The sequence below is a fragment of the Salvia splendens genome, chromosome 11 (assembly GCF_004379255.2).
Source record: "Salvia splendens isolate huo1 chromosome 11, SspV2, whole genome shotgun sequence".
Classification (NCBI taxonomy): domain Eukaryota; kingdom Viridiplantae; phylum Streptophyta; class Magnoliopsida; order Lamiales; family Lamiaceae; genus Salvia; species Salvia splendens.
The window spans coordinates 8,962,375-9,034,463 of NC_056042.1; the positions used below are offsets into that span (position 1 = coordinate 8,962,375).

The 72,089-nt window shown below is 38.5% G+C and overlaps 3 protein-coding genes, 2 long non-coding RNA genes and 5 pseudogenes across 6 annotated transcripts in view; 6 read left to right on the plus strand and 4 right to left on the minus strand.

Annotated features, from left to right (window-relative positions):
• Positions 1–20,390: 20,390 nt before the first annotated feature.
• On the plus strand, positions 20,391–22,062 carry LOC121754393 (annotated as a pseudogene).
• A 10,445-nt stretch (positions 22,063–32,507) lies between these two features.
• Positions 32,508–33,435, plus strand: LOC121753718. Its single transcript, XR_006040483.1, has 2 exons — positions 32,508–32,878; positions 32,962–33,435. It is a non-coding gene; the product is annotated as an uncharacterized LOC121753718 (long non-coding RNA).
• Positions 33,436–33,445: 10 nt separating this feature from the next.
• On the minus strand, positions 33,446–35,481 carry LOC121753717 (cytochrome P450 CYP749A22-like). The gene is made up of 5 exons (XM_042148964.1): positions 35,118–35,481; positions 34,818–35,041; positions 34,511–34,743; positions 34,077–34,437; positions 33,446–34,007 (listed from the first exon to the last, which is right to left on the minus strand). The coding sequence occupies exons 1-5, from the start codon at positions 35,401–35,403 to the stop codon at positions 33,579–33,581; spliced, it is 1,533 nt and encodes a 510-aa protein (XP_042004898.1). The 5' UTR covers positions 35,404–35,481; the 3' UTR covers positions 33,446–33,578.
• A 505-nt stretch (positions 35,482–35,986) lies between these two features.
• On the minus strand, positions 35,987–38,022 carry LOC121753716 (annotated as a pseudogene).
• Positions 38,023–38,280: 258 nt separating this feature from the next.
• LOC121754394 lies at positions 38,281–48,262 on the minus strand (annotated as a pseudogene).
• A 1,231-nt stretch (positions 48,263–49,493) lies between these two features.
• LOC121754395 lies at positions 49,494–54,991 on the plus strand (annotated as a pseudogene).
• On the plus strand, positions 51,000–54,686 carry LOC121755407. Its single transcript, XM_042150709.1, has 3 exons — positions 51,000–51,455; positions 51,822–53,878; positions 54,474–54,686. The coding sequence occupies exons 2-3, from the start codon at positions 53,195–53,197 to the stop codon at positions 54,567–54,569; spliced, it is 780 nt and encodes a 259-aa protein (XP_042006643.1). The 5' UTR covers positions 51,000–51,455; positions 51,822–53,194; the 3' UTR covers positions 54,570–54,686.
• Positions 54,992–68,190: 13,199 nt separating the features above from the next.
• LOC121756167 lies at positions 68,191–70,262 on the plus strand (annotated as a pseudogene).
• Positions 70,263–70,350: 88 nt separating this feature from the next.
• Positions 70,351–72,089, plus strand: part of LOC121756168 (cytochrome P450 CYP749A22-like) — a 1,888-nt gene continuing 149 nt past the window's right edge. The window contains exons 1-4 of the mRNA XM_042151639.1: positions 70,351–70,691; positions 70,759–70,982; positions 71,047–71,652; positions 71,732–72,089. The exon at positions 71,732–72,089 is cut by the window's right edge and continues 149 nt beyond it. Coding sequence (XP_042007573.1) covers positions 70,421–70,691; positions 70,759–70,982; positions 71,047–71,652; positions 71,732–72,089 — 1,459 coding nt within the window. The 5' untranslated portion in view covers positions 70,351–70,420. The remainder of the gene's footprint in view (positions 70,692–70,758; positions 70,983–71,046; positions 71,653–71,731) is intronic.
• Positions 72,041–72,089, minus strand: part of LOC121756170 — a 1,300-nt gene continuing 1,251 nt past the window's right edge. For both annotated transcript variants that reach the window (XR_006040898.1, XR_006040899.1), the window contains exon 3: positions 72,041–72,089. This exon is cut by the window's right edge and continues 69 nt beyond it. This is a non-coding gene — a long non-coding RNA (uncharacterized LOC121756170).

The window sequence follows — 72,089 nt, forward strand, 5'->3', positions numbered from 1 at the left end:
CCCTCTTTCTCCTACTTTACCAGCTATACATTAAAATTCATGTCATTTACAACCTTGTCTATTTTATTGAACGGATGTAGTATATATAATACTTTAATTAATGAAAGTTGAGATTTGGAAATGAGATAAAAGAGAAGGAAATAATATCATAAAAAAGATATATCAAAAAAAGTTTTTGTCAGAAAATTTTTTGGGTGTTACTCCCTCCGCCCCAATAAAGATGAATCCTTTTTTGGATGAAACGAGATTTTATGCAACTTCATTTTATATATTAAATAAAAGAAAAAAAAGAAGAAATAAAAATATTTTTATTTTTAATGATAAGTTCTTAATTGAGACAAATTAAAAAGTAAAAGTGAGTCAAGCAAAAATTGGACGGCTTTCAAAATTTATTCCCTCCGTCCCTAAAAGTAGATCACATTAGCTATTTTGAGATGTCACTTAAAAATTGATCAATTCATTTTTTTAAAATTTCTCTTCAATAAGGTGGGTTTCATTCTTTACTAACAAACTCCAATCACTTTTTTTTATCTCTCTTTTACATAACCAATTATGCATTAAAATCTTTATCATTTCAGATGTAGTATATTTTTTAGGAATAGATGGAGTAGTTATGGATTAATTTTGATTTCAACAGTCAAGAAAATAATGATTTATAATTAGCTCAAAGCGATGACTATTTGAGGTTGACACGAGTTTTAATACGTAATTGATAAAGTAAGAGAAAATAAGAAAAATTCATTGAAATTGTACTTCCTCCGTCATATGCTACTTGCACTTTTCATTTTCGGGTTGTCCTAAACTATTTGCACTATTTCTATTTTAGATAAAAATTATGGTATATAATTAAGATATTAGAATTAGTTCGTGTTTCATTTACCAAGTGTTGTCTTATTGCACTTAGAATTTTAATTTAATTACACTAATTACTCATATTTAAATGTACAATATTAAAGTGAAAAGTGCGAATACTATGAGATGGATGGAGTATAGATGACTTTGGTTCTGTTTGACATATGGAAGAATAAATACAGTTTTAAGTAAATATATACTTATAGTATGATTTAAATATAAAAGCAGAACAGGTCCAACTCTGGGCTAGTAAATAAGGACAGCTCGTTAAAGAGATTTTGACTATCCAATGACCCTTTGCATATGCATTTCCGACTATGACGGTATTATGTGATAAGACTTATGTGATGGTTCCTAGGTTAGTTATGATTAGAGATGTCAAGTGGGCCGGGCCGGCCCAACCCAGCAGCCCGGCTCAGGCCAGGTGAGGCCCAGCTACATTTAAGCCCAGCCTGGCCCATGCCTATGTCTGTGGCGGTTCGGACCGGGCCTGTGTTTTGGTAAAAATAATGGGCCCAGCCCGAGAACATGCCCAGGCCCAGTTAGTAAGTAGGTCGGGCCGGGGCCGGGCCGGGCCGGGCCGAGCTTGGCCAAGTTCAAAATTTTTATGGTGCTAATTAAACATTAATCAATCAATATTGGAATAGTATATAGTGTAATGATTTATAAATATATATTCCCATGAAATAAGGAATCGGACTTGGATCCCCTGTCGTGGCAAAGTGCCCAGCAGGGGCTGTTGTGCAGATCAAAGCCATTCATTTATGAATAAAAGAAAATAATCTAACTTAATAAAAATCAATGGAGGGATATGATCTGCACAGCAGTCCCTGCTGTGCATTTTGCCACAGCAGTCGATCCAAGTCCTAAGGAATCAAGATTTGTTGCAATTTAATATATTCCCACAAAACTTGTGTATAAGAGCATCCACGTCCGTGCTCTTGCCAGCGAGCACGGATGTGAGCCCGACCCCACTTTTTCTGCCTGCTCTTAGGCAAGAGCACAACACCCACATCCGTGCTCTTCCGCAAGGACGAGCACAAGGGTCCCACCATTCTATTATTCAATTTAAATAAAGACATTTCCACAAAATTAAAATTCATTTAAAATACCCGGAATAATATTACAAATTACAATAAAATTAAAAATTACATAATTAAATTCCTAAAAAATAAAAATTACATAATTAAAATCCTAAAAAATAAAAATTACATAATTAAAATCCTAAAAAATGAAAATTACATAATTAAACTACTAAAAAATAAAGATTACACAATTTAAGCGTAAAAATACCCCCGGTGAAGACTAATCATCATCCGGCAATACCCCCAACGTTCTTTGGAGACCCCGTATCATCGCCACATGCGATTCGAAGTTGCTTGGGGGTCATATTTGACCTATAGGGGAGCATTAAGGTTCTTATACCCCTTAGTGTTATACACAAAACAAATCACAACCATAGGATAAATGGATCGGATGGATATGATTTAATTTGTTGCAATTTCAAAAAACTGCAGTTCCGAGATTTCAGCGGAATTAATTTGAGCGATGATTTCACAACCCAATCTCTCTCCTCTCTCCGTCAATTCGACCTCTAATTCATCTCTCTCTTCCCCCCAATTCAACCCTCCCCAAAACCCTAGATGCCGCTAAATCTCACCGCGATTTCGCCGTCAATAAGGCTGAAATTTTACATTATTTCAATAGCATACCAACTTCAGAGTGCTCTTCGACTGTAGTGTAGTGTGACGATTTTAGTTTCGGTGAACCTTTATTCGAAGGTTGTATAAAAGAGATAAATTTCTGGTAAATTTCAACCCTAAAATATCTGGGTTTTTCAATTATAAGTTTGTTCTTCAATGATTTTATGTGTTTTGCGCTCTAATTGCTTCGGATGTGGTTGATTTCTGTATATTGGGTATTTCTTCGTTTTTTTTTCATCAAAGATTAATGTTTTGATGATAAATCTACATTAAAAACTACTCCATTGTGCTTCATATTGAATCGTGTGTTCTTGATGTCTCTTGATGATAAATCTACATTGGGTATTCATCTTATTATTCATTTTGTTGACAACAACATACTTATTTACGGAGAGTCGATTTTGTACATTACAAAATTTATTTTTGAAACTATAAATTGTTGGCATTACACTGAGCATTCATTTGTGATTGTGCATCAATACAAAATAAAATTTTGTACATTACACGCTTATTAAGTGTACATTATCTGATTATATTATATGTGATACATTATCTAATCTATCATGTACATTAGTGTTGATAGAGTTACTTTGGTCAAAGCATCCTACAGCATAATGAAATTGGTACATTATTCACACAAATTAGTACATTAATTCGATAATGTACGATTATGGTTATTTAATGTACGATTATCAAAAAATCACCGTGAATACTTCTGTGAATTTAATGTACGATTATGATGGTTAAATGTATATGTCAAATTCTTATTAATATAGATTATAATGAGTTTAATGTGTTGCAAAAGTTAAATCCATCCCCCATAAGGTTTAGCAATCCATGGGGCTAGGGTGTAGTACCGACTCACTAACAAAACATTATTATGTGTACAATTTTCAGAAGTACATTGATGGAAAACATTAGATTAGTCCTTGATATCTGCTACATTAATGTGTGTTATGGTAGTTTGAGTTACATTGGCGAACATGTTCTGTACATTACGTACAATTTATTATCTACATTATTATCTGATGTACTTTTGTTTGATGTTGCTTATATTGTAATCTCCTCGTACTTTGGTTTGATATTGCTTGTAGTCTAATCTCCTCAATGTCAATATTTTTTAATAGGTACAAAGTGCTCAAAATATCTTGGTGATGAAGACTTTGAGGAGGACATGCAACCTTCCCCAACCCATGATAGTACATGCATAATTGTACATGACACTAAAATATCATTCACTGCTACAAGATGTAGCTATATATGTACATACAATATTCAATAATTTAATTACATTAATGTATGAGATTCATACATTCAAATACCATTTTCATACATTAACATCGACATTAAACTAATTCTTTCGTACATTAAACTAAGTCTTTCGTACATTACAAAACCATATTTGTACATCAAGTTCTGTATGAAACCAAAACCAAAGGATAAAAACATAAATTATAGGAAAGTGTTGGTAATATGCCCTTGCCAAATGGATTGCTAAACCCTAGGGGAAAAGAGTTATCTCCCTGCACTTGGTGAAGTTTTCGCTAGTCTGCAGGTACTACAACCTAACCCGATGGATTGTTAAACCCAAAGGGTATGGATGCAATATGCTGCAAGACATTAAATTAAGCCTTTTGTACATTAAACTAAGTCGTTCGTACATTACAGAGCCATATTTGTACATCATGTAGTCATTTACTGTTACATATTTTATGTACATCATTCGTTTACTATACCCTAGCCCCATGGGTTGCTAAACCCAAGGAGAATGATTCAAACTCCCTGCTCTTGGCGATGGTTTCTTTTGTGAGTGTGTACTACAACTTAGCCCCATGGATTGCTAAACCCAAAGAGCATGAATTCAAGTTCCTTTCAACATTATTCTCTTCAATTTGTACATTATTCAGTTTACGAATGTACATTATTAGATACTATTGGTACATTATTTACTATACCAAATCTAAAACATACATTAAAAAACAAAATTTAATTCATGTAGTGGTACTATACCCTAGCCCCAAGGGTTGCTAAACCCAAGTGGAATGATTCAAACTTCCTGCCCTTGGTGATGGTTTCTTTTGTGAATGTGTACTACAACCTAGCCTCATGGATTGGTAAACCCAAAGGGTATAGATTCAACTATCGCCAAACATTAAATACTTACACAGGTACATCATTTAGTATTACGCATGTACATTTAAGGCCACTTGACGTACATTATTAGTTCACAAAAGGTCCATATCAAATATTTATATACATTATTAGAACGCAACATGTACATTAGACGAAAAAACATGAAACAATGTACATGTCGGATTGGTTCATGCAAAAAATATAATAAAACAAAAATCACGTCTAATGTGGGTGGCGTGAATAATACGTGATATGGATATGGTATATCATAATAAAATATCAACTTAATTAAAGAAAGAATTATCATTTGTTGGTATGAATTATAATTAAAGAAATTATACGTGATGTGGAAAGATCTTCATTATAAAAAGATATGGTAATTAGAATCATACAGATAAATACGAAAACTGATTTTAATGTGGTTGACATGAAATTAGGAACATTTAAACCAATTCTAAAAGCATATTTCCTAAAGCACCCTTTTGGATTTTTTATATACTTTTTGTAATTTCCACATGGCATAATTAGGGACATTAGATGGGAATATCCAACTGTTGTAATTAGTGTTGCGTTTTCCAAATATATAGTGTAAGTCCATATATATATATATATATATATATAGGGTTGCGTTAAAGATAGAACCATTCTTAAGTGTAGAACCTAGAACTCTACATATTTTATTCATTGGATGAGGAAAAAATGACGGTCAAGATTAAAAATCATACATATTAGACTATGTTTTCACGACATTCCGGACTCAACATGTGAAAAAACTCACATGTTGATGGAAGAATGAATGAAACGAAGAAGAGTCCATGCATGCTTTATTTTTTCACTTATCTGCATTCACCCATTAATAATAGTTTTGGTTGTAATGGGAAGTTGTTGTGCAAATCAACACCATTGGATTAAAAGATCTAACGACCTCCGTTTGGCATTTGTTCTACGTTTAAGAATGGTTATACATTGATCGCAATCCTATATATATATATATATATAGGTATATATAATACAATTTGCTTACATATAGATAACTACTCTATCACTATATTCGTGAAACTATATTTGATAGAGATAAATTATTAACAACTAATCTCCATAATTATGCATATCAAAATAATTATACCATAATCAATTCTAGGATCCTCTATTTTTGAAAAAAAAATCAATAACTAATCTCTATAATTATGAATTGAATTTATTAGTATAAGTTTTGATTTAAAGTTGAATAATAGTAATTGATTAACTGAATATTTTTGCATAATGTTATTAATAAATCTGTATGTATCTTTAAAATATACTACAAAGTATAACCATACGTCTAATCAATTAATAGTACCAGTAGATATGAATATGTTATTATGTTATGCATCATTGAAGAACTAAAATATAGTAGTAAAACTAAGTAAATGTTAGATTCTGCTGGGCTGGGCGGGCCTGGGCTCAGGCAGGTCTTGGGCCTGGGCCAGGCCTGGGCTCGGGCAGGTCCTGTGTTTGTAAAATGGCCCAATTGGAGCCCAATTCATCTACTCAGCCCAATCCAGGCCCGCTTCATTTTACTAGTGGGTCGGGCCCGGACCAGCCCATACTGGGTCTGGGCCGGGCTGGGTCGGCTCGGCCCATTTGACATCTCTAGTTATGATTAATTAAGATTTCAATTAAGCAATTTAATAAAAAGTCTAGTAATATTCTTAAAAATATTTATGTAAAATTGGAGTGTGATTAAATCCTCTTGTATACTTAGGCGGCCGCATGGTGCACCTAGGCATGCACAACGGTTCGGAATCGCCGGTTTCGGTTCATGAACCGGAACCGGCCCGCCAAGGGTTCCGGTTCCGGTTCAAAAAACCGGCGGTTTACGTTGCGGTTCAAAATCGCCGGTTTTCAGCCTGAACCGCCGGTTCCGGGCCGGTTCGGCGGTTCATCCATTTTTTTTTTTTTTGCAATTTTTTTATTTGTTTATGTATGAAATGTGCGTAAATAAAATTCAAAAAAATACGATGAAAGTTACAATTTTATTGAGATTACACGTTTACAACAATTACAAATCGAAAAAACCTTGAGGTCTTGAAGTCTTAAACAAAAATTTAAATACATACGAGACTACTAGTCAACAACGAAGCTAATTGCAAATGACAAAAAAGACGTAGAAGTTCTTATAAAAAAACTTATAAGGTGATCTTTCTACATAACTAAATTAAGGACACCTTTGGCAATTCAACGTTAAATGTTGAGTTTAGTCTAACAATCAACAATTATAGTAGAATTGTCAAAAGTTTCCCAGATTTAGCCATACAGAGAAATCTACTTCTTCGACTAGAGTATATACAAATACGATTATGTAATTGTATTTACATATTTTTAAAGTATGAACAAATGGAAAAAAAAGAAATAAAGAAAAAAGGACTTGAACTCAACTTAAATTTAAAATTTAAGTTGGGGTGCCTACGTATCCCTAATGCTCATTTGCATTAGGGAATCAAAGCCCACGTAGTCCTCTTACCGTACTTACCTATTTGGCTTGGCCGGCGGTCGTTGACGGTTGGCCTACGATTCATCCCCGGTGAATTCATCTTGTGACCCCTCCTGACGATCATCCCAATCATTTTCTTGTTCTCTAACGTCGGCTTTGGCCCAATCATCAAGTAACATCACTGCTTCCATATTTATCGCCGAGAGCTTACTTCTTGATTCATCCAACACACGCGATCCAACACTAAAGGGTACTCGACGGAGACAGTGGAAGCCGTAACAGAAAAAATCTCCTTGGCCATTGAAGCAAGGATGGGAAAATCTTTCTCGTGGGTTCCCCACCAATCGAGGACTTCGATTTGGGTGGGAGGAGTAGGACCTTAATCACCAAAGGAAAAGAGTGAATCGAAATATAAATCTAATTCACTTACCATACCTGAGGACCTTCCGCCGGTGCTGTAGCTGTATAGGTCGGCTAATTGGGATTGCGCGCCGGGGTCATGATAATCGGCTTGAAAGGCAAAGTCATAGTTATGTTGTGGAGGAGGGGGGGTCATCTGTCTTGGTGGGTATTGTTATACTTGGTTTCATATTCGGTGTAGAGAGCGCACAAGTTAAACTCGAAGGTTTGTTGGATATTGGACCGGTCCGGGAGGGTTATTTGAAAGGTTTCTGAGAGGTCTACTTCAAATTCGTCACTGGTATCGGATTGGATTGCTTGAAGGGGGCCAAGATCAATTGAACTCAAATTGTTATAATAAAAGTCTAAAATCCTAGAGGTACCGACTAATTTCCATTTTGGATCCAATACCTTTGCAATAAAAAATACGGTTGGAATCTCACTGAAATACTTAAGCTATTTTTCAATCATATAATATAAAACACACATTAATTCAGGTGTAGAGGAAGCATTTTTCATTGCAGTTTTAAAACCAAGTGATATATACATGCAATTCTCTAAAACACGAACAACAGTGCCATAATAAACACCCGATAATTCAACAGTAGCATTTTTGAAATATTTGAACAATTTAAATAAAGCCAGGCTATGTTCCCAACAACTATGTGAAAGATATAAATCATGTACATGATAAGTTCTAAAAAATCACATAAAGAATCTTTATGCGTCAAAGTAGAATTCAGACAATCATATGTCGAATTCCATCTATGAGACATATCCATAGTAAAATTCGTATATCTAACATTCTTTTGATGGCAATATTTCTTCCATGCTTTGCCAATAGCTGGCTTTTGATGGATTAATCTAACTGCAGTTCTAATAGGTCTAACATGCTTTTGCCATAATTCAAGCGCATCTTGTACACATAAATTTAAAATATGACATATGCATCTTTGATGAAAATACTTATCTCTAATTACCGGAGCACAAGCCGCAATCAAATCGCTAATACTTGCGGTGTTAGCAGTTGCATTATCAAAACCAATAGAAAATATCTTGTTGCATAATTGAAACTCATTCAAAACTTGTATAATCAAATAAGCAATTTCGGGTGCAGTGTGTGGAGTTTCAAATTCTCTAGTCATAACATCAGAAAAAAAATTGATCATATTTAAAAAGAGGCGTACCTGACAAACCTGAGCCACCGGGTTGGAAGTTTAGTTGGGTTTGGGTAGAGGTAGTGCCACATTCTACTGGATGCTTTGTCACCAAATGGCGACGGAGGGTGCCATATCCCCCACCACTAGCAAATTTGTAGACTTTATCACAATAGTTGCAATACACATGAAACGCCGATGTCTCTTCTTGAGAGTGCGGATCATGAGGACTTAAAATCACCACCGGAACCTTCTTGTAGTGTTTAACAAAAATATCAGATTTCAAAGCTTTTGTAGTGTCAGTGGGTAGAGGGGGAGAAGACATCTCCTCATTTCAGCCGGTGTTAGACGGAATATGAGAATGAGATCTATCATCGTTGTTGTCCGAGTCCGATGATATAGACACGTCGTACTCGCCATTTTGTTGGGAACCATCGCCCCCGCCCCCACCTTGATGCATTTCGGCGAGTAGCATGGCCATCCTATGATCTTCTTCTATATATAAATATAATATAAGTTGAAGTTTAATTAGGAACACAAAAAAAATTAAAAAAACTCAATCTTATGAAATTATGAATTGTAAAATAATTTAATTTTTTAGAACTTACTTGCAGGTTCAGCCGCCACTCGGGAAACCTCTTCCATAACTTCTCGACGACTAGGTCGCCTTGATTTCAGGGACGACTACTTTGATCTTGGGCAATTCCTTTACCCCGATCACCACGTCCCAGTCCACCACGAGAAGAAGACATAGTGATAAATGAAAGTAGTATGGATGGAATATGGAGTATGGAATAAATGGTAAATTAAGAACACAACAACAAATATAGTAGTAAGTAGTAAGTAGTAACTAGTAAACAACTTGAGCAATTAGAGAAAAATGAGGAGAGAATAGAGAAAGGGAGATCGAGAATGAAATCCTTGTTAACACAAGAATGGGGTGAGTAAAAATTAGGGGGGAAGTGGGGTATTTATAGGAGTAAAATTGGAAGAAAAAAAAATTTGAAATTTCAAATTCGGCCGAAAACCGACGGTTTACCGCCTGAACCAGCGGTTCAGTCCACGATTTCTGACGAAAACCGCCGGTTTCTGACCGGTTTTCAGGCCTATACATTGCATCCTACGCCCTGCCACCTGAAAAAGCACCGGAACCGTCGGAAATCGGTGGTTCAAACCGCCGGTTTTTCTGCAACCATCGCCTGCAACCCTACGCCCCTAGCCGGAATCCGCTGTTGGACCCGTTGAACCGCCGACCGCCTGAACCACGAATCCCGGTGCCGGTTCATGAACCGGCGGTTAACCACCGGGCCGGTTCGGTTTGTGCATGCTTAGGTGCACCGGTTTACACTGTCCATACGTATGTAAATATTTCCTTACTGCAAAACTAATATCTTTTACCAGAAATTCGTTGGGCACATATAAATAATACTACCCCCGTCCCTGAAAAGAATGGATGTTTGGTTTGACACGAGTTTTAATATATACTCCCTCCGTCCCTGAAAATTTGTCCCAACTTTCCTTTTTCGTCCGTCCCCCAAAATTTGTCTCATTTCACTTTTACCATTTTTGGTAGTGGACCCCACATTCCACTAACTCATTCCTACTCACATTTTATTATAAAACTAATATATAAAAGTCAAGCCCACATTCCACTAACTTTTTTAACCCACTTTCCATTATATTTCTTAAAACCCGTGTCCGATCAAACTGGGACGAATTTTGGTGGACGGAGGTAGTAATTGGTAAAGTAAAAGAGATGGAGATAGAGTAAATAAAATGATACATAGGGATATTGTGTTATTTAATTAACTATTCTAAATTAGATAGTTCATATTTTTTCGAAACGGACTAATAAAAAATAGTTCATAATTTTCGAGGACTGAAACTCCATATTTGTGAAAAGACAGAAAACTATGTGGCTAGAACTAATTAAAAATAAAAAGATTTTGAACTTAGCACAACCACTACATAGTGTCCTAGGTCAACTCTGTTAATGTAATAAACTCACGAAGTCACAGTGTCATTACAAAAAAATGTTTATGTCAAATAAGGAGGTTCATATTTGTTTTCTAAATAAATTATCTATGCTTTACAAAAAGTCTTCAATCCTGGTGTCTCAATTATAATTAAAAAACTTCCAAAATTACAAAAGATTGACAATTATTTCCTCAACTTAAGAAATTGCGTCTCTAATGTGATGTCATTACTAAAATAAACTACCTATACTTTGACATAAAAAACCCTTTAAAATTTTTCCTGACATAATTAATTGCGTCTATAATATTTTAAACTTTTTACAAACACTAGGGATATTCTCGGGCACCGTTGGGGAATAATTATCAAATTAGGGTTTATACACTCGATTATTCATGGTTCTATACTTCTAGAAGCTCCATTTTTTAGCTGTAAAAAAATGTATAACTACGTAAAAGCAAAGATTAACCAAAATATTCGTATGTAATTTTAACAAAAAAAAGTAACTAAGGTAGTATTTACACACATGAAAAAAATATAAAAAACTCCATTTTATTATAAAACTAATATATAAAAATAGGATTCACATTCCCTTCACTGAGTTTTCAACCCACTTTCCTTTACATTTCTTAATTCGTACCGAGTCAAAGTGTGACATCTGATCTAATGGCGGACGAAGGGAGTAATTGGATTAGGGATGGAAGTGGGGTCGTGGAAGGAGTACAAGCAAAGACAGTAGGTAGGTGTGGGGAAGCAAACCATATCCCACATTGGATAATAAACAAGAGTTGCAAGCATATAAATGGGCTTCCCCAACTCCATTAGTATGAGGCCTTTTCGGAAGTACCCCAAGAGCAAAACCGTGAGAGCTTTGCCCAAAGCGGACAATATCATACTAATGTCGAGTTCGGGTGTGCACCACTAAATCCCAACAGTGGTATCAGAGCCCTGGTTCAGGGGCTGGGTCTGTGTGGCTCGAGGTTCGGTGGATTGCGCTTGCAAGTTCTCCGATGTCTCTGTGTGAGCTCGACCAAGACCTGGGGTGACCCGGTGACGTGTGTGTGATCTTGGTCTGGTGGTTTTGGGTTGATCTGTGACCTGTGTGTGATCTTGGTCTTGGTTTGGTGGTGAGGGTGATCTTGGTTTGGCCTCCTATTTCCCTTTACGCTTACGCTCAACGGTAAAGCGCTTCTCAACGACCTCAGCGGAAGCCTCCTCTTCCTTCTCTGGAGTCTCCTGGGTCTTGGGAGTGCCCTCCCCTGTTTCTTCCTCGTCCTCCGAGGTACCAAACTGTAACTTCCTTGCCCTAGTCGGCGCTACTAAGTCATCATCTACTTGCTCTGGCGGGTGTTTCTTCTCATCATCCTCTTGTCTACAGGCGTTTCCTCCATCTCCGACCCATCCTCTAAATTAACAATTTCTTTCAGCCCTACGTTTTCGGGGTTTTCCACATTCACATCGACATACTCCTCTGCCCCAACTTCCTTACCATCGTCCTCATTGACAATCTCTTTCTCTGTTTCTCCTGCAATAACAACAGGGATTTCTCCCTCAACATCAGAAGGGATCTCTCCCTCAACATTCCCCTCGTCATCCTGTTCAGCCTCTCCATTATCTCCATCATCACCAACAACATTCTCTTCACCATCTACTTCCTCTCTATCTCTACCCTCCACATCACCCTCAGCATCTTCCTCAACATCCCTCTCATCACCCTTAATACCCTTTGGCTCGTCATCACCCTTCTCCTCCAGTTCTTTTTCTTCTTCCTCCCCTGCTGCATTACCCCCATTCTCCTCCTTCTTGTCATTCCCTTCTACTTCCTCCACTAGTTCCTCATGGGGACACTCTGTCGCCTCTGTATAGGGCAGGACATGGGCATGGGTAGATGTCGTGGCTTGGATTTCGGCTTGGATCGCCGAGGAAGGGGGTTTTATAACATGGGTTAGGGTGTCGGGTAAGTTTTGGGGGATTTCTTTATTTGAGGTTAGGGATTGAGCTGTGGGGTTCTTCGAAAAGTCGACGGTCTGGGTGGAATTTCAAGCGGGTACAGGGTGGTTTCTTCTTCTTGACATGCCGCCGCCATGCGAAGAATTCCTTCATGATTTTCTCTGGATCTGGCTCGTCGGTTGGCTTTGTAAAGGCATCGGCGGTTGCGGCAAGCGGGGTGGTGGAAATCGTCTTTGGCATGACAGAAATTGTAGTTGTCACTGCTGTTGGCTCCGGCCTTACTGCAGTCGGGGTGGGAGTCACGATTTGTGTTGACGACGTCGCCGCCTCTGTTTGAGGAATGATCGGTGGCTTCTTTGCGGGCAGGTTCGTCAGAGATTTTGACGTAGACTAGCTGGTCTTTGCCTTGGTAGGTAGGGGATTTTTCCGTCGGCTGGTATGCTTGGGTGGCTGGTTCTCCATGACTTTGTGGTCGGAAATCTGCGGTGGCCGGTGGCGGTTCCGTCTAAAACTTACACAAAGAGAATTTGGAGTGGTGAGGTTAGGGTTTTCTAAAATTGAATGTGTGTGTTGTGAGAGAAAATAATTGTGAGAGAGAAGTTAATAGGGTGAAGGAAGTTATTTTAGGAAAATTTGAAAAGAAGATAAGGAAATAAAAATAAAAGGAAAAGGGATAGGGACGGTTGCATGATGATGCAAGCAACCGTATGCCTCCTCCTGGGCAGTTTTGAATTTTGAATTTCAAAAATTGAAACTTCACCCCATTTTGACTGAAAATTCTCCCCCTCACTTAACTTCTGTTTTCAAGCTCCCTCTCACAATACAACACTTAGGAAAATATTTTAACTAAAAAGATGAGACGCCGAACCACCAGGTCAAGAGGATATGAATCCAAAATATTTTCAATCTCAAACTACTTTTCTAGGTATGCTTGGTGTTTCAAAAATATTTCTTTGTTTTTTTGGTAAATGATTTTTTTCTTTGTTTGGAATTTTAATATCAAGACTCAGGAAACTATCCACACATTATTTAGGAATTTTTTTCTTTGTTTGGTAAAAATATGTTGGTTCAGTCCACAGATTTTAAAACTCCATCCTATCTACCTAACCTAGGAATTCCTGAAGAATACTTAGCAACCTGACCAGTTAGGCAATAGTGGCGAGCATGCGTAGAGGAATTTTTTTCCACAACTCTATTTGCTCTGAGGCCAATGATCGTGTAGGGCTCTATCCACTTGGACTTTAGCTTTCCGGGCATCAGTTTCAACTGTGATTGAAATAGGAGCACTTTTTGACCAACCTGCAACTCCTTGAATCGGAGGTTTTGTCGTGCCATAACTTGGTTTTCTCTTTGTACCACATCGCAGCATCGTATAACTCAAGCCTCAATTCCTCCAGCTCTTGCAGTTGGAGCTTTCTCTCCTCCTCAGAGGTCTGGGGCTTCAGATTCATCTCCTTAACTGCCCAGTAAGCTCTATGTTCAACGCCCTCAGGGAGATGGCACATCTTGCCGAAAACGAGCCTGTAAGGCGACATTCCAATGGGGGTCTTGAACGCAGTACGGTGGCCCAGAGAGCATCATCCAACCGTTTGCTCCAATCTTTCCTCGATGGGTTAACTGTCTTTTCCAGAATTCCTTTTATCTCCCGGTTGGAGATCTCTACCTGCCCGTTTCTTTGTGGATGATATGGAGTGGACAACCTGTGATGTACTCCGTATTTCTTCATCAGGGCATCCATGGTTCGGTTGCAGAAATGCATTCTTTGATCTGAAATCACCACCCTGGGCACTCCATAGCGACTGAAAATATTGGCTTTTAGAAACTTCGTGACCTCTTCTGCTTCACATGTGGCAGTCGTCTTAGCCTCTATCCATTTCGATACGTAATCTGCTGCCACCAGTATATAAGAATTTCCGTAGGAAGACGGGAATGGACCCATGAAGTCCATCCCCCAGACATCAAACACTTCACATACGTTTACTAGGACCTGGGGTATTTCGTCACGATCGGAGATTCCCACGGTCTGTTGGCATCGACCACAACTGTGGCAATACTCATATGCGTCTCTATTCAGTGTGGGCTAGTAAAAACCGTTGTCTTGAACTTTCCTAGCAGTTTTTCTTGGGCCAAAATGCCCCAGATCTGCGAACCAGGGTTCTGCATTCAGCTTAAACTTCCCTTTTTCTGAATCTCCTGGACCAGTTATCGCTAGCACTTCCATCCATCTAATCGGTCTACAAGAATTCCCCACGTAATACAGATGCTCTTCTGGGAACACATCTGATATAGTTTCCTCTGTATCTCCTTGAAAAATTCTACTTAGATGATCGATTACCTTATTCTCGGTCCCCTTCTTATCCCTCACTTCCCAGTCAAATTCTTGTAGTAACAACACCCATCGGATTAGTCTTGGCTTAGACTCCTTCTTCACCAACAAGTACTTAATAGATGTGTGATCAGTGAACACTATCACCCTGACCCAAGTAAATATGGTCGGAACTTTTCAAAGGAATACACAACAGCTAACATTTCTTTCTCTGTGGTATCGTAGTTCTTCTGGGCCTGGTTAAGACTCTTCGAGGCCTAGGAAATTACATAGCTCTTCCTATCAATTCTTTGACCTAGCACTGCTCCGACGGCGTAGTCGCTGGCATCGCACATTACCTCGAAGGGGTGATTCTAGTATGGAGCTCTTAATATTGGGGCTGATACAAACTTATCCTTTAGGAGTTGGAAGGCCCCTTGACATGCCTCGTCAAAGACAAAATCAACATCATTATGCAAGAGGCAGGCAAGTGGTTGCGCGATCTTCGCAAAATCCTTTATGAATCTTTGGTAAAAACCTGCATGTCCAAGGAATCCTCTCACTTCCTTCTGACTTGTGGGATAAGGTAGCTTCGAGATTACATCCATCTTCGCCTTGTCGACTTGGTTTCCTCTCTCGAATACAACATGGTCCAGGACCATTCCTTCTGGGACCATAAAATGACACTTCTCGAAGTTAAGGACGAGGTTCTTCTCTTCACACCTTCTCAGAACAACATCCAGATGACCTAAGCACGACTCAAAAGAATCTCCGTAGACAGTGAAGTCGTCCATGAAGATTTCTATACACTCTTCTAGCAGGTCGGAGAAAATGCTCATCATACACCTTTGGAAAGTTCCAGGCGCATTGCATAAACCGAAGGGCATCCTCCTATAAGTATACGTGCTAAAAGGGCAAGTGAATGTTGTCTTGTCTTGATCCTCTGGGTCGACGTAAATCTGGATGTAGCCACTGTAACCGTCAATAAAACAAAAGTATTGTTCCCGGGTAATCTCTCCAACATCAGGTCGATGAAAGGCATGGGGAAATGGTCTTTTCGAGTGGCTGTATTTAACTTCCGGTAGCCTATACATATTCTCCACCCCGTGACTAATCGCGTGGGTACGAGCTCATTCTTTTCATTCTTCACCACCTGTATACCAGACTTTTTCGGCACCATGTGGACCGGACTAACCCACTCACTATCTGGGATCGAGTAGATGATTCCCAAGGACAGTAGCTTCAGCACCTCCTTCAAGACTTCTTCTCTCATGTTCGGGTTTAGTTTCCTCTGTGAATCTCGGTAGGCCTTTGCGCCTTCTTCCAAGTGAATATGATGCATGCAGAGAGATCGGAACCGATTCCCACCAGACCTGATAGAGTCCACCCGATAGCTTTCTTATTCTTTCTGAGCACTTCCAGTAATTTACCCTCCTGACGAGTTTTCAGAGGTTTATATGGAAAGTGTTGTTAAAGATTTTGTTGTAGAGGATGGCGATGAGAAGCCCAAGGTCGGTCTGATGGTAATGCCAGGATTCTGGATAGGTGGTAGCATCATTGATACGAGGGTACTCGTATCGGTTCCGGCAGCGCGAAGTCGCCGGAGAAGGTCTAGGTTCGTTCGCGGGATCCTCCCGTCGAGCAGCCTAGGGTTCTCGGTCAATTAGGGTTTGACGAGATGAACTTGCGGAAAATAAAGTACAATAAAGATAAAGTAACGATAAAGGATAAACTGAATTGATATTTCTTGAATGAATAATATGAAGGTCTCCTACACATATTTATAATATGTGGGGATACAATAATATCCTACCAAAATCTAGTAAATCAAATATAATAATATCCTAAGCAAAAGATATGGAGAATCAATAACTAACTATGGAAAAGATAAGATAAATCAATGCTAAATGACTAATAAGATATGGAGATAATTTAGGAATATGCTCGTATCAACTCCCCCACGGTTAAAATTCACCTTGTCCTCAAGGTGGAAACCACGACAAAACGAAGAGTGTCGCGACCAGAAGCTTTGGCGAGGTATCTCCTCCCGGATCAAACGCACACCGAACAGTAGAGCATCTCCCTTCATCACCTCCATAAAAAATCATCAAAGGATGACCATCGTGGTTGCCAAAATTCATCGTTAAAATGGGAAGCTTGTCCACGCATCCCAGAATGCTCAAACACGACGTGTCCTTGCACGGAGGAATCCACCGTGTATCACCATCAAGCGATGTTGGTCGATGATTCGTTCTTGCAACATCACCATCAATTGGATTCGCGTCATCATTAAAACCTATATCATCCAAATTGTGAAATGTCTGTGGAACTCTACTCTTGCTGAGAGAACAACTAATGCAGTCGCGTTTCACACCCTTTGAAATCTTCAATTTTATAGAACCGGGGAAAATAAGAAGTACAAAATGAGTGACCGATGTTGGAATAGAATTGGAGTCGCTCGACTGAGAGATCACGGCTAGTGGGAGTGGGTCATCGTCGTCGCCCTCATCTCCATTGATATTGTGGCTGCACAGAGGAGCTAGCGGGGAGTTTTGCATTGGTGGCTGCTGCAGGCTGCCTGCGATGTCGGAGTTGATGTGAGGTTGCACGGTGTAGGGTACAGCTGAGTAGTGCGACGCTGAACGGAGGGGCTGGTGGACGCTGAACGCTGGGTCTGGTGGAGGACGCATTGCAGCGTGTGAATCTCTCAAACGACATTTGTTTGCATCCATCCGAGAAACCAATTGCTCGACAGTTGCAGTCAAGTGCTCAAGCTGTGAAACCAAGGCAGCCCACTGTAGGTTCGGTTCCAAATTCGGCGACACTGGATCACGTGCCACGCCGAGAGGCTCCATATGGCCGACACTGTTGTGAGGTTGTTGGTAGGGAGGCGATGGTGGCTGGAGGGGCTGGTAAGGCGACTGTGCAGCGGTGTATAGCAGAGGTCCGTCTGGTGGGTCAGGTTCGGGTCGCGGGTAGGACACCGAAGAGGGCCTTGGCACACTAATGGGAGGCGCTGGAATTGGGCGCACCGGGTCTGGATAGGAGAATCCAAATTGCACGTTCTGGCTCTGGAGGTACCAACACGATGTGGGGCTCAGCATGGGCAGTGGCGAGAGGAACGGTCTATTGAACTGGCGATGGACGTAGTCAGTGTAGGTGTATGACATGATGGCGGAAATACGGAGGATGAGATCACAATGAAAGCACCAGATGATACGAGGGTACTCGTATCGGTTCCGGCAGCGCGAAGTCGCCGGAGAAGGGCTAGGTTCGTTCGCGGGATCCTCCCGTCGAGCAGCCTATGGTTCTCGGTCAATTAGGGTTTGACGAGATGAACTTGCGGAAAAAAAAGTACAATAAAAGATAAAGTAACGATAAAGGATAAACTGAATTGATATTTCTTGAATGAATAATATGAAGGTCTGCTACACATATTTATAATATGTAGGGATACAATATTATCCTACCAAAATCTAGTAAATCAAATATAATAATATCCTAAGCAAAAGATATGGAGAATCAATAACTAACTATGGAAAAGATAAGATAAATCAATGCTAAATGACTAATAAGATACGGAGATAATTTAGGAATATGCTCGTAACAATCATCCAGTCTCAAGTCTACCCAACAGGTATAAAAGTTGCAGAATGACACCTCCTGCCTTTCATCGCTGCTTGAAAAAAAAAACCTAATCTGAACGTAGCCCTGCCAGATGCGTGTCTCAGATACGTAGAAGAAGCGGTTATCTTCTGTTTCACTCGATGAAAAATGCAGGTCCCATTGGGGAAATTGTTGTAATATAGAATGTGATGTGCTCTTTAAAAATGAACTTGGAGAAATTGTCCACTGCTTTTTAATAGTGTGTTCCTTGTTGATGGATGTATTTGGCCATCTCCCACTTGTTTGAATAGCTTGTTTCATTCTCATTTTACTGCTAATATCTTTGTAGTCGTACCTGATTTATAACTTGACTCAAGCCACATCAATCATCAATATGGGTGTGTTGAAAAAAATGGATGAAAAATATTAGAAGTAGTTTGAGTCTTGAAAAAACAAAAAACTTCATATGCCAAAAAGCTGGGGTCAGATTATACTCACCTGGGCTCAATAACTCTATGCCTGAATAACAAATTATCTGGCTTACAATAGAATGGTTTTGGGCTTAGTTTATACCAAATTTCTATCAAAATAATCGTTTTGACTTAATTAAATCATATATTCACATGTAAGTGATTCTTTAGGGAAGAATATATGTACTGGAATTTTTAAAGGGTGCACTATCGTATCATTATTCAGAAAAAGAAAAGAAAAGAAAAAAGCAGCTATTATCTTTGTTTAATTTGAAGCCTTGAAAGTTGAAATTTCCATGTTGGATTGAATCAACTTATCTGGTTAGATTTTAATCATAAGATAAGATTGTCGGTATCGTTTAAAAAATGGAAGTGGTTATAAGATGAACTTTTCTGTCTGTTTAATTCAAATTAAAACTATGCATGGAGCCCATGATTCTTTAATTATTTTACTGCGTAAATATATGCTGAGCGTCATAATATGCAATTATGCATGTTTCTATGCGAAAAGGAGCCAGGGAATAAACGCCAATCATTTAATAATTAAAACCCACTAACATAATATAAATGAATTTAGAGCTGTCAGTCTCTAAGGAATTTCTTTAATATAAAAAATTACTCACATCAATTATTGACTATACATCATACTATATATCAAAAATGCAAAACTCTAACTGAATCAGAATCAAACGTGGCAAAACTAGTAAACTACAAGAATATAAAAATATATAGTGGGGAAAACAAAATATAATCTTTTAATTTGTTTTTCATAAATTATCTCTCAAAAGTATTTTTTATTAGCATGAAACACGTTCTGGTAGCCAATAGCGACCTTAATCAAGTATCAATTCGCTAAGCTATAATATTTTTAGGTGTATTGGCGGCTAAGCTATAATATTAATATCATAAAATTTTCTAAAATTTCTTTTTTTACACAAATTTTAAACTTGACATATAATATCACGAACTTATATAGTTGTTGCATTTGGATATGATTATCACTGAAAAATGTTCATTTTGTGATTACAAAGTCCCTAAAATGCAGATATGATTATCTATCTCATTTTAATGTAGTCGTATTTTGTTGTTGGTGATAAAATGCTACAGTTATATAAGTTCGTGATATTATATAGTATCAAGTTTTAAGTCCATGTGAAAAAATAATTTTTGAAAAGATTCGTGATAATATGCGTCAATAACCCTATTTTTTATTCTCTTAATAAAATTGAAAATTTCATGACCTAATAAATATTGATGGAATTTTAACACTGGGTCATTTCTTCTATATAAGTATATGCGAAACACCATCTTCAAAATCAACATTCAATATCAATCTTAAATACCTATATACTCTTGAAATCTTTAAACATGAAGATATTTTTCAAATTTATATCTATCATACATTTAATACTATTGATCAATAGTATTGCATGCGAAGCAAAACTATCCACCAAGTTCTACGACAGATGATGTCCGGACGCCGCCGCCATAATCCGCAAATCCATCGAGAAAGCGGTCTCCCGCGAGCCGCGCATGGCGGCAGTGGCGGATCCAGGCGGGGGCAGGTGGGGGCGGTCGCCCCTACCCGACCGTCCGGAGAGCCTAAATTTTTCATTGAATCAATCCGAAAATAGGATATCCGCCCCCTCCGTAGAGTGTAGAAATATTTTCGTTTTCAATAAATGTCATATAAAATGTAGTAGTCCAATGGTTTGGTTGTTGGATTTTTAACTAAGATGTCTATGGTTCAATCCTCAACAAAAACATATTTATTTTCATTTTTCATTTTTTATTTTATCAATTCATATTTCTTCTAATTATCAAAATAATACCTTTAAATACTACTAAGTTGCATATATTATGTTGTTATATTTATTCTTTAGTTAAAATCATTTTTAATTTTGTGTTAAAGTCTTTTTTATCCTAAATTACTTATAATTTGATCCATGCATCTTAATTATTCTCTATGTAACAAAATAAACATTTTAAATATTTTTGAAATATAAATATTTAGTGCTCTACTTATATCACTTTTGTATATAATATTTACAGTGATTAAATGTACATATATTTACACTAATTTTATATTTTAAAATGAATAATACATATTTGCAAGCTAAAGCATGTTTATATTTATATAATTTTTTATTTTAAAATGAATAATACATATTTGCAAGCTGAAGCATGTTTATATTTTATTAATGAAGCTAGTGCAGTAGTGCTACTTAAATATTAATATAATATTTATTTATTTTATTATTAAAAATAATATTAAATTAAATATTTAATATTTAAATATAAGTTTCGCCCCCGCCATTTTCGGGTCCTGGATCCGTGATGGCGGCGTCCCTCATCCGCCTCCACTTCCACGACTGCTTCGTTCAGGGATGCGATGCTTCCATCTTGCTCGATGAGACCGTTACTATCCAGAGTGAGAAGGGGGCCATCCCCAACGCTAACTCCGTTAGAGGATACGACGTGATTGAGGCCGTGAAGCGTGAGATCGAGCGCGTCTGCCCCGGCGTTGTCTCGTGCGCCGACATACTCACCCTAGTCGCACGGCACGCCTCCATCGCCGTAAGTATACAGCCCCATCCATAAAAAATAGTTTTTTTTTTTTATTTTGGTCTATCTACAAAAATTAGTCTCTATCTAGTTGTAGTACTATTATTAATTTTTTTTTTATGAGATTAATCTCATTTTCCAATAAAACACTTCAGTCACTTTTTCTTTCTATCTATTTCGTATTATACCAAATTTGCATGAAAACTTATTTCATTAGTGTTGTTCACAATCAAGATTATTTCTTATGGACAGAGATAGTAATTAAGCTACACGCACAAGATTCCTCAGCTCAAAATGACATCGAGAGAGAGTTGTGCAGGTTGGCGGGCCGTGGTGGAATGTGCGGTTGGGAAGAAGGGACTCGACTACGGCCAACAAGTCACAAGCAGAGACTGATCTCCCAAGCCCTTTCGTTGATATCAACGCGCTCATTCTTGCATTCGCCATTAGGAGAAATTTTGGAATAAGTAGTTAAATTCGCTGACCTTTCGTAATTAGGCATTCAATTCGCTGACCTTTCGTAATTTAGGATCGAGGCATGTGTATTCTTCAGAATAAGGGATTTGTGATATTTTATCTTATTTATGTTCATTTTTAATATTATATCCCTCTAACCATTTATCAATTGCCTAAATTACCCCCTTCAAATTTTTACCTAAATTCTACCTCATAAAAAATTGAGCCACCTAAATTCTACTTCATAAAAAAGGATTCAGCGTCGTTTCTGTCCCAAATCACCCGCCTTTTTTATTCCAAACCTGCGTCCACCCTTCTCATCTCCCCTACACGGTGCCTCCACTCTTCACTGCCTTCATCTCCTATTTTCCTCACTCCAGACCAGTTCCATCCTCTTTCACGGGTGCCTCCATTGTTCGCCGCCTCCGCCTTTACCTTTCTCTTCCGTCTCTTTAACACAAAATAGTTGTGATTCTGTAAGGAATTCAAACTACACATATACATATTTCTGTTTCTGTATATGTAATATGTATATGTACATGGTTTTTGTTTTGTCTGCCATATATACACGTCTCAAAATTAAGGTAGAAAATTTGACTTGCACTTGTTTGAAATTTTATGCACCAGAATACATATATATGTACACATTTGTTTGTGGCATAATACATACACATACAATACATACATATATATAAATGAGTGATCAATATCTAACTAATTTTAAGTGTATAACTAGAGAATAAATCTCAGCCACACATCTTGTTACACTAATTTAATCTTATAAGTTAAACAAATTTCGGATTTTTGTTAAAAATAATAGCCCAAGGGAATTTTCGGAATTCAATATATCAACGTGAATTTAGCGCAATATATCAACATGAATTCAGCGCTGATTTCTCCCAAATTCAAAGCACGATGTCATCCAAATTCAAGCGGTGATTTCTTCCAATCGTAACCAAATTTGTTCATAGAATCAACGTGAATTGTGTTCGCGATTTCTGAACCAAATTCAGCTTCCTGTCTAAATTCGTTCACGTTTGATCTCGACTTTGGATTCAACTTCCCGGTCAAATCGCGACGTCTGGATTCAATTCCTTATCACATGGATTCAATTCCGATACATTCATCGGAAGATTATTTCGAGTCTGATTCCTCTTCATCGGGAGAGGAATGAGAAACTGAATCTAAAGGTAATTATCAATTATTATCAATTAAGTGTTGTTACTCAGCATGATTAGATTGTGCATGATGTGAAAAGACGTTAGAGTGAAGTATATGTGACGAACAATGAAGTAATTATGCTCAATATGCGTTGTAGTGTAGTAAATATGCTTTATAGTGAGTAAATATGTACTATCGTGTATTAAATATACTTTACAGTGAAGTAAATATTGTTTGTAGTGAAGTATATTAAGCATATAGTGAACTATTATATGCTTACAGTGAAGTATATTATGCATTTAGTGAACTATTATATGTTCACAGTGAAGTAAAAACATGCTTAGAGTGATGTATTTCATGGTTAGAGTGAAGTGTTTGTGATCCTTGCTTATAGTGATCTATTTTTTCAAATCAGTGAAGTAAAAACATGCTTAGAGTGATGTATTCCATGGTTAGAGTGAAGCGTCTGTGATCCTTGCTTATAGCGATCTATTTTTTCATCACAGTGTAATGAAGTATATTGAGCATATAGTGAACTATTATATGCTTACAGTGACGTTATTATGCATTTAGTGAACTATTATATGCTCACAGTGAAGTATATTCTTCTTACAGTGGTTTAAGTACCAAAATGCCCCAATGATTTGAAACCAAAAAGTGGACAAAGTTTCATGACCCTTGATCGTGCATTGGACTTCTACAACAATTATGCTCGATATGTTGGGTATAACACCCGTAAAAATGGATCGAAAAAGGAAAAAGATGTCATTACTTGGATTTACGTGGTGTGTAGCCAAGAAGGTACAAAGCAAAGAAGGAGTGAACAATCTGAGGTGAAACGCAAGCGTTCTTCTATTAAGTGCTTTTGTAATGCTAAAGTGTCTTGGAAGTTTTTTATGGGTGTTGGTTATGTTATACAAAGTTTCGTTGAAGAACATAATCACGAGATGGTTGAGGAACGCCATAAGCGTTTTATGAAGTTGAACCGCAATTTGAATTTAGTCCATCAGAAATTCATCCTTGATTGCGCTAATGCAAACATTGGTCCAACTTTAAGTTTTAGCTTATTTAAGGAAGTGCTTGGTGGATTAGATTATGTAGGGTATACTATTTTAGAAGTGCGCAACTACAGACGTGACCTTAGAGCATACGTGGAAGGAGCTGATGCGCAAATGCTATTAAATGAGATGCGCAGGAAGAAGGAACTTTGTGGTGCATTTACATATGAATTTGAGGTCAACTCAAAAGATAGACTGACACGTTTGTTTTGGTGTGATCCAACTGCCAAGAGAAACTATCATTTGTATGGTGGTATTGTTTCTTTTGATACGACATACTCAACAAATAGGTATGTGTGCACTAATTAATATTTTTCACTTCAGTGAAGTATATTGAGCATATTGTGATGTATATTGTTCATATAGTGAACTAGTATATGATTATAGTGATGTATATTTCTGCATGCTTATAGTGAATTATTTTTCATTTCAGTGAAGTATATTGAGCAATTAGTGAACTACAATATGTTTACAGTGAAGTGTATTGAGCATGCCTCATGTACTGTTTTTTCTTCATTTCAATGAAGTATATTGAGCATACAATGATGTATATTGAGCATATAGTGATGTATATTTTGCATTACAGTGATGTATATTTCATCAATGTTTGCATCCAGAAAGTTTTGGGTTCCAGCCTTTTTCCGTGATTTTCTGATGAGCTCGTTGATAAAGACAACTTCTTTGTCTGAATCATAGAATATCTTCTTTAAAAGGTACTCAAAGTCTCGGGCTAACCTTATGCTATTTTATATGAACTATAACCATGCTTTGGAGGCTCAAAGAAGTAATAGCGCAAAGCTTGAATACTATGATTCAACAAAAGTGTCTATTTTGCGAACAGAATTGGAAATCGAGAAACATGCATCAACGATATATAGTGGTTGTGCTTATAATGCATCAATGAAGCTGCAGTAACTTGTTGTTGATGTCTATCCTCCCGATTCTTTGACCTCTTTTCGGCTGCAGCAACTTCATTTGTTGAAGCTTTATCACCAATTGGCTTTTGCATTTGTTCTATAGAAATACTTAAAATTAGAAGATTCTTTCTTTTCATCTACATATAGAATCATAAGACTGAAATTATTGCATGAAACCTTGAGTTTGCTAATGGGTATAAACTGAGCTTTCATTGCTGCCAAAATCTTTCTAATTCTTTGCTTTTCATTAAATCTAAAGCCAGCTTTATTGAGTTGGTTTATAGTGAAGGTGCACTTGCTTTTGCATAAATGACTTAATGATGGTGTTATCGACACAGTTGTGCCATCTGTTACGGACGTCCTCCGTAACGTGACCGGATGGCGATCTTCTCGGACGGATAGGATGATCAATCCTTCGACAAGCTCGAAGGAAGGCTCACGATTTGCCGGTTCTCGGACGTTCTCCGATGAGCAGCAAATAAGGAACGAAAATTATACTTGATACTCAAGCCAAGTTGGACGAAATACTGATTTCATTAATTGATTGAATGATTAGAATGATAACAAGCTCTCCTATTTATAATACTAGAATACTACTACTCTAACTTAATGAACAAGAAACAAAGATATGGAAAAGATATGGTGAAATAAAAGATAACTAAATAGAATAATATCTTAAGGATATTCCCTAATAATATGTAGAGGATGATCGTATCAACTCCCCCACGGTTGAAATCCACCTTGTCCTCAAGGTGGGAACCACGAACCATTGACGAGAGTTGAAAGCAAAAGCTTTAGCTAGGCGTCTCCTCCCGGATCAAACACATATCGAACAGCTGAATGTCTCCCTTTTTCACCCTTGTCAAAAATCAACAAAGGAGACCCAATGTTGTCGGCAGAATTCCATGCCAAAATGAAAATCTTGTTCACGCCTCTCAGAATGCTCAAACATGGCGTGTCATTGCGCGGAGGGATCAACCTTGCATCGGTATCGAGCGAGGTTGATCGATGAATCATACTTGTAACCTCACCTACATTCCAATCCATATAGACACAAGCCATTACGGGCAAACTCGTGTAAGAACCATCTCCTTTCTTACCCACTTCTTTAGACTTTAATCTCAGCTCATCCATTTCTACTATAAGGTCCGATTTTGTTGTCTCAAGTGCAGCCTTATACTCAACTATAATATTCTCAATCTCCATCATCTATTCTCCTTCTTGTATATTTGTTACCCATTTTTTCTTCATTGAGCTCGGGATAGCAGCTTGTGGATGCAGATTAGACACCGCAAATGGTGTTGTCACGGGCAGTGAGTGCAAGGGCTGGAAAGGTCCCGGAGCGGCGTAGGGTAGCAGCTCCAAAGGCGGTAAAGGACTCGGCCGCTGCAGCTGGCGATCTGATTGGGGCAGCGGCGGCGACGGTTGGTAATTTTGGTTGGGCTGCTTTGCCGAAATGGTTGCTGTCAGAGGTGATTCCAAACATGAAGGCTGGCGAGTCGCAGGTTGATCCGATTGCTGAAATACGAGCGGCCGTCGCTGGATCGATGGGTTTCCCTGAGGTGGTTGGAAATCCGGCCTAAGATTTATCGACTCGGTGGTGCTGTGTCGCGGTGGAGCCAATGAGACATTGGGGTATAAACCCGACTGCCCACGAGAAGCCATAGTATTTCTCGATGGAGGGTATTCTAGCGTCCGGTGCGACGAAGAAACAACTGGCTCATCGGGCTGCGATAATGATCGGAATTTGCTCACTCGGTCATCTGTGGCATCGACATGAGTTTCCTTCCTGTCCCATACCTCCAACAAGTGATCTAACTCTGCATTAATCGGTTCCTCCGCTATGATTGCTGAACGAGGCTGCCGAGACGCGGGCCCTCTAACGGAATACCTTCTGGGAAAGGTGTACAGCGGCGCCGCTGTGTCACGCGCCGTGTAAGGTTGATTCCGACGTGAGTTAGGGACATGGGCCAACGGCTGATCATACACCGAGACCTCGTTGAAGGGGCGTTGCCTTGGTGTCTCTCGATAGACAGGTGGGTCCCAACAGGTAGGTCGGCGCTTGGGCGGTGATGGCGAGTACATATCTAGCTTGTAGGATGAAGAATGCTGATATGCAGTGGTCCGACGGGTCCATGGTGGGTCCCAGTTGTCGCGACGACGAGTCTGCCTTGGCTCCCGGTTGAACGGTTGCCGTGCTAAATTGTCCACCCGTCGATCCAAGTTGTCGAAGCGAGCATTCAACTTTTCAAACCCTAAAGTGATTGGGTCGACAGAAGACTTCCCGGATTGATCTCTTTGGTCCGGTCGATAGTCGCCGGTGTTGGGGTGTCGCGGCGGGCAGATCTGCAGCGCCGGCGTCGCCTCCCTCGTCGGCAGTTCCGATGTATATTGGCCATGGTGTGTTGACGTCATGAGTACGGTGGAGTGGATTAGATGCGGTTGTGATGGTAGTGCTGTGGCTGAATTTTTTTTTTTTTTTTTTTTTGGGAAATATAGATGAACGAAGATGGAGGATGAGTACGGAATGAAAGCACCAGTTGTTACGGACGTTCTCCGTAACGAGGCCGGATGGCTAACTTCTCGGAGAGATAAGGTGATCCAACCTTCGACGTGCTCGAAGGAAAGCTCACGAATTGCTGATTTTCGGACGTTCTCCGATGAACAACAATTTGGAAACGAAATATGATATTCTTGTTACTCAAGACAAGTTGTGGAAAATAATATATTCATTGAATGAATAAAATGATAACATCCTATCCCTATTTATAATACTAGAATACTAGCTTAGGGAACAAGAAACAAATATACGAAAAGATATGTAAATCCCTAATATATCTAAACTAATTAATAATGATAATACTCGTATCACCATCTTATGGAATTAAAAGCACTAAGGCCGTTACTCCATATGCAAGGACGTGTTGAAGATATTCATTCTTTGGACTTTCTAACATTAATGGACTTGCCAGATGATTCTTCTTATTTCACTTCCGACAACTTCAGGTTAGGATTTCTGTCAATATTCATATTTTCGTTTCTCAAGCTTGATAATAGAGGCAGATCGTATGGGTTATTTAACAGACTAGGGGTGTGCATTCGGGTTTCGGTTCGGTTTTTTGCCAAAACCGAACCAAAACCAAAAAACCGAATTTAGTTCAAAATCCAAACCGAACCGAACCCGAAAAACTGAAAAACCGAAACCGAAAAACTGAAAACCGAACTTAAAAACCCGAACAAAACCGAAAAACCCGAAAAACCTGAAAAAAATAAATATAAATATAAATATATATTTATATATGTGTATTTTATTTTATTTTATATATACTAATAGAATATTTATATATAATATAAAATTAATAATACATATAATATATATTATATAGTAGAATATATTAAAAGAATATATATAATATAATATAATATATTAAATTAATAGAATATATATATAATTCGGTTTTTCGGTTTTTTTCTTCGCCCGAACCAAACCGAACCAAAAAACCAATTTTTTTTTTATTTTTAAAACCGAACCGAACCGAAAAACTGAAAAAATCGAACCGAATTTCAAAATTTCAGTTTGGTTCGGTTCGGATATTCGGTTTCCGATTTTTTTGCTCACCCCTATAATAGACTCATATCAGAAGTCCATGTTGATTGTCGTTATCATTCAGGATACCAATTGTTTGCATAATATGCGCAGGGTGAGCATACTTTGTGCAGTTATTAGGAACCTTAAAGGATTTGTAGATATTAGCGAGGGCTAAATTCCACGAATGTACGTCATGGGAGATGATATCCGCCATTTGTACCCGGAAAAAAAACATTTCCAGTGATGGGAAAGACGCGTGAGCCTCTTCCGTGTTTTAACCAAACACGCGATAGTCTCTTGCGTGTATACAAAACACGCGTTACTCTCATGCGTGTTTTAATTAAACACGCATCAAGCTCATGCGTGTTTGAATGAATGAAAAATCGACGCTTCTCCCCTCTTCCTTCACTCCCAACAGCTCCCTCTGCACGCTCTAGGCCAAGTTTGTCCCAGACAATTATGAGCATGTTCCCACGTAGAAGGTCTAGCCGTGACAACAGAGGAAAAGGCCCGAGTAAATATACACCATCGTCCTTTAAGTAGACAGTTATCATGAGATGTACTGTCTACTTATTACAGGTGGATTGATCAATAAATAAGGTAAACTCTGTCGAAATTTTTCGTAACAAGATGATTTTTACGTAACAATATTACTTAAGAATGTCATTTCAGTCTTAAACATGGTTAGAAAATCTAAAATATTGTTCGTAAACATAATAAAATTCAAGCCTCAAACACGATTCTCAAATATAATATGGCTACACAACTCGTCCTAAAGTGCACTTTCTTCTATTGTGGCCGGTCTCTCCACAAAGGCGGCATCGAGGAGGAGCTCTTGGCGCATCTTCTTCGCGCTCATCCATTTGGTTGTGTATCCTGCCTCTGTTGTACCGCCCACGTGAACGAGGAAGTAGCCGTGCTGGTGAACATTCCAACGTCCATTCAAGTTCATACCAATAATCTTGGTGTCTCAATGGACGGAACGCAGCTGCATAAAATTGCAACCGTAAGACATGATAATAATGTAAGAATAAGAAGTATCTAAATAACATACCTGCGTACTGGTGAATCCAAACATCTGTATGGTATCGGGAATCAACATGACTAAAGATGTCATCACTGCGCTCTCTCAGCACCGCAACAGCGTGAGAGCAAGACATTCTCCAGGTCTGCCACTTTCCACATGAACATCTCTTTTCACGATAATCTACAACATGTATATTATGGCCTCTACCCGGACCTCTGTGATAGGTTAGCACCTCATAAGTTCCACGTGCTATGCTTGTAGTCCTAACATGATGACGTCTCCCTCGACGGTCATTCTTCTGAAATAACTCCCAAGCCCACGGTGTCAAAGGCGTCTGACATTGTTTGGCTAGAGTCGTTCGGTTAACAAACCAGTTGATGGTCCGCCAGAATGTAATATCAATGATAGCTCTAATTGGGAGTTCCCTCGTAGATAACAACATATTGTTATAACACTCGGCCATGTTAGTAGATGTCTCACCCCATCGACGAAATTCATCGTGTGCCATAGTCCACTGCGATCTATCTATGGTGGTTTCGAGGTACCTTAGAGCTTCTGGACTCACCTTTTCTAATTCACGCCTTGCAGTCTAATATCTCCGCTCCTCAATTACTTCACCCATTATCCATACCAATTTCTTCACTCCGGGGCCTTTGTGTCTTTGTAACACATTCGATCTAATGTAAACTAAACAGTATCGATGATAACCAACTGGTACCTCTTTCCACACATCAGACTGCATGGCATTTATAATGCCTTGATGTCTGTCTGATATTATGCATACTTCCTGGTCATGCTTTATAATATGCACTCTGACAAGATTCAAAAACCAACTCCAACACTCATTTGTTTTTTCATCAACAATAGCAATCATGGATGATGTAAGATTAACATATTCACTTGGATCGTGATCTCCCATACAACAATGACGATCAACCCATGAGTTGATAGACCAGCTACCATCGCGTTTCTTAAACGTTGCTTTAACCTCCCAATTACATGGGTATCGTTGCCCAAGGTCCTTGCCTTTTCTTTTCGGACCAAATGGGTCCCTACAAACTACATGCCATCTTCTTGATTTACTATCCATAACCTCATACGTCCGACCTGTTCCCACATGCCATAATGTTACAACAGTTTTCAACTGCAATTTGCTATCAAATTTCGTTCCCACATCTATATGTCTCGGATTATCCTCATCCCAATACCACATATCTTCTTCACCCACTCCATGGTCTTCTGAAAAGTAACCTCGGCTGCCTTCACATGGTAATGATCGAAAAAATGGTAACCCTTCAGGCACATAGTCGGGAACAGGTTGTTCCCCACGAACAGATGGTTGTACATAATTCTCAACCATCATATCAAGTGTCTCGTCGTCTGTAGAATCTTCACATGATTCTGCACTATAATCAAGATCACTTGGTTGAGAACCATCGGAACCATCTGAACCATCACAATTATCAAAACCATCTGAACCATCATAACCACCATAACCATCACATGTCACATTTGGTACATCTAGTTGTTCATCAACCTCCCTCCCAAATGTGTTGAATTCAAAGCTATGATATTCATCATCCCTCCTAGATGTCCCCACATCAAAACTATGATAATCATCTCTCCTAGACGTTCCAACATCATGATGAGTGATAGGTGGTTCAAATTGCAACGCAGTAGTAACCGGAGTATATTCAATAAAAAGTTCAATTTGACGTGGATTTTCAGCAAACATATACTCCAACAAATTATCATCCACTGGTGTAGCTATATAATTCACCACTTCACTAAAAACCACAGGATGTCTCCATGTTAAATCAATCGTATGTACATCCGAATCAATTCCAATTTTTTCACATATCATTGAAACTAGCTGATAATAAGATATCTTTTCATTCAATATAATAAATTATTTTACACGAGGGGGATCATAAGCAACACCCAAACCTGGGAGCTGAATAATTTTTCCATCCCAATATAAACTCACAAACACCATCAAATCTGCAAAATAAGTACGACAAAACATCATATACTCTAAATTCAACATACTTAAATAAATATTGCACAAAATTAAATACGAAAATTCAATACCAAGTTCAATGCTTCGGTTATATATTTAGTTTACAATGCATACATATAACTACATCAATGGCCTAAATTCAATGTTTTTCTTGTCACATAATGTCAAATCATGAACCCTAAATCTATACCTAACTAACATATAGCAATGGTAATTGAAATTAATGGTCAAAAATTACCTAACACCACTTAAAATAGGAATTAGAGCATTAAAATATCGGATTCACTTCGATTTCCGCCGGCTAGAGACGTTGGGCGTCGCTGAGAGTGAGAGAGTGAGCGAGGTGGAAGTGAAGTTTCTGCCGCTTGGACTGGAACATGTATCCAAGGCAAACACGCGAGAGCGTCACGCGTGTTTAATCAAAGACGCGAGAGCGTCATGCGTGTTTATCAAAGACGCGAGAGGCTCACACGTCTTTCCCATCACTGGAAATGTTTTTTTTCCGGATACAAATGGATGATATCATCTCCCATGACGTACATTCGCGGAATTTACCCTATTAGCGAGGGGTTCAAGTCATTTCCCAGAGATATTTTTGCCAATCGCAGAATACTAGACGGATTGGCAGAAGAAGATCTGATACCCGATGCATTGAAGGTTGAAATCAAAGATGTGGAGCGTCCACTATAATGTGGACGCGGCGGACGCCGCGTTTGGGGCGAAAGCGAGGCGCCTTATAGTGGCGGAGTTGTCCGCCCCGGAGGCGGACGCGGCGAGGGGGGAGGGAGGCGGCGGACGCGGGATAGCCGCGTGCGGGGCGAGGACGCGGCTGAGGGTGGCAGAGAGAGAAGGAGTGGGGCTATAGCCGCAGCTGTCTATTGCAGTAGCCGCGGTTGACGCGGCGGCGCGGCGGTTCGAGAAGGGGGCGGCGGTGGGAGGGGGCTGTCCGCCCCTATAGTGGACACCCGAAGACCAAATCTGAGGAGTTCCAGTCGCTGCGACTGCCACTGAGAATCCGAAAGCAGAAGGTTATCAAAACAGCAATTCCAAAGTTTGAGGACAAGTAAGTCATTTTCCCATTTAAGTAGATTATGTTTTGTAAGTGGTAGAGACATAATTGATGATGGGATTGTGGAAATTTGGCAGCTTCGTGAAGGGAAGAGATCATGATCCAGATCGGGAGCGAGTGGAGAGGAAGAAATTGAAGAAACAGCTGCAGCAGGAAGCAAGAGGCGCTGTGCGTGAACTAAGGAAAGATAACCACTTCTTGTTTGAGGTGAAGGAACGGGAAAATGCGCGAATGCAGGAAGAGAAAACTGAGATGTATGGGAAGTACAGAGCTTTCCTCCAAGAACAGGAGCATGCATTTAAGTCTGGCCAGTTGGGTAAAAATAAGAAGAGAAGGCGATGATGATGATGATGATGATGATGATGATGATGATGATGATGATGATGACCTCCTCTGTTGTTCTGGTAATTTTCCTTTTTGGTTCGAAAACGAGGTTCATGGATGAAGTTTTTGATTTAGTTCAATTTGGATCGATGCTGTAGTTTATGCTTGTACCATGAATCCCCCCTTTTTTAAACTATATTCACATTAGAACTTAATTTGTTTCAAAACAAAGATGCAAGGTAGTAGTGCTAAATTCTTGATCAAAAATCAATTTAACAATCACTCATATTTATTTATTAGTTACAATTATAACGGTATTAGAAGGAATAACCACAAGTTCACACATACTTATTGATTGAGAAATATTGTGTCAAATTTTCTGGAGAATAACTTGAACTCCATGTTTCGGAATGATCATAAGCACTTGAACTGGAGAGTGAGTGTATGTAGGCGAAAGGATCAACCGGTAATGTTGCAGAATCATTGAAAGTGCTATTTTTGCTTCCACAGTGGCAAAACTTAGTCCAAGACAAGTTCTTGGTCCGAACCCAAATGGCAAGAACGCAATAGGATTATTGTTAGTCGCCTTCACAGTCCCTTGTGCAAATCTCTCTGGTCTGAAAAGATGAACATCTTCTCCCCATATTTTAGGATCATGATGCATTGCTAATGGAGAAATATATAGCTCCATTTGAGGTGGTAGAGTTAGCTTCCCAAGCTTAACTCGTTTATCCACTTTTCTCTTGATTAACGGCACTGGAGGGTATAGTCTCAGTGATTCTTCTATGATCATGTTCATCTAAACACAACCATTCAAGAATGTTAATTACTTGTGAAATTAAAACAATACTTCGAGAGGGCTTCTTACTGTTTTTAGTCTTGCAATGCCGTCTGCACTAGGATTCAGCTGCCCGAACGCATCAGTAACCTCGTCCCTTGCTTTGTCTTGCCATTCTTGGTTCTTGGCAAGAAGAAGCACAGTCCATGCTAGCAATGCTGTCGTTGTTTCGTGCCCAGCGAAGTAGAATGTCTTGCACTCATCAACTATGTCTTCCATAGAGATCCTACTGTTTTGATCCTTGTCCAGATTAGCTTCTAACAGCATTCCAAGAAAATCTTTTAGTGAAATTCCTTGCTTTTCTCGTTTGTTTATTATCTGTATGATGCAGTCGCGGATCCCTTTCTCTAGTTTCTCTGATTCAACCTCGTCTTTGTCTGTCAAGAACAGGCTGCCAAAGAATTCAAGATGAAAACACATTGAAACATGTGTAACAACTCTAGTTAGTATAGTAGGGTATTTACCTCATGCCGGGAAACTTAATCTTGAGAGTGTTTTGTGAAAGAAGCAACGTTAACTTCGTCAACATATCAAATATGTTCTGCCCTTCCAAGTAGTTGCTGCCAAAGGCTGTCCTTGAAATAACCTGTGATGTCAATACCTTGAACTCTTCAAACACCTCAATCTCTTTGCCCTCGTAGCTCTTCCACTTGTCTAACATCGCCTCCACACTTGTGACCATTGCAGGAATCATATTCTACAGTTTCACAAAGCCATGACACGAGTGAAACATCTTACGTTTTAAGCATGCTTGTGTAGTTGCAGACTTACTTTCAAGCTCTCCGCGTGGAAAGCATTATTGGCAAGCTTTCGCATCCTTTTCCACTTTTGTCCTTTAGATGATGAGACGCCGTCTCCCAGCAACTTCTTTGCAAAACCTTCAAGATCTATTTTTGGGTAGTCATCGCCTTTGTTGTTTAGTATTTCCTTAACAAGTTCTGCTTCGGTAACTACCAACTGTGGTTGAAAACCGTACCAGTTGAGGTAGTTTTCACCTGTCACAAGTCAGAATATTAAAACTGAATGTGCAAGACTAAAACGGTGCGAGTTTTTATGTTTGACGATAGTTACCATACTGTTGTGTCCACGAAAGCACATGAGGCAGAATTCTCGCGTATATATTGTGTGAGATGTCGTCCATTGCTTGTCCGGTCGCCTCCCTTCTCATCTCCATAATCTCCTTCGTGTTTCCATACAGCCATCTGGGCGGAGGGCCGTTGATGCCTTGGGAAGACATGAGGTGACGTACACGTATTGGATTGAACCATACTCTCTTAATCAATCGAACTAGATTTCGCAAGACATAAACCAACAGACATAAACCAAGAAGGATTGTTACTATTACAAGAGTTGCCATCTTCTTTCAACTGATAATGGAATAAAGATTATAATTCATGGTAGCATAGTATTATATCAGCAGTCACCAACTTGCAATGTTTGTCATTACCTTGTGGAAGTATGGATGTTATGCTCTTCAATTACTTTGTCATTGTCTGAATGTCATGACATTAAAATAAGCAATTATTGTACTAGTCCAACCACTCTGTTTGGTGTTATGCTTGATTGACATCAAAACCTCACATTCTCAGAAAATCAAACTAACAGAAAATGTTGGTGGTCCATGAGAGGATGATATGACATGAATTCTAGTGTAAGGGATGATTGGGAGTTGAGAGTGATATTATTGATGAAATATATATGATGTAACTCTTTATCATTTTTAATGTTATCTGATGTATGCATTATTGCATTCAATAATAAGATTGTGTTTCTAGTTTCTTATTATCTAGAATCACAATGGTGACATAAGAACAATCTTTTGTGGTCCTTACATATATTATAGTTTTGTGGTCCTTAAACATTGTATGTTTCTTATGTGATGCATTTGTACTTCAATCTGGACACTAGTCTAGTTTATTGTCTTTGATGAAGATAAGTTATGATATCGATCGTATCATTGTCTCCTTGATAATATCATTTCACCAACTTAAACAATTGTTTCACACATGAACTTATTTCCATCACACATAATTACAACCATACACATAAAAAGACATTCATGCAGTGGAGCAGCATTTACACTTTTTTTATGATGACTTGAACTCCATTTTTGGGAGTAAGTATGAAAACATCAGCAGGGTTGTGGACGTAGTTAGGCGAGAGGGCAAACTTGTACTTTTGCAGGATCATGGACAGTGCAATCTTGGCTTCATTGGTGGTGAAGTTGAGGCCTACACAAGTTCGAGTCCCCATTCCAAAAGGCAGAAATGCAGCACCGTTGTTATTGGTAGCTTTAGCAACACCTTGTGCGAATCTCTCTGGTTTGAAGAGAAGCACGTCGTTGCCCCAGATTTCAGGGTTGTGGTGCAAAGCTAGAACTGAAATGAAAATATTGCTGTTGGGAAATACACAGAGCTGCCCTATTTTAGTCTCCTTAGCAACTTTCCTCGTCATTGTAAGAACCGGAGGGTATAGCCTCAAACACTCATTGATGATCATGTTCATCTGCATTCACAAGAATATTTTGAGCCTCGCAATGCCATCAGAATCCGGGCTGCTCCCTCCAAATGTTTCCATCACTTCCTCCCTAGCTCTGTCTTGCCACTCCGTGTGTGTAGCTAGGAGCACAGCACACCACCCGAGCAAGCTTGTGATCGTGAGATGGCCTGCACCGTAGATGGTCCTGATCTCATCAATCATCTGTTCTATCGTGATCCTCTTCTTGACATCGGATTCATGGCTGCTTCTGACAAGTTGCCCCAGGTAATCACACCCGAAGTCATCAAGATTCCCACTTTTCTTCGCGTCTATCTCCCTCTTTCGCACTTTCTCTAGTACAGCGCGCTTGATTCTTTGCTCGAGATTCTTCGCCTCAACCTCATCATTGTTTCTTAGTAGGGAACTGAATGGGACAGACACATCATAGCGTAACAAATAACATCACAACTTTTTAACTTAATTATCAAGGTGTAATGTGAATATTTGATAGTACTATATGTATATACCTGATTATTGGAACTCTGACTTTATACACATTTCTAACTGTAACTGCTGTCAATTTTGCTACCATCTCAAATATATGCTCCCCATCAATGTGACTACTTCCAAAGGCAGTTCTTGAAATCACTTCAGTCGTCAGCTCCCCAAATTCTTTGAACACATCGATCTCCTTTCCTCCATAGCTCTCCCACTTCATCAACATCATGGCGACGCTTGCACTCATCTCTGGCACCATTCTCTGCAAATGAAAATCCAATGCTGCTTGAAAAACAAAATCTCTTTCACCAGCAAATGGCCAAAAGAAGACTTACTTTGAGGCTGTCTGCATGGAAAGTGTGATTAGCCAGTTTTCTCACTTTGGCCCATTTTTCACCCTCATTTGTGATGAGAGCTTCTCCCAGCAACTTCTTTGCAGCACCCTCGACCTCCATTTTCGGGAAAACGCCTTCTTTGTTCATCATTATCTCCTTTATCAGCTCTGGCTCAGTAACAAACAATTGGCACTGGGAACCATGCCAGCAAATGAAATTCTTCCCTGTCATCAAATATAAGTCTATCAACTCTTGTCTCGTCATAGAAAAAAAAATCGAAAAATATTAAAGGACCTGTGTCTCTTACCATAGGCCTTGGTCCATGCATAGACATGAGGTTGAATTCTTGGAAATAAGTCATGTGAAATATCCATCATTGGTTTATCCATGAATTGCCTTCTCATGTGAGTGATTTCTTTGGTGTCTCCATGGGGGAATTTGTAAGCTGGACCTCGGATTCCCTGCGACCTCATTTTGGCTTGCAGTCGAATCGGAGTCCACAATATTTTGTGCAAGAATCTGAGCAAGTAGAAGCACAAAATTGCTGAAAGAAGTACCATTACTACTAACATTCTCATTATCACCGATTTTTCTCTGTGACTTGTGTTTGTCAATGAATTTGTTTTGGTAATGAAAAGGGGAATGGAACCTTTTATTATCTTTCTCAATCTTTGGCAATTATCTTATTCCATTTTATTTGCATAGTAGATGTGATATATTGATTTTTTTTTTCTTATTCTTGACATACTTTTTTCTTAATTATCATAGTACCTTCAAAGGTTGATAATAATCAAACATATTTGGCTATAACCACTCTTAATGGTGACCTGCAAACAACCTTTGTGGTCCCTTTTACTATGCTTCCCAAAAACAAAAAAACTAAACAGCAATAATGCTAATAATTAATACCACCAAAATAAAGTAAAAGGTATGGTTGATTTCATAACTAGAAACAGACAATGCTAAGATCAAGATCACAAAAACTGTGTTTCAGACATGAACAATCCATTTTACATAATTTTATTCCTATTGACAAACAAACACACAACACTATAGTACACAGTCATGAACTGGATCAACATTTTGGTCTCAGATTTTTTCGAGGATGACTTGAATTCCGTTTCTTGGGACAAGAATGATGTCCTCAATGGGGCAGTGGATGTAGTTAGGTGAGAGGACGAACTTGTAGCTGTGCAGAATCATCGAGAGGGAAATCTTGGCTTCGGTGGTGGTGAACTCGATACCTACACAAATTCGAGCCCCCATCCCAAACGGTAGAAATGCAGCAGTGTTATTGTTCGTTGCTTTAACAACGCCATGTACAAATCTCTCCGGTTTGAAGAGAAGCACGTCGTCTCCCCAGATTTGAGGATTGTGGTACAGAGCTAGCACAGAAATGAAAATGTTGGTGTTGGGAAATAGGCAGAGTTGGCCTATTTTGGTTTCCTTAGCAACTTTCCTAGTCAGTGAAAGAGCTGGAGGGTATAGCCTCAGACACTCATTGATTATCATGTTCATCTGCAAAGCACAGGCATCATAAACAACTACTCCTACATTTTCACATATAAAAAAATATGAAATCAAGAATGGCTTATTAGTACTATTTTGATATGGATTCATGTAGATCATGATCGGAAAACCCAATTGTAGATGTTTGATCAATATTTTTGTGAAGTAGATTTTCAATTTATCACATTAAACAAGGACAATTCATAGATCCACCAAGAATTCATGAATTTAAGAGGAAACAAGAAGGATTAACATTGGATAGAGTAGAAATTGGAATACAAAGTCATTGATGAAGCAAGCTAAGACACTTTCTGTAGAAAGGTATAATTCTTATATATATATATTCACAATGACAATGTTACATCATATATAGGCTAAGGAAAGGTTATACAAGGTAAGATTTTCCTCAATCAATTTCCCTAATCAATCAGCTAGAAATCTTCCCTATTCCGTGTCTGATTTCATGCAATCTTTGTAGAATATTCCTTGATTTCTTCCATGATTTCCAACACTCCCCCTCAAGTTAAGTAACGGGATTTCCGAAACTTAACTTGCCTAAAACTTCTTGAAAGTTCTTTGCAGGTACGGCTTTCGTCAAGATGTTTGCAAGTTGGTCTTCGGATTTCATATATGGGATTTCTACTATCTTCTCTTCAAGGTTCTCCTTTATGAAGTGTCGATCAATCTCGACGTGTTTGGTTCTATCATGTTGCACAGGATTTTCTGAGATACTTATCGCTGCCTTATTGTCGCACAGTAGCTTGCAGGTTTTCTGTGACTCGAGATTCAGTTCCTTCATTACTCTCCTAAGCCACAGTATTTCAGTGAGTCCACTTTTGATGCCTCGGAACTCGGCCTCTGCGCTTGACAAAGCCACTATTTTCTGCTTCTTGCTTCTCCAAGTCACCAAATTTCCACCCACAAAGGTGAAATATCCTCATGTCGATCGCCTATCAACTGGGTTCCCTGCCCAGTCTGCATCAGTGTATCCATGAATGTCGAGATGTCCATTCTTTCGGAACAGCACTCCATGTCCAGCGGTTCCCTTCAGATAGCGCACTACTCTAAGTGTTGTCTCCCAATGTTTATCTTGTGGGTTGTGCATAAATTGCCTCAGAACCCCAACTGCATATGCAATATCCGGCCGAGTGTGGGATAGATAGATGAGTTTCCCTACTAACCTTTGGTATCTTCCTCGATCGGTTGACGCTGCTTCTTTAATTATTTGAAGGCCATGGTTCTGCACCATAGGAGTATCTGCGGGTTTGCACTCGAGCATCCCTATTTCTGTCGAGAGATCGAGAACATACTTCCGTTGATTAATGAAGATTCCCTTTCCCGATCTGAGCACTTCGATCCCAAGGAAGTACTTGAGATCTCCTAGATTCTTCATCTCAAATTCTGTAGCCAAATGTCCCTTAAGGTCTTTTATCTCCTCTGCATAATCGCCTGTAATGATCATATCATCCACATAGATGATTAGGCAGGTGATCTTTTCTCCTCTTCGTTTGATGAAAAGTGTGTGATCGGAGTTACTCTGTTGATAGCCATATTGCTTCATTACTTTCGTGAATCTCCCGAACCAAGCTCTCGGGGACTGGTTCAGCCCATACAGTGTTTTCTTCAGCTTGCACACTTTGTTTTCTCCAAATTCTTCTGTGAACCCTGGTGGAGCCTCCATATAGATGGGATCTTTCAATTCTCCGTGAAGAATGGCGTTGGTGACGTCATACTGATGTAGTGGCCAGTCTTTATTTGCCGCAATAGATAGCAAGACTCTTATAGTATTCATTTTTGCGACTGGGGAGAATGTCTCCGAATAATCCACTCCTTGAGTCTGTGTGTACCCCTTTGCTACTAACCGAGCCTTGTATCAATCAATACTTCCATCTGGTCTCTGTTTAATTGTGAAGACCCATCTGCAGCCAACTGTGTGTTTTCCATTGGGCAACGGGCAACTTCCCAGGTGCCGTTTCTTTTCAGTGCCATCATCTCGACGTGCATTGCCTCCCTCCAGTGCTTAACTTTGACAACTTCTTCAAAGGTTCTAGGGATCTCCTCCTCACACAGTGCCGTATGGAATGCTCTTGCCATTTTTGATATATTGGCTTCGGCAAGGTTTGCTACCGAGTACCTGCTCTTCCTTCCTATTCGTTCTGGCGAATATCTCTTTGGAGGAACCCCTCTTGTACTCCGAGGAGGGAGTACGTACTGCCCTGTATCTAGTGGTATCCTCTTCTTCTGTATCAAGTGAGTTAGGAGTGATATCTGAAATTTCAGGATTACTAGATATTACCTCGGATTCCGTTACGGTTGGATCAGAGGCGCGCGGCGAAAGCGTTGTCGGGATCGTCTCAGTAGATGGGATCGGCTCATGAACAGTGCCAACTTGCTCTGTTGGGTCCGAATCAAAGTTACTTGGCACATACCACCGAAGGAGTCATAGTCATTTTGGACAGACGGCTCCCCCTATCTCACACTCTCCCCCTGAGTCCCAAGGTGGTAGAAAAATTCGGTTTCAAGGAAGTTACAGTTCATGGTGGTAATGACTCGTTTGGTCTTGGGGTCATAGCACCGATAGCCTTTCTAGTTAACCCCATATCCCAAGAAAACACATTTAATTGCGCAAGGGGAGAATTTATGTCTTTCGTGTTTTGGGACGTGCACGTAGACGGAGCAACCAAAAGTCCTAGGTGGTAAGGATTAGGCTGATGAGACTTTAGTTAAGGTAGATAGATGATCTAGAGGAGTCTTTCGGTTTAGCACTTTAGTGGGAAGTCGATTAAGAAGGTAAACAGAGGTGGCTATAGCTTCAGGCCAGAAGGATGGGGGTACTTTAGAGTCAAATAGGAGGGCTCGGGTCATTTCAAGGATGATTCTATTTTTTCGTTCTGCTACCCCGTTTTGTTCTGGTGTGTGGGAACAAGAAGTTTGGTGTACTAACCCCTTTTCACTGAAAAAATTTGTCATGGAGCTATTCAAAAATTCCTCCCCCCCCCATTGTCAGATCGCAAGATTTTGATAGACGTCTGAAATGAGTTTGAACCATTTTATAAAACATCACAAATTTATCATATACTTCCGATTTATGTTTCATGAAATAAACCCAAGTAGCTCTACTGCAATCATCAACAAATATCACAAAATATCGAAAGCCAAAACTAGTTCCTACAAGCGCTGGGCCCCACACATCAGAGTGAATCAGGGAAAAACAGTGTCAACACGAGTATCATTTGGTTTAAAAGAGTTTCGGTGGCTCTTGGCCAAAACACAAGCTTCACATGAAAAATTTCTAGGAACAAAGAGTTTAGGAAATAAGGATTTCAAATAACCCGGAGAGGTTTGGCCCATCCGACGGTGCCAGAGCCAAGTATCTTGATTAGTAGACCCGTGAGCAAGCATCGCCGCACCATCTTGTCGAGCAATCTCGTCCACAAAGTAGAGCCCACGATGCTCAGTGCCACGTCCAATAATCTTCCCCGTCCGGATATCCTGCAACATACAGAAGTTTGGATGCATCAGCAGAGAACAATTTAAATTCTTCGTCACGTGACTGATTGACATTAATTTCTGGGACAGTTTAGGAACATAGAGGCAGTTGGGAATGTGAACATTAGGGAAAATTTCTATAGTTCCCGCCCCTTCAACTGGTGTTATTCCCCCGCTTGCAGTTTTTATGTGTGATTTTGGGGTCGTATGAATTTCTAAAAAATCATTCCAATCGTAAGACATAGTGCCAGTGGCCCCACAATCGAAGATTCATCCCGTGTCATTAACAATACCACAATCTCGGGCCTCAAAAGCATAAGATAGATTTTCTAGGGGTGAAAACGTGTTTTTGCATATGATGGGGTCGTTTTTGGAATTATCGAAACTCTGGGGGGTCCTTTTTTTATAACTACCAGAATGGGGTAATCTAGGAGATATGGATTTAATTGCAAAACTCTTTCTAAATGGGCTAGGGTTTTTGTCCCCCAGCCCTGTACCTCCATTTCCGCCGTCGTCGATTTGTAGAGAGGAGCTCATCGCCTCTGCGGTCTTCCCTCCGTCGCCGCTGCTCTCACTGCGGCCGCCACCGCCGGTCGAGAGTCCTCCGGCTTCGGTCTTCCTCTCCTGGAACCCCGACAGGGCTTGACCCCCTTCAATCTGATTTCGCCCTCCGCCATTCATCCCGACGGCAATTTTAGCCTTGGCGGCTTTCTCCTCCTCCCACCACTCTGGGTACCCTACCAATTGAAAGCACGTTTCTTTGGTATGTTTTTGCATTCCACAATGGGAGCACCAGAGCTTGGACTTGTCTGGCCGGTTGTTTCCCCAGCGGTTGGTGGCCGAGCGTGGTATCGGCGTCGGCTGACCTCGGTTCTGTGTCTGTGGTGGACGATACTCTCTCGCTCCAAATCCGAATCCGACCCCCGATGATGCTTCATTTCCGACAGTGATGGATGTTGAATCGGACGCCGGTGACATGATCTTGAGTCGAGCCGCCTCCTGTTTCACCCATCCATACGATACGTCGGCTGAGGGGTAGGGATCTTCTTTGAGGATCTCTCGTCAGATCCAGTCATACTTCTCGTTTAGTCCGGTGAGAAATTTAAATAGACGCAATTCTGATTTGATTTCCCGGTATTGTTCTACCCCTTTGTCGCAGCAATTCACGGTCTTGTGTGAACACTGATCGATATCGATCCAGAGACCGTGTAAACGGCTCCAGTACGCTTCTAGCGTTGAGTCTCCTTGCAAAATCTTACTCGCCTTGTCTCGCAGGTCGTAAATTAGGTACGAGTCCGATGAACTCGCAAATGTCACCGCGAGCGTATCCCACAGGGACTTCGCCGTTTGGTGGTGTGCGAAGTCGGCTATGAGATCCGTCTCCATGTTGTCGATAATCCAAGAGAAGACTATCAAGTCTATCTCTTCCCAATCTGTGATCCGTTCTCCCCCGGCTTCGGTGGGGACGGTACTCTAGAGATGTGGCGGTAGACTCCTCGGCCACCAATAGACACCTTCATTAATCGTGCCCACAGTGAGTAATTTGAGCCATTCAATTTGAAGGCTATGGTAACGCTCTTACTTGATCTGATTTTTTCGGCTATGGGTACAATATCGGGTTTGCTTTCTGACATTTTTCTCAGACAGATTCTCGCCTGTATTGGTCGAGAAGGGTATTTTCTGGGCTATGATGATTTGTTTCTGAGCCTTAAACATGCTCTTGATACCATGTAGAAAGGTATATTTCTGATATATATTCACAATGACAATGTTACATCATATATAGGCTAAGGAAAGGTTATACAAGGTAAGATTTTCCTCAATCAATTTCCCTAGTCAATCAGATATAAATCTTCTCTATTCCGTGTCTGATTTCATGCAATCTTTTCTTCCATGATTTCCAACACTTTCAACATAGCTAATATGCATTCATGGCTAGATCTTCAAGGCAACCACAGTCCTCAAAGCATACCTCTACCTGATCTATACTTCACTAGGAATTGATGAACCAAGCAACCTATATCTAGGAATTAGATGAAAACCCTCTTCAAGAGGAACAAATCTCACAAGTATTTGATTTTAGCAAAAACTCAGGAATAAAATGGGAAAATGAGATATTTATAGTTTAGGCTCAATTCCCAAGAAAAAAGCCCACAAAATCTATCCTGCGTCACTCTGCCCGGCCGGGTGAAAGTCTCTGGGCCCGCCGTGTCTTCCGTGAGTCACCCGACCGGGTGAAAAAAGTGACCCAAAAGTCACCCGGTCGGGTGAAACCCCCTAGACTCTTCGTGCTTTCGACGACGCACTCGGTCGGGTGGAATTGAGGCTACCCGGCCGGGTGGAACAACTTGAATGGGACTCCTCCAGAGAGTTGTACCCGGCCGGGTGGTTTGGTGTGACAAATCCCACCCGTTCGGGTGGAATGCTTCCTCCTTCAAATTTCAGCAAGTTCCTCATCGCGAGCTCACCGTTCTTCAGGGACTCCTCCAGCATGGCCTTTTGAACAAAAGTCGAGAGCCCCTCCCGTAGTCGCCTCGTCGTGGGGCATCCACGTGGGGTCGTATCATATTTTGAGCCTTGGAATGCCACCGGCATCCTGTGTGTTCCCTCCAAATGTCTCCTTTACCTCCTCCCTTGCCCTGTCCTGCCACTCTGTGCGTGGCTAGGAGCAGGACACACCATCCGAGCAAACTCGTGGTGGTGTGATTCCCTGCACCGTAGATCGCCTCAACCTCGTCAACCAACTGCTTTGTTGTGATCCTCTTCTCGACATTGGATTCATGGCTGATTCTGATGAGTTATCCCAGATAATCACAGCCCAACTCTCCATCTCTCTCCCTCTCCCTCACTTTCTCCATAATCAAATCACTGATTATTAGCTCAAGCCTCCCTGCCTCAACCTCAACATCACTTCTCACTAGCAAACTGAATAATTACATCAAATTAGGCTGTAAACAACAACAACAACATCAACAATACCTAATACCTGGAAATTTGAGTTTGTACAGAGTTTTGGCAGCAAGTGCTGTCAAATTCTCTTTCATCTCAAAGATATGCTTTCCATCCTTGTAACTACTACCGAAGGCTGTCCGAGAAATCACTTCATTAGTCAGAATCCTGAACTCTTCGAACACATCAATCTCTCTTCCATCACAGTTTCTCCATTTTTCCAACATCATCGCCACGCTCGAACTCATTTCTGGAACCATGCCCTGCTTGCCAAAACTGACAACATTTTAATCTGCTAAAAAACTAAGCATATATAAAATGATGACTTACCTTGAGACTCTCAGCGTGAAAACTCCGATCAGCCAGTTTTCTGATGTTGGCCCATTTGAAACCCTCATTTGTGGGCGAAATTCCAAGAAACTACCTCCTGGAGGTAGTATCCGTCGTTTGTTCCCGCAAAAAAAAGTTTCCAAAGAGGGGAAAGACGGGAGAAGCTCTCGCGTGTTTAAACATACACGCGTTCTCCTCTCGCGTGTTTAAACATACACGCATTCTCCTCTCGCGTGTTTAAACATACACGCATCAGGCTGATGCGTGTCTCCCTTGGATACAAAAATCAGTCCAGGCTGCGTCTCTGCCTCTCACAGAACGCGAAAACTGCTTCAGCTTCGTCGCCCCATTCATCCCTACCAGCAAAAATCGAAACCTAATCCGACATTTAGCTGATCCCATTCCAATTTGAAGTGTTGTTAGGTAACTTTCTTCCCTTAGTTTCGATTATTATTGGTATATTTTAGTTGGGTATAAGATTTAGGGTTCATGGTGTTAAATTTTTTTGTTGAATTTGGTTGAATTTAGAGTATATGATGTTTATCGTACTTATTTTGCAGGTTTGATGGTGTTTGTGAGTTTATATTGAGATGAGAAAATTATTCAGCTCCCAGGTTTGGGTGTTGCTTATGATCCCCCTCGTGCAAAATCATTTATTATATTGAATGAAAAGATATCTTATTATCAGCTAGTTTCAATGATATGTGAAAAAATTGGAATTGATTTGGATGCACATACGATTGATTTAACATGGAGGCATCATGTGGTTTTTAGTGGAGTGGTGAATTATATAGCTACACCAGTGGATGATAATTTGTTGGAGTATATGTTTGCTGAAAATCCACGTCAAATTGAACTTTTTATTGAATATACTCCTGTGACTACTGCGTTGCAATTTGAACCACCTATCACTCAGCATGATATTGGAACGTCTAGGAGAGATGATTATCATAGTTTTGATGTCGGGACATCTAGGAGGAATGATGAATATCATAGCACTGAATTCAACACATTTGGGAGGGAGGCTACCATGGTAGCCCAACTCTATCAAAGGGAGTCACCCAACTAGACTGTGGCGCGTCTGACCAGGTAGGAAACCAACTAGAGGGATCTGATGCTGGTGGATTTTGCATTTCGGGCTCAGCAGCAAAATTGTCAATGAATGTATCCAAATCTATGTTGTCATCTGAATTAATATTTTCTTCATTTGCAGCAAAATTGTTGATTAATGTATCCAAAATTATTTATTTCCCAAAAATGGCCCTCAAAGCGCCGAATATTGAAAGGAGTTGTTTCCTCGCCTGCCCACGCCTTGCGAGATATATGACTGTGCTGATAATGCAATACAGAAGGATCTTCTGGTCCATATCGCGACATCCTAATATAATCAACAATTAACAACATTCGACACCAAATTCATCACAAATTCATCCCAATTTCAACAACAAATTCATCACAAATTTCAACACCAAATTCATCCCAATTTCAACACCAAATTCATCCCAACATGCCTTTCATCACAATTCAACACCAACTTCATCACAAATTCCTCACAAATTTCAACACCAAATTCAACCCAATTTGGTGACCAAATTCATCCCAATATGTCTTTCATCACAATTCAACACCAAATTCATCACAAATTCATCACAACACCAAACATTCGAAACCAATTTCAATATTTCAACAAAAATTCGACATCAATTTCAATATTTTAACAAAAATTGGCCTCCAATTTCAATAATTCAACAAAAATTCGACACCAATTTCAATAATTGACAAATTCAATAATTTCACATCATGAATCCTAAATCTATAATAACCAACTAAAATCGAAATTAAGGGTAAAATCTTACCTAACAAGAGTTAAAAGAGGAATGGGAGTAGCTATATGTCGGATTCACTTCGATTTTCGTCGGCTAGATGAGGATTTCGCCGTGCAGAGAGGGGGAGCTCCTGGGAGAGTGAGGAAGAGGCAGAAAGCTGGGAGTGAGGAAGAGGGCTTCTGGTTCGTAAGTCATTCAAGTAAAACACGCATGAGCAATTCGCGTGTATAAATTAAAACACGCATGAGCAATTCGCGTGTTTAATTGAAACACGCATGAACGAAACGCGTGTTTAATATTGATACACGCGAGAGCTTCTCGCGTCTTTCCCCTCTCTGGAAACTTTTTTTTTGCAGGTACAAACGACGGATACTAACTCCCACGAGGTACTTTCGTGGAATTTCCCCCTCATTTGTGGGGAGTGCTTCCCCAACGAGCTTCTTCAGACAGCCTTCCATGTCCATTTTGGGAAAAGCGCCTTCTCCGTTCATCAGTATCTCCCTGCTCAGTTCCAATTCGGTCACAAACAGTTGGCACTTTGATCCATCCCAGCAAATGAAGTTTCTCCCTGTTATCATATCATATTAAAAAAAAGATTGGATTTTTTTGTTGGGTTTTTGCTCTTACCATAAGCCTTGGTCCAAGCATAGACATGAAGGTAAAGCCTAGGAAACAGAGGATGTTCATGATGTGAAATATCCATTGGTTTGTGGGAGAATTGGCTTCTCATGTAAGAGATTTGTTTGGTGTTTCCATAAGGGAGTATTAGAGAGCATGAATAGGGGAAAGCATGTGAATTAAGAGAGTATTAGAGAGCATGAACAGGGGAAAGCAAGTGGATTAAGGGAGTATTAGAGAGCATGAACAGGGGAAAGCAAGTGGATTAAGGGAGTATTTTTTAAAAATTTAAAATTTAAAGGAAAATGTTTTGGGCTTCTTAAAGCATACGCAATGGGGCGAACGATAGCCCGTCCGATACATTCTGAGACGTGTTTTTTTTTAATTATCATATATGCTTTCTGTACTTTTTTTAACGCCGTATGTTTTTTTTTAGTCTTTCTCAACTTCTTTAGAGTTTCTTCTAAGAAATGGGTTCACATAACTCTCCAATCTTTTATTGCTGAGACTAATCCAGGGTTCACATAACTGTCCAATCTTTTATGGCTGAGACTAATCCAGAGACTCCAAACTGGTAAACACATTCTTTTTTATTCTTTTTATTATTTTCTTGAATTCCATTTGTTCTTTTAAACATTTATTAGTATTATTTTTTAATGTATATAGTTTCCCAAAATCGGGCATTTGATGAGTGGCTTTCAAGATTTGATCCTGAGTATACTCTAACTCCGGTATCTTTAGTTCCATTCTGTTCTTGAAATTTTATTGTTAATCAATTATTCTTTTTATCTTGGAATTTTCTTTCTATGCTCGTACTGATCAAGGTTCGTTCGATCAATATAGTTTGCACATTTTCTGTATCGAAAATGTGTACGTCCAAAAACTTTTTTTTAGTTCACTTAATGAAAATTTCTCATTCTGTTTATTTCTGTTGCGAAAATTTGTGTAAAAATAGTAATTTTAAATCATAAAATAATGATATTTTGAATTAAAAAATAAAATACTTCCTTTGTTTTATAAAAGTTTAAATATATAGTAGTACTTATTAGTATATTTAATTTTAAACTAAACTTTTTATTTTGAAAATATCTAATGTAACTCATTTGTTTTATATTCAAATCGTGGAAGTGTGGCTGATGGCGTGTGAAGTGGATTTATTGGACAAAATGTGTTACAAGTTTGAAAAATATTGCAAGTTCGAAAAATGTGTTATTGTCTTCTCAACGTGCTTAGGCAAAGACGTAGAGAGATGATATTTTGGGAGTCCATTTACCATTTAAAGCCTCTCAAATACTATAAGACAGATGATACTTTTGGAGTCTTCTAAAACTTTTAAACTATTCTTTAGCTTAAAATTGTTAGAAAATTCAGATTTGTGGATTATTCTAGTAAGATGAAATAGTACATGAAAAGAAACTTTGTAGATAATACTACTAATCTTTGTCTGCATACCGACTTTCCCATAGTAATCAACCCCAGTTGAGTATATTTTCAGCCGGCTTAGAGTTTGAAGTCTTGATTAATTGAAGCCATGATCCCCCTTTTAGCTATAGGTGTATCCCTTTTTGTGTTGATAATTTCTTCAATCATCTTGTACAAATTATGTTGGATTCCTCTCCATCTTCAAAGTTTGATGGAGTCTCAACGAATCAGAGGCCCTCCTTACAGATTCCTCCATGGCACCACTAAAGAGATAATCAAGATGAAGCAGCAAACAAAAGATGCAGCTACTATGGACATATCTCATGATATATTTTCAATAATTCAGCCTCGCTTGTATTCTTGGATTAAATTAAATGGTAATACTAATATTATGTTTTCAGAAACTGTTTATTATGTTTAATTCGTTTTGTTAATTCACTTGTGTCTATCTAAATTGATTGAAACATGAAAGAATTTTCTTCACTGGATTGGCACTGAACCTGAAATTGTTGTTACTGAGCCAGAGTTGATCAAAGAAATCCTCAGTAACAAAGAAGGTACATATCCAAAAACCATAGTAAAAGGCTACTTCAAGAAATTGTTAGGAGATGGACTTGCTGTGACAGAAGGCGAAAAATGGTCTAAGCTTAGGAAATTGTCTAATCATGCTTTCCATGGAGACTGATAAATATGTACAAGATTTATCATTTTTATTCTAGAAGAAATAATTAATCCTTGTCTGTTTATGTTATTGAATAGGATATGGTACCGGCCATGGTTGCTTGTGTCGAAACCATGCTTGAGAAATGGAGGAGTTACCATGGTAAAGAAATCGAGGTCTGCAGCGAATTCAGGCTTCTTAGCTCAGAAGTTATTTCTAGAACTGCTTTTGGAAGTAGCTATTTGGAAGGGAGAAAGATATTTGATATGCTGTCCAAGCTTGGTGTCTTGATTTCCAAAAATGTGTTCAAGATCAGACTTTTTGGTTTTGGGTATGTTAGTATATGTTTATGTTAAGATGCTAGTCTTGTATCTGTTTGGTTTAATGCAGCATGTAATCTGATCTAAGTGATAACTTTTTGGCATGGCAGAAGATTTATAAGGACACGGGATGACATCGAAGCAGACAAAACCGAGCAGTTGCTTCATGATTCTATCATGGAAATAGTAAAGAAGAGACAGTCTGAAGTTCAAAGTGGCAAGGCAGACAGTTTCGGTAGTGATTTACTAGGATCGCTTCTAAAAGGTCACCACGACACAGATCCGAAGAGCCAGATATCAGCAGCTGAGATCATCGATGAATGTAAAACCTTCTATTTTGCTGGACAAGAAACAACTTTCAGTTTACTATAATGGACCACATTTCTCCTTGCAATCCTCACACACTGGCAAGAGAGAGCCCGAGAAGAAGTGTTACAGCTTTTCGGTCAACAAAATGTCTTTCCAGCAGTGGCGTATACACTAAGGTACAAGGGATATAACTGTCCCCCCAATTTTTTTTAATACTATTATATATATCCTTTATTTTTGTTAATTATATATTGATAGTGTACCCCTAAATATTTGGGGAAAAATTATTAATATACAATTAATATTTCAAAAGAGATAGAAGGAAATAAAAATGACACAAAGGTAAAAAAAAGAGATCAAATTCGAAAGATATTCGGATTTAAATTAAATTTGTAGAAGGAAATAAATACATAAGGTAAAAAAATTAAAAAATCAAGCCCTATTAATTTTGCCCAAATTAAAGCCTCCAGATTCGATTGAGTTCCTTGACAAAAGCTTTCTCCTCCGAGTCGCCGCTTTGACTGCGTGCAGTGCAGCATCCGTCGTCTCCGCCTCTCCGGTCTGCTTCAATCGCCGAGTCGCCAGTTGAGTACTTGAGAATTTGTTCTCTCTCCTCGGTTCTCCAAAGACAGGAGAGATACCACAAACTTATCTACTTTGAAAAGGTTAGTAAATTAATGGGTATTAAAGAGGGTTAATTTATTAAGTTTGTTTGATTGTTTCGATATCAATTTCAGTTTCCAGAAAAATTGATGCAAATACGATTATATATAGTACTTCAATAATGTCAAATTATTTGAGAATTGAGATTAAAGCTATTTTTTATTATCTAGGGAATGTAAACAGCCGTGATTCACTATATAAGAATGTAATTCTCAATTCTTTAGTAGTATTATTTTAGAGAGTAGAATATTAGAATTTACTACAATACAGTTTCAATTTAAAGCTTAATTGTATTGTTTTGTAATGTTAATATATGTGCTTCAATTATTTATAAGTTTAGTTTATAATGATTTTGAATATATTTGCAGGAAATTAAAAATAATGAGGAAACAATCCGATCTTCGACAATTTATCTCCAAAAAGAGAAAATCTCGTGATAGTGTAAGCTCTCCGACTTCTAGCTCTCGAGCTGCAAACCCTCTTGCTTCAAACTCTCCAGCTTCAAGCACTCCTGCTTTAATTGATAATGTGTCTCCTTCAAATGCTAGTGTGTCATCTCTCGAGAAAGAATTGATTTATGATGTTGAATACGTTCCTCAAGATCCTGGGAAAAGAAAAGACATAATGGAGTATCCTCCACATGAGCGAGATGCAGTTAGAAGAGCCTATATTCTTAGAAAACCTTGTCAACCAAAAAATCATAAATTTCCTCGAAAAGAAATTGGAGGTTCGCGTCGATTTATGACTTCATGGTATGATAAATGGGATTGGCTTGAATATAGCATGGAAGAAGATGTTGCATTTTGTTTTGTTTGCTACTTGTTCAAGAATGAAGTTGGACTTAATGCGGGGGGAGACGCGTTTGTGAATAAAGGATTTAAGTCATCGAATAAGCCAGATAGATTTATTAAACATATTGGTGGGGTCAGAAGTGCTCATACTCGTGCTTATGAGAAGTATGTGAACCTAAGGGACGGCAAAAAAATAATCGATTCTTGTTTCTTTAGATAATGTCAGTGAAGTGATTAAAAGAGAGTATGATATTCGCTTGAGGGCTTCAATTTCTTGTTTACGTTATCTATTGCGACAAGGCTTGGCATTTCATGGGCATAGAGAAAGTGAAGAATCCCTTAACATGGGAAATTTTCTTGAACTCTTGAAATGGTCGAGGACACGTAATGAAATTATTTCAAAAGTGACTATGGAAAATGCACCTGGAAATTGTCAATTGATATCTCCAATTATTCAAAAGGATACTATCAATTGTTGTGCTAAAGAAACAACTAAGTGAATTGTGGATGATCTTGGTGAGGACTGCTTTGCTATATTAGTCGATGAATCAAGCGATGCGTCGCAAAAGGAACAATTAGCCCTTTGCATGCGCTATGTTGAAAAAAAGTGGAAAGGTAGTTGAACGATTCATTGGTCTTGTGCATGTCACTGATACGACAACTTTGTCTCTTAGAAGTGTAATTTTAGCTTTGTTTTCTGAACATTCGCTGAGTCTATCTAAGATTCGAGGACAAGGATATGATGGTGCTAGTAACATGAAGGGTGAGATACATGGACTTAAGACTTTGATTATGGAAGATACTCCAAGTGCTTACTACATCCACTGCTTTGCGCACCAGCTTCAACTAACTCTTGTAGCCATTCCAAAAGGAACGATGAGTGTATTTGGCTTTTTGATACTATTGCAATTTTGTTGAACGTAATTGGAGTTTCTTGTAAGATAAGGGAAATGATTCGTGAAATTCAAGCACAAAAAATCGCTAAAGCCTTAGAGATTGACGAACTTGAAACAGGGACGGGGTTGAATCAAGAACTTGGTTTGAAAAGTCCTGGAGGCACTCGTTGGAGTTCTCACTACAAGACTCTTTTGAATGTCATGGACTTGTTTTCTGCAATTGTTAACGTTCTAGTGATAATTGGGAAGAAGGGTTCTTCAGATGATAAGGCAAAAGCTCAAGGCGTTTTGTACTCAATAGAGTCATTTGATTTTATTTTTATGGCACAGCTAATGACCACTATATTTGGGTACACTAATGATTTGTGTCTTGCTTTACAAAGAAGGGATCAATATATTATTAATACTATGAGGCTCGTCACTTTAACCAAGGACCAGTTACAGAAAATGAGGGATGTCGGATGGGAGATTCAACTGAATAAGGTAATCTCAATTTGCAACAATCTTGGCATTGTTGTTCCAGATATGGAAGCTCAATATATCCCTCAAGGAAGATCAAAGCGTTTTGTTCATGATGTTTCGTATCTCCATCATTTTTGGGTTGATGTGTTTATGAAGGTAATTGATTTATTACTTCAAGAACTTGATAACCGATTTGATGAGGTCAATATGGAGTTGATTAGGTGCATGGCTTGCTTCTATCCTAAAGATAACTTCTCTTCTTTTGACAAGGAAAAGGTACTTAAACTTGCCACTTTTTATCGAAGATATGAAAAATGATAGTGACTTTCAAAATATTGGTTCTCTTCTGATGAAACTTGTTGAAACAAAGAGAGATGTTGCTTATCCTCTTGTGTTTTTGCTTATAAAGTTGATTTTGATTCTTCCGGATGCTAAGAGTATTTTTCGGAATGACGTTTGTGAAGAATAAGTTGCGAAATAGGATGGGTGATTAATCTTTGAATGATTGTTTGGTCACTTTCATTGAGAAAGATATATTTCTACAAGTTTCTGATGACGTTGTAGTCAAACGTTTTGAAGAAATGAAGACACGTCGAAAAATAAACTAGATGTTATGTATTTTTCTTTTATATTTTGAATTGTATAGATTTAAAGCTAAACATTGTTTCATAATACTATATTATTTCCATTAGTTTTTTTTGTCATGTTATATATTTATTTATTGTCGAAGTCGTACCCCCAGATCAAAAATCCTATATACGCCACTGCTTTCCATATTAAAAATTGTACGAAATGATACATATTTTTGTCTCCCAAACACTCTAAGAAGTGTGACATGTAATTTTGATACTACATGTTTGTTGATGTGCAGGTTAACATGATATTATACGAAACACTGGGGCTATACACCCCGGCCACTAATATTCTAAGGAGAATAGGCAGCAGAGTGAAGTTGGGAAAGTACTAGTTTCCTGCAAACATGAAATTTTCTATTCCGCCTCTAGCCATCCACCGGAATCCTGACATATGGGGTCAAGACGTTCACCTTCTCAAACCGGAAAGATTTTCTGAAGGGATGGCTAAGGCGACGAATGGAAACCCCACAGCCTTCCTGGGATTTGGGTATGGACCGCGAACTTTTGGGGGCCTCAATTTGGCAACCAGTGAGGCAAAGATAGCTCTCTCGATGATTCTCCAACGCTACAAGTTCACACTCTCACCGGAGTATGTTCACTCGCCTTTGATAGTCCTCACTGCTCACCCGCAGCTCGGGGTTGGGATCTTGCTTCAGCCGCTTTAAAACAAGACTAAACAGAGTTGTGTAGTACCATCACCTTATAATTATACTAGGAGTACTACTTTTGCATGAAAATATGTTGTTTTGCTTAATTTACAGGCTTACTCATAGAATTTAATAAGTTCTTATAATCTAACTGTGTTATAATAGTAACCATGTAAATTATTTATCTTCCCAGCCTTGTTCGCGGTTGTAGGATTTTCTTCACGTGCTACCTGCGAGGTGTCTCCACTTTTGCTAAAATATTCCACCAGCTTGGAGTATTGTTCAGTGTTATCCCCAGAAGAGGGCTACTTCCTGCTGCCCATGTGTGCTGTTTTTTTGGCGCCTCTTAGTTTGAAGCGTGAATCCTCCTTCTTGCCATCGTTTCGTCCACCCTTCTCCCCTTGTTTTGGATAACCAACAATTTCATAACACTCTTCAAACTGAATGGTAGAGTTTCCCGCAATGTGTGCACTTCTTGGGCTCAACACTTATTTTTCCAGCAGCATAAATTTGTTTTTGTCTCTCGTCTTCGGACACAGAGGCTCCAAGGGAAACCATACTCAATATTTGAGTTTTCACCGTTCCGAAGCTTTGATCCAAACCCATCAAAAACTCATAGACACATTCCTTCTCCTTCATTGCTATCAGTTGCATGGTAATAGCACAACTACACCCGCCACACTCCCACTTAGGAAACACAACTAGGTTTTGATTATTGTATTCTATCATATTTGTGTGCTGAAAAGAGCACAATAATCCCACTAATTGTGGAGCTAAATCACAATAGTGACATACTTGGATTTTACATGGTTTTAGATGGTGGTTTTATATAAATTTGATCATATTTCATCTATTATTAGGCGTGTTTATATCTATTTCTCTATTATGTTGGTATATTGACCATTTTGTTAAGAATGTATAGAAAAAGGTACAAAATATGAAAAAGGTACAAAATATGTCTATATGCAGCAACCTTGGTTTGAGACTATTTTACTAGAGATTTTGAAGTCCAATCATCCCCCAATTCATATCATTATCTTTGTCTTTGAAAGAGCTTCGCGTGGGTATCTTAAACGTCTCAATCGGAGTCTCGTAGAAGAAGTTATGGTCGTTTTACGAACACTGAGCTGTCTAGAAAATCTCACGCGGCCGGGTGAATTATTACCCTGTAAATACACTCGGCCGGGTGTCGCAGATTCAGCATTGAAGAGACAGAAAGGGGTCGAAAGTGTCACGCGGCCGGGTGAATTTTACAGTTATAAATTCACGCGGCCGGGTGCTCTGTTTTGGCGAATTAATTTTGCTGAAACACGATTTTTGAAGGAAAAAAAGGCTAGGGTTAAGATTCATTCTACACCTACCGCCTACAACACTCTACACACACCCCAAGAACACCTTTGAGAGAGAGAATTGAAGATTGAAGACTCTAGATCGGAAGATTGAAGCTTCATTCCATAGATTCGTTCCACATGAGTTCTTAACATCTATTTTCATGTTTTTGATATAATAATTTGTGTTAAACTTGGTTTTCTCCATGAACATGAGTAGCTAAACTTTTCATGTAGAATTCTTGGTGAAGATGCATTGATTCATAGTTTTAATCAAATTGACTTCGTTTTATTTTGCTCTTGTGATTGTTTGAATTATTCCTGTGCTTTTTCCTATCAGTTGCTTGATCACCAATTGGGAGTGTAAGGGTTTCTTAGAGTAATCGGGAGATGAATAATTAATCTTGAAAGATGAATAATTCACACCTTAATTCAATAGAACTCGGGAGAGTTGAGATTCTGAGTAGGATCATTAATCTAATCAAACTGTTAGGAGTTAGGTCTAAGAATTAGAAGGAGACTTCAATTATTACACCTAATCTACGGATTTCTCACATCGGGAAGGGGTTTAATCTACAATTGTGATTGATTTAACAATTCTGGAGACTTTAAATGGTAAATCTATTTCAATTGGGTTAGACTATGAGTTGTGTATCGGATTCCTGAATTCTGCATATTTCTCCATCATCTTACACAACTTGTTTAATTTCTTTTTTGTTTAAGTGCTTTAATTTAATCACTGAATTTACATGCTCTCGGTAGTTGTTAGTTTCAAAACCCAAAAATTTCCTGATTGTCTGGATAGTAGTTGAAATTTGTTCGTGGTACTTAGGTTTACACTTAATTGCCTCTGTGGGATACGATATACTCTTGCTTGCTAAATGCTACAATAACCCCGTACACTTGCGAGTATTAATTGGGTAAAATAAAGTTGAGTCAAGTTTTTGTAGTTTTTGGAGTCGTTTCCGGGGACAATTTTTGTGTTATATAGCTTAATATCATGATGATAATCAAGATTACTACTTCAGACTTTACTGCTTTATTTTTCTTTTAATTTTTCGAGTTCTCACATTTGTGTTTCTTTTCTAGGTGCATGCACACACGTTCTAAAGGCCAGCCTCTAGAACCTTTTGATCCTGAGATCGAAGAAACAAACCGGAAGAGGAACGCGTATAGGAGACTCACACAGAAAATTCAAGCTTCTTCGCCTAACCGCATAGGAGCAACTTCAGTTCAGAGGGATCTTTCACCTATTCTATCACTAGTTTAGAAATAGAGATTTCTTAGATTGACTTTATAGAGGGCAACTCATATATTGATTTACTATTTGAGCAAGGAACTCCTGGTTTATTTCGATACCTCAGCTAGATTGAATGGTTCTCTATTCTAATGGAGAATTGAACATACATGATCCGATAATCGGCATCTAATCAGTAACTAATTACCAATAATCTATACAATTACTATAAAATAACTCTTATAGATGGTAATCAAGAGAGGTATAGGCCGACGGATAAGGCATATTGGAGGTATAGAGTAGAAAAGGAAAATATTCCTTGTGTATTTGATATGTATAGAGTAGAAAGGGAAAATATTCTTTGTGTATGTTTCCTGTCTATTTGATATGCTCATCTAGGGGTGGCGAAACGGGTTACCCACGGGTACCCGCACCCGACAAGTTGGGTACCCGTACCCAATTTCAACTAAATTTGTTGTCCCAATACCCGCCCCACAACATAACGGGATTACCCGATAGCCGTGTCGAGTTTCCTGTACCCGACCCGAAACCGGTGCTTCTAACTTTAATCATGCAGAAAGTGCTTCACTCACTCCAATTCAGCACATGCCTCCTCCTAAACTCTGGTGGCTGGAGGCATAAGGCTGTGGCGGTAGATGCGGTAGGTGGAGGTTAGAAGATCGTAGAAGGGATGGACGATCGATCCCTTCAAAGTTGGGAGGGACGATCGATCAAATTGAGGTTTTGGGAGGGACGATCGATCCCGAGTTCCAAGTAACTATAATCCTTCAAAGTCTACCCCCTAGCTTTCAGCAGTTCAAGTTCAACTTTGAGATGAACAAAAGAAACTACACCTTAGCTGAATTGTTGACTGAACTTCAGTCGGCGGAGGACCTTATGGTCCAAGCTAAGGAGGCAATGGTTAGTTCAATACATCATTCCTCTGGCCCTAGGCCTGGCGCAGGAAAGAAGAAAGTGCCGAACCAGGTGCCGCTAAGGGTGCTAAGGGAAAGAAGAAAGGGAAGGGAAAGAAGAAAAGGAAGGTAAACAAGAAGCAAACAGGTAAGTGCTTCAAGTGTGGACAAAAGGCGGATTGGAAGCCAGACTGTCCTAGAAAGGGCAAGGCTACAGGTATGAACCAAGCTCTAGTGGTCAAGTCATGTTTGGCTTCGACATCTACTCATGCTTGGGTTATTGACACAGGAGCTACTGATCATATTTGTTTTGATCCTGACTTAATGCATGTGACAAGGCTGCTATATGATTGTGAGATCGTGGTCCAGCTGGGCGACACTACTAAAGTGGCGACCGTAGCAGTGGGAGACGTTTATTTGCGTTTTAGTAGTGATAGATTTTTTATTTTGAAGAATGTTTTGTTGATGCCTTCTTTTAGAAGAAATTTAATTTCAATTTCTAAATTAGTTTTTGATGGATATTCGATTTCTTATAATGACAAATGCGTTATTAAGAAAAATGGTTCTTATATTTGTCATGGTATCATGGAAAGAAATTTGTACACAATCACATCTACACAATTTAATGATCGCAAATCAGAACTCAATACAACACCGAAAATTCTAAGGAAAAGGAAAGAACTTTCAAGTTCAATGAACGAAACGTACTTATGACACCTTAGAATTGGTCATACCAACGAAAGAAGGATTCATTCTCCTGTGGACCAAGACCTTATTAAAGGTCTAGAGATTGAGCCGTTTCAAACGTGTGAATCCTACTTAGAAGGCAAGATGACTAATAAGCCTTTTAGGGCAAAAGGCAATAGGGCCAAGGAAGTACTTGAGCTCGTTCATACTGATGTGTGTAGACCAAAGTCAATCGAGGCAAAATGCAGTTTTTGATACTTCATCACCTTTATTGATGACTTCTCGAAAATTGGATACGTCTATTTGATGAGCTATAAGTCTGTATCTTTTGACAAGTTCAAAGAATTCAAGGCATATGTTGAGACGTATCATGGAAAGAGTCAGGGATGTCAATCGGGCCGGCCCATTGGGTTTCGGGCCAACCCTACTCGGGTTGCGGGTCAATCGGGTGCGGGCTAAACATGGTCCGATCGATGATGAGTTATACACGACTACCTATTTCATTTTGGGGACATGCCTTGGTTTCTGCAAGTCATATTTTAGACAACTTTCCATCAAAGTCCGTACCTACTACTCCACATGAGTTGTGGACTGGGCGCAAGCCCAATCTATAACATCTCAAAGTTTGGGGTTGCCCGGCTCATGTATTGGAAAATGATCTAACTAAGTTGAAATCTAGGACGGAGGTATGTGTGTTTATAGGTTACCCTAGAGGATCGAAAGCTTATGAATTCTATAGTCTTCGTTTCATTGTGAGCACTCACGTGACATTCTTAGAGGAAGACTTTATAATGAATCTTAAACCCAGCAGTGAAGTGGCTCTTGACGAGCTAACTTCTAACTTCTGTCACAAGTTCCATTAACCAAGAACCAGTACCAAGTGTACAAACAATTCCCGTAACTTCAACTTCTACTCCAATTGTTGTAGTACCGCGTCGCAGTGGGAGGGTCTTACATGAGCCCGATAGATACATTGGTTTGGGGGAATCTATGGATCACTCCTCAGACAACAATGTATTAGATCCCTGGAATTTTGCAGAAGTGCAAGCGGATATAGATCATTGCGAATGAGTGAAAGCAATGGATTCAGAACTACAATCAATGATAGACAAAGATGTCTACTATTTGTCCGTCCTACCCGAAGGCTGTACTGCCATTGGGAGCAAGTGGATATACTAACGTAAGCATAGACCCGATGGATGAGTTAAAGTCTTTAAGGAAAGACTAATAGCTAAGGGGTATACCCAAAAGGAGAGTGTCAATTACGACGAGACCTTCTCCCCGGTGGCCATGCTCAAATCGATCCGGATACTTCTGTCTATTGCAGCTTACATGGATTGGGATGTATGGCAGATGGACGTTAAGACTGCGTTCTTGAACGGTAGTCTTGAGGAGACCATCTACATGGAACAACCCGAAGGATACGCCGTGAAGGACAAGGAACACATGGTTTGGAAGCTTAAGAATGTCATTTATAGCCTCAAGCAAGCATTGAGATCATGGAACCAGTGTTTCGATCAAACTGTTCATAAGTTTGGATTCGAAAAGTGCCCAAATGAAAGCTGTGTGTACAAGAAGGTTGAAAAGGGAAATGTTGTGTTCTTAGTTTTATATGTAGATGACATTCTTCTAATTGGAAACAATAAAAAGATATTGTCATCAGTACGAACTTGGTTGTCAAACCAGTTCGAGATGATAAATATGGGAGTCGCGGGACACATTCTCGGCATCAAGGTTCTTCGGGACCGCGAGAAGAGAACATCGTGCTTATCTCAAGAACCTTACATCGACATTGTACTTAGTCGCTTTAGCATGCAAGATGCCAAGAAAGGTTTCTAACCTTTTAGACATGGCATCCATCTATCTCAAGATATGTGTACTAAGACACCGTCTGATATAGAAGAGATGAGAAGAATACCATATGCTTCGGCAGTTGGTAGTCTCATGTATGCTATGCTTTGTACAAGGCTTGATATTTGCGTTGTTGTTGGCATGGTGGCAAGATATCAGTCGAATCCGGGCCAAGGACATTGGACTGTCGTAAAGAACATACTCAAGTACCTTAAACGGACTAAGGACTATGCTCTAGTTTACAATGCATCCGAGCTCTGTCATTTGGGATATACTGACTCAGATTTTCAAGCTGATCAGGACTCGAGAAAATCTACTTCTGGATATGTGTTCACCTTAGGAGGTGGTGCCGTAATTTGGAAGTGTGTGAAGCAGAAATGCATTGCGGACTCTACAATGGAAGACGAAAATGTGGCTGCTTCGGAGGCTGCAAAGGAGGCTGTATGGCTCAAAAACTTCCTTTTGGACTTAGGTGTGGTTACGAATCTACCCAAGAGCATCACCATTTATTGTGACAATTCTGGTGATTTTCCAAACTCAAAAGAACAACGAGCTCACAAAGCGAGCAAATACATAGAGAGGAAGTATCATATCATTACAGTATAGTGCAGAGAGTAGACATACAAGTGGTCAGATTGTGTCAGAGAATAACCTGGCAGATCCTTTTACAAAGGCATTGGCGGTGAAACCGTACGAGCTCCATGTTGAAGGGATGAGAGTTTGACTCGTTCAAGACCTCAACTCGCTTTCAGTATAAGGGGAAGAATTAGACGTAGTGCACATTTATTTTGTATACTCGAAAGCTATTTTGAGTATAACTGGAAGATTGTTAGAGTTTGTATACTGGAAATCACCTTTCGAGTGATTGAATACTGTAAAACTCTTTATTTATTTTCCAATGGATGAAACAGATTCTTTTTGTCATAATGTTATTATGTTTTACATTTAATGGATGTTTATTGCATGTTTAAATGTATAAGTAACTTAACCAAGTCTAAGTCTTTTAGTAGACCGGTTGTGGGCGTCGTCCACTTTAAGGTAACATGGTCAGTTCTGAATAAAGAAAAATAAGAATTTCACAACCCAGATAGGCCTAGACTACCTATCATGAAAGGTTGCAATGTCAGTCCTCATATTTCTAAGCCTTACTGAAATAAGATGACATTGGTGTGGTAGAGCACTGAATTGGATCTAACAACAAGACAAGTCTTTATGCTATCTACTGAAAGACGAGGTCATGATAAATTATTTATTTCTTAATCAATGTACGTTAGCATTGAGCATACAGTATTAATTATGCACTACTTTGACTTACCAAATGGGGCGGGTTTTTCGCAACCCAATAATCTTGGTATATTGGGTAGTGGTGATTAATATCTAGCGGTGCTAGGATTCCTATTATATTGAATCGTGCGCGAGATGAGTCTAGTTTGATAACGTCCTCAAGAGGAGCTCGAAACAATGCTTTATTATTCGGAACCTAGCTAGTTAGAGTTTGATTACTCTATGAATAATAAATAAGTGTTTCTTGCTAAGTCCACCCTTGGAATTAATAAGATGTTAATTAATTAAGTTCATAGCAAACACTAATTAATTAATGGACGTTTCTATCTTAAGTGCGGGAAATGAACGACAAACAATGGAAACTCGGATTACTTATAATTTTGGATTTGGATGGGCAGTGCAATATTACTTCTGTAATGGCTGCTAGTAATATTCCAATATAAGCTTGTATTAAATTGTGGGTTCAATTTAATTAGTAAAAAAAGCTAATTGGGGGAGGCCATATCCAAAACCTTCCATAAATCCCTGACTGACCCAATATGTGACTTAATATAAATAGGAGAATAAATGAGACAGAAAATACACTTAATTTTCATTAAAAATTTCTTCCCCCTCTCCTACACTATGAGGGATGAAAATTTCCTTCAGCTCTCCTCCGTGAGATAGAATTTCTGTCTTCTTTATTTAAGTCCTAGTATTCTGGTGAGATCAGTCACACTGATATCAGCGTACAGTGCAGGAACCAGTCAGAAGATCTGTGGTTTAGTACTCAAGATATTCACGTGGAGAAGGAGCTAGCTATCTTCAATTCTTTGGAGAATTCTCAAGGTAAAATGGCTAATCCTTAGAGAAGCATGTTTTAGGTTTCAATTCACTTAAAGGATGATTTAATTCAAGTTATAAGCATGATACATGTGATATTTGCGCGAATAGAATTTGTATAAATAATCTGTTAAATAGATCAGAATTATTATGTAATTGATTTATGTATGCGTCTGATGCCAACCCCTTCAAATTACCCATTACCCGCTACTCATTTTGCCACCCCTGTGCTCATCAACTTAATATTTATAAGAATATTTGAGTCTCATTTAGTACACCAATCTATGAGGATTGGAACTTTAGAACTATAAACTAGTAGTAGTAATAAATATATCTAGGAACGCCACCGCAATGAATGATGGGCAGTCATTTATAATACCTTTTTCCAACAATAACCAATAAGTAATTAAACAAATAATCAATCCTAACTATTATTAATATGAATAGTGATAAATTAACATAAACGTATTTATAAAATTGTGGCAAATTTATCATTTTCAAAATTTAATGGATTATGTATTTTAATACTATCTTTTTAAGAGTGAACTATAAAAATCCATAATCCATGGATTTTAAAAATATCTTCAGTAGTCTCTAGACTAAGGGTTTATTTTGAAATTGGTCATTTTGCATTGTTTTCTCCCGAAAATACCTTTCTGGGGTTTAGACAATTTGGTCTTTTCACATTTTTTACTTTTTCACCCTCCGTCCACGAAAAATAGAGCACATTTGTCATTTTTGGTTGTCCACGAAAAATATAGCACATTTAAAAAATGAAAGTTTTCAACTTCTCTCTTACTTTTTCTCTCCTCTCTTACTAATAATATGGACCCCACATTCTAGTAACACTACTTCTCTCTTACTTTTTCTCATTCTCTCTTACTTTTTTTCCTTCTCTCTTACTTTACCAATTTCACATTAAAACTCGTGTCATTCACAATGTGTCCTATTTTTTGTGGACGGAGGGAGTATGATATTATTTCAATGATGTACTAAATTTGATATTATTTCAAAATTTATTTTCTTTTTCCCTTTGTCATTCTTCACTTTGTTTCTTTATTTTAATATTAGATCTAATTTTATAAAATAAATTTAAAGTTTTTAAATATCAATAAATTATTTTTAATTAAAATTATTTTAAAGTTTTGTGTGAGCTGAACACATAGTTTCATTTCTATATACATAGTTGTGAGCTGAGAAAGAATAAATAAATTAATAATTTTAATTAATTTTTTTTATTAATATTTAAAAATCTAAATTTTAAATTTAATTTTATAAAATTAAGTGTAATATTGAAATAGAGAAACAAAGTGAAGGTGGCAAAGGAAGAAGAAAATAAATTTTAAAATAATATCAGATTTAGTATATTATTAAAATAATATGAGATTGTAAAAAGTTAAAAATGTGAAACGAACAAATTGTCTAGCCCCCAAAAAGGGCATTTTCGGGAGAAAACGGTGTAAAAGGACCAATTTCAAAATAAACCCTTAATCCATAGACTACTAGAGATATTTTTAAAGTCTAGTAACTATGGGCGAGATAAACTTATAGTCCAGTGACCATTTTTGTAGTTCACTCTTTAATCTAAAACACCCAATATGGATGAGAGTTTAGACAGACCCTCAACCCATAAATAAAATAAAAAAATATATCGTTCCAAAACATGATCCAAGTCCAAAAGTGATTTGAACCTAATAACAGAACAAGAACTAATAAACTAGAAGCACACAAGTCGGGTACAACAATGATATCAAACGTAAACAAAAACAAGAATAAACAAATGGAAATACTAAGTAAAACAATTCAGCAACTATTAGCAAAACAAGTGGAAACACACTTTCCTCTCACTTTATTCTTTCAGATGCTTTATTCTCTTTTCACTTCTTTACTTTTTTGAGGGAACATCATTTTTAGTAAATCAACTATCACAAATAAACAAATTTGGTCCGTAACATTTCATAATAGCTTTTAAGGTCAATCAACTATAAGTTAATATCAATTCAACTACTTTTTAGCTATTTCTAATATTTTCATGACCAAAGTACTCTTAAAGCCAATTATGGCAATTCAATCTATTTACCCTCTCATTTTCATCAAAGTATGTAATTTGGGATAGTTGATGTACCAAAAAATATATTCCCTCTAATTTTAATTTCAAAATAAAAATATCTTAGTGATATTAATATTCTATTACTATTAATTATTACGTTTAGTTTTATTTATTTGTAATATTTTAAATCATTGTACTATATATAATATTAATAGTAAAATAACTTAAATATAGATATATGTAAACATTATACTTATACAATATTTGTATATAAAAGTAGTTCAATTTATTAGATGGAATTTTTCAATCTTAAAGCTATACATAGAATATGTTATTTTTAAGTGCAATACAAAATTGATGATTAAAAATAAATTAAAATTTATATAGAATCTTAAATAATTCAAAGAGCTAAGTTTTATTTTATCTACTCTTATGTAGTAATTGTAGTCTAAAAATATTAGTGAAATTATCAATAATCAATTTAATAAAAGAGACAATGACATTCTTAGTTGAATATATGATTAATTTAAATCTATGATTGTTTAATTAAATAAAAAATCAATAGTTGCTATCAATTGTTTAATATCACAATATCGCGTCTTAATATTATCATTAGGCCATTTACAACATCATGAAAACTATTCATAGTTCTCATATCTATTCCCTTGACTATCGTGAATCATATTTTTTCTGATTTATTAAATTTTTATTTCAATGTAGTATTCCCTCCGTCCCTCTGTAGCTGAGTCGTATTCCTTTTTGGGTTGTCCCACTGTAGTTGAGTCATTTTCTTTTTTGGCAAAAATGAACAACTTTTCTTCTCTCTTATACTTTATTATCTCTTCATCTCTCTATCTTTTTCATTTTCCTGCTTTATTATTCATTACTTAACTCATTTAATACAACTTTTCTTAAATCGCGTGCTGAAAATTAACGCCTCTACAACAGAGGGACGGAAGGAGTATATATTATATATTATGATTAACTTAAATTTTCAGTTTAATAAAATTACGAGATTCATTAAAATAAAATATTTATTTTAGTTTAATCTAAATAATTGAGAATGGAACCATATAAAAGTATTAACTAGCACTAGAAAATAATATCATAATATTCAAATAAGGTATGGTATATATTAATAATAATAGTACAAGATGTATTCAATTTAATCCCAAATAAATTAGAAGAAAGAAAAAGTGGATGAATAAATAGATTGAATTGCTCTTTATGGCCTTAAGGGTACTTTGGTAATGAAAATATTGAAAATAGCCAAAAAGTAGTTGAATTGATATTAACTTATAGTTAATGGACCTCAAAAGATATTATGAAATGTTACAGATCAAATTTGCTCATTTGAGATAGTTGATGTACTAAAAAAGATGTTCCATCTACTTTTTTTCCCTCTCATACTTTATATTCTCTCTACTTTACTTTTTAAATATCAATTTTTTAAATCTCGTACCCGAAAAATGTCTTAGTTATGGCAGGACGGAAGGAGTACTATGTTTATACATTTAAATTGAAAGTATACTCTTTGATTTAGAAAAATCTATTCTTGAATCCATTTTACCACTTATGTGGTTACTGTATGTATCTCTAGTATTATTTATCATGCTCTAATTATTTCTCATTAAAAGTTTGTTCTTTAGTTCATTTGTTTATCAACTCTACTGCTTATGTTCCAACTGTATGCATCTCTAATTTATATCATCATCTTCTAAAAATTATTTTTGCAATTGTGTATATATCTAGATTCTGTTAATCATCTTGTAATAATTTCTTTCATTATTATGAATAAGCCTATATCAAGCCATAAAGCTTACGTTAAATCTTGGTTTTGTCGAGCCCCGACAAAACCATGACTCCGAGACTCCTAATATAATTCTCGAGTTATTGTTGATATGATACGGGAGGTCCATTGAAAGAGATAAATGAAATAAAGAAGATTATATTAGTGGACGCATTTATTAGAAAGTGTGAAAAATGTGTTATTCTCTCTTGTCAATGTGGTTAGGCCAACGTGTAGAGGCTAAATTCCAAGAAACTACCTGAGAGGGGAAAGACGCGAGAAGGTCACGCGTGTATCCATATTAAACACGCGATTTGCTCATGCGTGTTTCAATTAAACACGCGATTTTCTCATGCGTGTTTCAATTAAACACGCGATTTGCTCATGCGTGTTTGAATGAATGAAATTTCGAAGCTTCTGCCGTCTTCCGTCAATGGCGGACCCGTCGCGAAGACGTCTGCCAGATCCTACGGCAAAGCCTCTGGCCGCCGAGTGTAGACAGGGTGATGAAGATACTGCTATGTACGATGAAGATGAAAGTTCTGGTATGGAAAACGGGTCTGCTGCGTCGAAGGAAATGGCTATACATACCTTAGAGGAAGTGGAGGAGATGAAGAAAGCTTTTTTGCAGTGAATGATGGAGGAGATTGAAGAGGTTGATACAGATGAAGGGGGTGGAATTTAATGATCATGCTGGAATTTAATGATGACACCGAGAATATCAAGTCTTGTTCTATGAATTGTGGGCTGGAATTTAATGATCATGCTGGAATTTAATGATGACGCCGAGAATATCAAGTCTTGTTCTATGAATTGTGGGCTGGAATTTAATGATCATGCTGATTCCAATGCTTTGGAAAGGTTTGAAAATTGTGGGAATGACAGTCATGTAGTGAATGCGCATGGGAATGAGGCGGTGGGCTTCATAAAATGCTCAGCCGAATTAATGGATGAAGATAATTCCAATTTCTTGGGAAATAACACATTTATTGGAACCGGCCCTCTATCTCGCTTGGAAGTTGCACAGCCGCCAGCTTCACATACATCCTTGAATGGAGAAAATAATGCTTGCCTTGATCTGGTTGAGACACGCATCAGGCTGATGCGTGTATGTTTAGACACGCTAATGCTTCATGCGTGTTTCATTTTAGAGACGCGAGAGGAAAACGCGTCTATAAGTAAACACGCGACAAGCTCTCGCGTCTTTCCCCTCTCTGGAAACTTTTTTTTTGCGGGAACAAATGGCGGATACTACCTCCCCGGAGGTAGTTTCTTGGAATTTAGCCAACGTGTAGAAGCCTCTCAAATACTCCCTCCTACACATAGTAATCAACCCCAAACTCTTGTTTAATTTAAGACATGATTCCCCTTTTAGCTATGGTTGTATCCCTTTTTTGTTTTGATTACAATTCCTTCAATCATCTTGTACAAATTATGTTGGATTCCTCTTCATCTTCAAAGTTTGATGGAGTCTCAAGGAATCAGAGGCCCTCATTATAGATTCCTCCATGGAAACACCATAGAGATCATCAAGATGAAGCAGCAAACAAAAGATGCAGCTACTATGGACATATCTCATGATATATTTCCAATAATTCAGCCTCACTTGTATTCTTGGATTAAATTATATGGTAATACCAGTATTATGTTTTCAGAAACTGTTTATTATGTTTAATTCGTTTTGTTAATTCACTTGTGTCTATCTAAATTGAATGAAACAGGAAAGAATTTTCTTCACTGGTTTGGCACTGAACCTGAAATTGTTGTTACTGAGCCAGAGTTGATCAAAGAAATCCTCAGCAACAAAGAAGGTACATATCCAAAAACCATAGTAAAAGGCTACTTCAAGAAATTGTTAGGAGATGGACTTGCTGTGACAGAAGGCGAAAAATGGTCTAAGCTTAGGAAATTGTCTAATCATGCTTTCCATGGAGACTGCCTCAAGGTAATAAATATGTACAAGATTTATCATTTTTATTCTAGAAGAAATAATTAATCCTTGTCTGTTTATGTTATTGAATAGGATATGGTACCGGCCATGATTGCTTGTGTCGAAACCATGCTTGAGATATGGAGGAGTTACCATGGCAAAGAAATCGAGGTGTGCGGCGAATTCAGGCTTCTTAGCTCAGATGTGATTTCTAGAACAGCTTTTGGAAGTAGCTATTTGGAAGGGAGGAAGATATTTGATATGTTGTCCAATCTTGGTGTCTTGATTTCCAGAAATGTGTTCAAGATCAGACTTTTTGGCATTGGGTATGTTATATGTTTCTCTCATGCAAATAGTAATGCATCTAATCTGATCATGTGATAACTTTTGGCATGGCAGAAGATTTATAAGGATACGGGATGACATCGAAGCAGACAAAACCGAGCAGTTGCTCCATGATTCTATCATGGAAATAGTAAAGAAAAGACAGTTTGAAGTTCAAAGTGGCAAGGCAGACAGTTTCGGTAGTGATTTTCTAGGATCGCTCCTAAAAGGTCACCACGACACAGATCCGAAGAACCAGATATCAGCAGCTGAGATCATCGATGAATGTAAAACCTTCTATTTTGCTGGACAAGAAACAACTTTCAGTTTACTATCATGGACCACATTTCTCCTTGCAATCCACACAGACTGGCAAGAGAGAGCCAGGGAAGAGGTGTTGCAGCTCTTCGGTCAACAAAATCCCAACTCAGATGGCCTTTCCAGATTAAAAACTGTACAAAAGATTGATATTTTTGTTTCCCAAATACTCTAAGAAGTGTGACATGTAGTTTTGAATTTTGATACATGCTTGTTGATGTGCAGGTTAACATGATATTGTATGAAACACTGAGGTTATACACCCCTGTCACTAGTATTATAAGGAGAACTGGCAGCAGAGTGAAGTTGGGAAAATACGAGTTTCCTGCAAATATGAAAGTTTCTATTCCGCCTCTAGCTATCCACCGGAATCCTGACATATGGGGTCAAGACGCTCACTTTTTCAAACCGGAAAGATTTTCTGAAGGGATGACTAAGACGACGAATGGCAACCCCACAGCCTTCCTAGGATTTGGGTATGGACCGCGAACTTGTGTGGGCCTCAATTTGGCGATCAGTGAGGCAAAGATAGCGCTCTCGATGATCCTCCAACGCTACAAGTTCACACTCTCACTGGAGTATGTTCACTCACCTTTGATAGTCCTCAGTGCAAACCCGCAGCACGGAGTTGGGATCTTGCTTCAGCCGCTTTAAACAAGATTGAGTGTTACCATCACCCTATAATTATATACTTTTGTATGAAAATGTGTTGTTTTGTTTGATTTACAGACTTAGTAACTGAATTTAGAAGATCTTGTACTCCTTATGATGTAATAATAACTATTTAAATAATTTCATAATAAAGACAACATGTGAAATACAAAATAGCAGACATTAGCATCTACTTACTACTGTTTTATCCTAAAAAACATATACTAAATGTCAAATGGTAGCTTATTCTATTAAAATGAAAATATATTAATCTTTATCTATGCTTAAATTTAATCAACCCCACTGGAATGATATTGCAATAAGAGTTCCAATTCTTGATTAACTGAAACCATGATTCCCCTATTAGCTATGTGCTTGTCCCTTTTTGTGTTGGTAATTCCTTCAATAATCCTTTACAAATTGTGCTGGATTCCTCTTCATCTCCAACGTTCGATGGAGATTCAAGGAATCAGAGGCCCTCCTTACAGATTCTTCCATGGCACCACCAAGGAGATAATAAAGATGAAGCAGCAAACAAATGATGCTGTTGACATGTCCTTACTAGATCATGATATTTTTCCAATAATCCAGCCTTATTTCTACTCTTGGATTAAAGTTTATGGTAAATCTTCTTTTTTCCCAAGTATATGATTGTACAGACATATAAGCAATCTACATAATTGAAACAGGAAACAATTTCCTTCATTGGATTGGCACTGAGCCTGAACTTGTTGTTTCTGAGCCTGAACTGATCAAGGAAATCCTCAGCAACAAGGATGGTACATTTCAAAAAATTAAGGGCAGAGGTTACTTCAAGAAATTGTTTGGAAGTTGGCTTGTTGTGGCAGAAGGTGAAAAATGGTCTAAGCTTAGGAAATTGTCTAATCATGCTTTCCATGGTGACTGTCTCAAGGTAACAAACATAATTTGATCATTTTCAAATTGTAGACACTTGATTGTTGTGTCTGTGTTGCTAGGACATGCTGCCAGGAATGACTGCTTGCGTCGAGAGCATGCTTGAGAAATGGAGGACTCAACATGGCCGTGAAATCGAGGTCTGCAGCGAATTCAAGCAGCTTAGCTCTGATGTAATTTCGAGGACGGCCTTTGGAAGTAGCTATTTGGAAGGGAGACAAATATTTGATATGCTGTCAAAGCTTGGTTTATTGATTTTCAGAAACAGGCTTAAGATCACATTTTTCAGGAAATTTATAAAAACAAAGGATGACATGGAAGCAGAGAAAACCGAGCAGTTGCTTCACGATTCTATCATGGAAATAGTAAAGAAGAGACAGTTGGAAGTTGACAGTGGCAAAGCAGACAGTTTCGGTAGTGATTTTCTAGGATCACTCCTAAAATGTCACCACGACACTGATCCGAAGAGCCAAATATCAGCAGCTGAAATCATTGATGAATGTAAAACATTCTATTTTGCTGGACAAGAAACAACTTTCAGCTTACTGACATGGACCACATTTCTCCTTGCAATCCACACAGAATGGCAAGAGAGAGCCAGAGAAGAAGTGTTGCAGCTTTTCGATCAACGAAACCCAAACTCAGATGGGATTGCCAGATTAAAGACTGTAAGAAGAAATTTATATCTTTCTGACAAATGTACAAGTAATTAAAGAGTACTATATGTACATGCTTGTTGATATGCAGGTTAACATGATATTATATGAAACACTGAGGCTATACAGCCCTGTCACTAGTATTCTAAGGAGAATAGACAGCAAAGTGAAGTTGGGAAAATACGAGATTCCTGCAGATGTGAAGGTGGCAATCCCGCCTCTAGCCATCCACCGGAATCCTGACATATGGGGTAGAGACGCTAACCTTTTCAAACCGGAGAAATTTTCTCAAGGGGTGGCTAAGGCGACCAATGGCAACCCCACGGCCTTCCTGGGATTCGGGTATGGACCACGGACATGTGTTGGCCTCAACTTCGCGATGACAGAGGCAAAGATAGCACTCTCAATGATCCTTCAACGCTACAAGTTCACACTTTCGCCCGACTATG

Coding starts and splice junctions, on each gene's coding strand:
- LOC121753717 (XM_042148964.1), bottom strand. CDS start 35,403: ATGGCAACTCTTGTAATAGTAACAATCCTTCTTGGTTTATGTCTGTTG. Junction 34,438..34,510: donor ATTAAGTTTCCCGGCATGAG/GTAAATACCCTA, acceptor ATTCTTTGGCAG/CCTGTTCTTGACAGACAAAG. Junction 34,008..34,076: donor GCATTGCAAGACTAAAAACA/GTAAGAAGCCCT, acceptor GGTTGTGTTTAG/ATGAACATGATCATAGAAGA.
- LOC121755407 (XM_042150709.1), top strand. CDS start 53,195: ATGATTCGTGAAATTCAAGCACAAAAAATCGCTAAAGCCTTAGAGATT. Junction 53,879..54,473: donor CTTCTTTTGACAAGGAAAAG/GTACTTAAACTT, acceptor GTTGATGTGCAG/GTTAACATGATATTATACGA.